General features: G+C 41.8%; 2 protein-coding genes across 4 annotated transcripts; both read left to right on the top strand.

The window, feature by feature from the left end:
- Positions 1–16,266: 16,266 nt before the first annotated feature.
- On the top strand, positions 16,267–46,155 carry LOC138593262 (melanopsin-A-like). The gene is made up of 11 exons (XM_069664191.1): positions 16,267–16,389; positions 23,635–23,771; positions 23,920–24,053; positions 29,358–29,561; positions 32,948–33,119; positions 33,488–33,649; positions 35,700–35,807; positions 37,885–38,056; positions 38,160–38,348; positions 42,319–42,390; positions 45,925–46,155. The coding sequence occupies exons 1-11, from the start codon at positions 16,267–16,269 to the stop codon at positions 46,120–46,122; spliced, it is 1,671 nt and encodes a 556-aa protein (XP_069520292.1). The 3' UTR covers positions 46,123–46,155.
- A 7,038-nt stretch (positions 46,156–53,193) lies between these two features.
- Positions 53,194–71,665, top strand: ldb3b (LIM domain binding 3b). 3 transcript variants are annotated; one of them, XM_069665087.1, is made up of 10 exons: positions 53,194–53,285; positions 53,412–53,760; positions 57,790–57,941; positions 58,141–58,216; positions 62,552–62,574; positions 65,598–65,777; positions 66,994–67,017; positions 68,816–68,985; positions 69,145–69,181; positions 70,943–71,665. In XM_069665087.1, the coding sequence occupies exons 2-10, from the start codon at positions 53,665–53,667 to the stop codon at positions 71,037–71,039; spliced, it is 855 nt and encodes a 284-aa protein (XP_069521188.1). In that variant the 5' UTR covers positions 53,194–53,285; positions 53,412–53,664; the 3' UTR covers positions 71,040–71,665. The 3 variants fall into 3 exon arrangements, with proteins under 3 accessions (XP_069521188.1, XP_069521187.1, XP_069521189.1); XM_069665086.1 differs by having other exon boundaries at positions 65,580–65,777; XM_069665088.1 differs by lacking the exon at positions 66,994–67,017 and having other exon boundaries at positions 65,580–65,777.
- Positions 71,666–72,089: the final 424 nt, after the last annotated feature.

Genomic DNA, 72,089 nt, shown 5'->3' with positions numbered 1-72,089 from the left:
ATGAGTTTGTTTGCAAAAGGCCAGTGTGAACATGAACCAGACCCAAAAGACAACTAAGAATCATTTGGTTTCTTTGGTCCGGACCAAACTCCCAGAAAGTTCTCAGCCAGAAGATAAACTTAAAGTCACAAACCTTTAGCTTGTTGGTTAAGTCACAAAGAGTGTACCAGAGTTCCCTTGGAAGTTGACTGGGAGCGTTTTCAGACATTGTTGGTTTGAATCAATTGAGAAGCTGTGTTGCCTTTTGCCCTCTGGTTAAAGTTCTATATAGACAGTAATAATTACATGAAACCAACATTCACGTTTCTGCTTCTTCTCGGATTTATCGCCTGCCTTGTTCAGAGAAAAGTACTTTGGAGAAAAAAAAGGCTGCATGTGAAAACTTGATCCAGCTTTATTACTACAACAACAGCATTTTAAGGTTGGACTTTTCATTCAGCTACAGAATGTGCATTTTAGCTTTAATAAGGATATCTTGGGTTCTGGCAGGAGAACGTCCTGGGAAAAAGGAGCAGATCTCACTTCCTGGTATTTACTCATCTCACCATACGCTCCCTTCATCACCTCAACATGCAACCCTGCAGCACAGATTAACAGGATAATATATAGCTGGACTTAAATAGGCCAAAAGATCGATGCAGTAGAGAAACTGCAAAAAGGGTGGCTTACTGACCCCGGCCCACTGAGACCTGAGGGGCCAGAAAAAAAGGGGTACTTGGGAGGACAGGGGTTTGGGGAGGGAAAAGGGGTCTGGGTAAGAGCTGTTGGCAATAATGTATGAGACCACAGTGGTATCTAAAAATGGTATATGCTAAATGGTATGCACGTATATTGCAACAATGTAGTCTTTTGGCCTCTCAAAGCACTGTTACACTACACTCACCCACTGATGGCAGAGGCTGCTACGCCAAGTGTCTATCTCCAATCAGCAGCTTACTAACTATATTCATGCACATTCATACACCAATGACCATTTTAGGGTTCAGTACCCAAGGACACTTCATCATGTAAGCTGCATTTCAATTCAGGGGTTGCATCCATTAAAGGACACGATTAGCCCTTGTAGACCTCTAACTTCCTGTTAGCGTCACCAGCTGTTCCTGCCCGTACCCTGCATCACCAAACGCCGCTCTTGACGCCTAGGTAGCTAGCTATCATAACTAACATCACGTAACTTAACCTATTATTTTAAAGATAATTTGTTTCAAGGTCCCTTTCGTGTTTTGGAACATTTGTAACGGTAGCTTCGATTGAGTTGAAACCAAAAACGTTTACAATAAAAAGTCCGCTTGAGAGTTAGCCTTCACGTTTGAATTGGCGCGCAGTGAAGCTCGGGATTTGTTGGGGCCGCCAAGGAAGCACCCGATGGATCCTTTGTCGCCCGGGAAAAGGACGATGTGTTTGACGCGCCGCTGTGACGAAATCGGCCTTCAGATGCGTCCTTCGAAGGATGCAACCCCTGGATTGGGACATCAGTGAAGCTTTGATATATTGTGAATGTTTTTGATTCATGCTATGACATTTTTTTTTACTTTTTAGGACTGAGTGTTTTTAATCATCTATTCATATCTGACTGTTTTGTTTCAGTAACCAGTCAGCAAAAAACGGCCCTGTGAGGTAAAGTGCTAAAGCTTCTTTGTCATTTTGCATTTAATTTATACTGTATTTCAACTGGAAAACAAAGCTTTTGTTCCATGTGAGATTCAGACCTACTCGACTTTTGTGCACTTATTTTGACAGCTAGATAATCAGATTAACAAAACATCAATGAACTATAATTAAACATTTTGCCAAGAGTGCTTCCATTCCAAAAATACAAACAATCAAACCTGCGTCCTCAAAGTATCCCTCCGAGGATTCTGATAAAGAAACATTTCCAACGTGTATCAGTGATTTTATCAAAGTTAAGCCTCAAGTTATTTCCACTGCTGTCACGAAATCAATGTCAGACACTTGTCAAACTGCCGCTCTCTGCAGATGACGCAATGTGCAGGACAGAGGAAATGACGGGACAAGCGATACTCGAGCCTCCATCACTGCCACTCGAGCGTTTCATGGAGCCCCCACCTTCAGCTCAGACGGGGCACCTCCTGGAGATTTTAAAGCTTCAAACATAGTCATAACACCTCAATTTAACCCAAATAAGTCATTTTTATTTGGTTTGAAGGTGTAATTTAATAATCAGTGACATTTATTATGAAATTATCCCTGCATGAAGACACTCATTCATCCCAGCGTGACATCATCCTGCTCAATGATCTCTGCACTAGGGTCTTTGACTCCTCATGCCTCACGTCACTTTCCACAGCTTTAATTCATCTCTATGAACACATATCTGCGTTCAAGTATCTCGACGCCAACCCCATTTCGCTTCTCAAGTTGTTGGTCGGATTTTGAACCGAGCAGCAAACGGAAAAGGAAGGAAGTCCTTTATCGCTAACCGCTGGCTTAATCGAAAGCCCTGAGAAGTTGGCCATCACTCCTGGAGGCGGTGTCCTTGTCAGACGACAGCCGAACGGTTCAGAGATTCATACAGAAACAGTGTGAACAAAAAGAGACAAGGTTCCCATCAAAGAAGCATGAAGTAAAGGTTTTAATCATCCCTTTACGTCTACCTCTGCATGCATCGTTTACTGCTGCTCGCCATATTTTAATTAACCCGCCTGCATTTGCCAGGTTAATGATCTGACAGCAGCATGAGGCCTCAGTAGAGAGTCCCTGTGTAGTGCCTGTATTCTTCCTCAGTATCAGGAGTGAGTGAGCAGGGAGACCACATGGAGTAGGTTTTCAGACTTTCCTCCTCCCCCTTTGGTGCTCCTGCAGAGCATGGCGCCCTCAGGGACCTTCTCGCACGCCCATGTCTAAACAGCAGCCCTCAGAAAGCTCCTTCCCTTTCCCTTTCTGATTCTCTCTCTGTCTCACAGACTGATGTTGCATCATGAGTTGCTGTTGGCACTCCTCTCTACAGTAGTGGGAAAAAATATTAGTGGTAAAGCAGCAAAAATCCAAACAAGGCAGAAATAAGTGGCACCTATTGTACACGTTTTTATTTTATTTGCCAAAGACAGTACATTGGTAGGTTGGTACGAAAATGCCTCCAAGAAGCCTCCTTCATGGCCACCTCTTGTCTGCCCCTCTCTCTCTCCAGGAGTCTCTTTGATTTCTTCAGAGGTCCTGATCCAACAACATCATCACTTTCTGCTTTCACAGTGGGACTAAGACTGGTCATCTTCATGGAATCCATCCATCGCTTATACTGTTCAGGGTCGCAAGGGGGCTGGTCATTGGGCGAGAGGTGGTACACCCTGGACTGGTTTCCAGTCAATCACAGGGCTGACACACAGTGTTGTGACCAAGTCATCTTTACTCAAGTCCCAAGTAAGTCTCAAGTCATTTGATCCAAATCTCAAGCGAGTCTTGAGTCTTTTTTTCTTGGGCAAGTCAATTCAAGTCGAGTCCTTAGTTAAGGCAAGTCAAATCTCAAGTCAAGTCACTTTTTTTCCACCCAAGATACAGTACTCTTACCTGAGTAGTAACAAGTACGACTGACGCTTCTCTTTGGGAGAAAACATCAGGTAGCGGGGGGCTTTGATGTTGCGTGTTGCCATAGCGAGGAGTTTGGCTGAAAAGCCAGTCATCCGGTCATGACAATCACATACTGGGGAGTCGAGTCCAAGTCACCAAGTCTCAAGTCCACATCGCTGCTGACACATAAGCCATTTTTACACTGCAGTTCCTCCATTGACGTAATGAACGTAATGAAATTGCCAGACGATCAAATGTTGATTTAAGAGGTAAGAACAAGAAGATATATTTCTGCGCCATAAGGTACAATGAGATATATTTTCAGTCCTCTCCTCCTTTTGTTTTCTCACGAGATCGTCTTCTTCTTCTTTCCTCTTAACATTTGACTGTCTGCGGACGTGACCTCACGGCATCCTTACACTTTCCGACGTTCAGCCAATCATAATGTGTAACGTCATCTCTAACCGCAGGACCCCGAGCCGATCTGGCAGCCGTGGACATCTGGTACTTACACCGGCGTTGCGCGAGCTGTAAACAAAAAGCGCGTGCTTCACATACACACACACAAACGGCGAAGTTCCACCTTGCTGGCTCCGCTGTTTACACAGACGCTATATCGCCTCTGTTACCACCTCCGATGCCGGCTCAGAGGTGGAACGACTTCGCCCCGCCTTTCCACCTCTGTGCGTTTTACATAGAAGACGAGACGTATCAGAGGCGTAATGATCCAGCCTTGAACTGGCAGTGGAATCCATTTGTGTTATCATTTGAGGAACAATTAGTATTTAGACTTCATCCACTAGAGGGAAAAGCCATTTGCACCACTAAAGAAATATAGTTGTTAAACTTAACAAACCATGAATGTGAAAGTAAGAGTCCACTCTTATTACTCCTTTGTGTTTGGGTGTGATCATCTCAATGTTATTGGCTGCACTGTTTGACGACCGGAAAGTGTGGCGTTCCAATTCCTTACAAACACTATAGTGTGTTTATCTTATATTAAAAGTAATTTGATACTCTTTAACAGTATAATTAAGAAATAAATGTACCATTTAACTTCATCGTGTGCTTGTGGTTCCTTTGTTTTGTCTTCAGTCCAATTTATGAGACATGATGACGAAAGAGTTACGAGAGGAACATTATCAACGGCCTCCACACAGTTACAGTCCATTACACCTGCAGAGCACCTGCATCACACTGAAGGGACTCCACTCCACTCGCCCAGGGGGCTTTGGATTATTTGGTTCATTGAGTTTTAGGGCGCAGCTTTATTAAATATGAGGAACCACATAGTAAACAGGAAGTGGTTACAGACACAGCCCGAAGCAGATCACAATAATGATCAGAACACTGTGTACAAACAGTTCTGTGTGCAAAACAAAATACACAAACATACCCGTGAAGGGAGACTGATTATAATTCTGAAAATACATCATAATGGTTCGATGTTCCTTGGTAATCATCATAGTGGGACAATAAAGTTATTTCTGCTCTGTTGGAATGATGTGCTCATAAAAAAATGCCTTTCTTAAAATATCTCTCGACACTTCCTGGTTGGTGGAATCTCACACTTCCTTTAAGGAAACAGTGTTTTAGCAAGTTGGTGCGTTCCTGCTCGATGATTGTTCTGTGGTTTTGTTGGTGATGTTGTCATTTAGTTGATCTGGCAAAAGATTGTGAATCATCTGTCTCTGTTACTGGATCATCTGATATCTAGAGGACCTGGTGCCTGTTTCCAACTTCGTCATTAAGCTAACAGCGAGGCTTTCCTTCACTTTCAGTATGTTGCTCAGTAGTTTTGTCCCCCCAAAATTCTCCTTGAAGGTAAACAACATGTCTCCATCCTCGCCTCGCCCTCTGCGACTCTTCTTTGTTCATCAGTAAACGATGTGTCAAGCTGCACACACATCAAAGTGACATTTGGCGATAGTGAGCAGAGAGATAGAGAGAACTTGAAGGAGTAAATGTAGGTCGGGAAAGAAAATCCACCATCTTTTCCAGCCACCTTACCACTTTACTTTTAGCATCCTGTCACCAGACTGAAATGCAGCACTGAAAATATGACTATTAGTGGCACACTTTACGATAAACCTACGACCAAAACATCAGAATCCCCTGGTCCAGTGTTGGCTTTGTGTTTTTTCAAAGGAAAGTTTGTTACATTTGTGTATTATTTTTTGTACTTTTGGTCCAACAAAATAATCAAAGAAGTTATGCTTCTAGAAAATTGCCATTGGTGTGAATGGGATTAGTACTGATTGACAGTTGGGCACTTTGCGTAGCAGCCTCTGCCATCAGTCTGCAAGGGTGAATGCGACATGTAGTGTAATAGCGCTTTGAGTGGTCGCAAGACTAGAAAAATGCTATATAATCACAGTCCATTTATCATTAGTTTTTTTATACTGATGTGGACCTGTGTGTCTAAAATACAGAAAATAAAGCTTCATTATTGGTTTAAGATTTATCGTTAAGTTGATTTGTATTTGTGTGGTTGTTTCACAGGAGAGAAAGAGAGAGATATTGTGAAGCGCCAGGATAAATCTGTGTCTGTCAGCTGTCGTGTCCTAGAAACTTTGACGTTGTTGAACTGGTTGTTCTGGAGCGAATCCAGGTCCCAGAGCAGCTTACTAGTGTCAGGCTCTACCTGCAGCCTCTGCCAGCTCCCTTACATAAGCAAATTAATAGAAACACACACGCACACACACAGATTAAATGTGTTTTTAATATGAGTGGGCGCAGTACATGACCTTTATATATGTTACAGAAACAAGAAACAATCATTTGTGTTGAATTTGAACATTGTATTGTGTGTGTAATAATAATTATTCATGTTAATCCAGCTCCTTGCAATCAAACAGTGCTATGCTTACTTTGCAAATGATACAAACAAGGGCTGCTTTAGAAAAATCCTCTCTAATATTCTGTTTGAAATGAGCACAATACAGTAATCAGATCGCTCTTCTGGTAACTGAGATGACAAACTGAGACCAGGAGGTTAACTGGTGACAAATACAGCATGTTTAATGTAATCAGGCCAAGATCAAGAACTATTTAACTTCATTTTTTAAGTACTTATCTTTGTTTGTAATCAGTGTTCCTTTCAACGTTACTTTTAAAAGTACGTTCTTACGTTACAGGATTACTGCCAACATGTTATAGTAATTATACGTTACCAAAAATTAAACCCCCTTGGCGTCTCCTTACACATTTCGTTTACCTTCGACTGTATTGACTCTATCGTCATTGCATAGCCTCGTTTACGGCCCATAATCTGTAACTCTGCAGCCTAATAACAGGAATGACAGACGCATTATAACCTTTACAGCTCTTTATTATGCTAATAATCTGGGCAGAGGTGTACGGTATAAGGCACAGCTTTTTCCATGACAACAATACAACACAGGCTCTTAGTCCCACCACCGTAGTGGAGCTGTGTTTAGCTGCAGTTGCTTCTTCACATTTGAAGTAGAGCTCTTCACAGCTGACGCGCACTTATCCTCCAGACACAGATTACATTTCACCCACCGTCATGTTGTTCTTGTCCCTTTCCCGCAAAAATTCTAAATAATGTGAATATTTCCACAAAGTAAACGCTGTCCTCTCTGCCATCTCACTAGCTGAATTAGCGTGCAAGGCATGCACACTGACACAGCTGTGTTTACCTTCTGCTGGTATGCAGCTACCTGCAAGAAGAAGGAGACAAACAGAAACAGTGCTTTGGGGATTTTCTTTTTTTGTGGCGACAAAAGGAAAAAAGAAATACAGCATTTGTTTTTCCAGTAAGGGGTTACTTTTAATGAAAGAGTAACTAAATAACGGATTAATTGAGTTGCAGAAGTAATGTGTTACGTTACCCGTTACCACAAAAAAGTAATCAAAGTACTGTGAACGGATAACTTTGTAAGGCATTACCCCAACACTGTTTGTAATTAAAATAAGTCCAATGTGTTAAAAATAGTCAGATATAGCTGAATAAAGACAAATGAATCATTAAATGTTGGAAACAAGGTTTCTCCTTCACTACTTGCTGCTGCAGCTTTGAAAACATGTCATTGGTATTATTGAAAATCAATTCCCTGACCTTATAATACAGTCTTTTCCGCCTTTGTTGTATTTCCTTCGCCTCTTTGTCCAACAGTTGTGTGCATCAATATATCCAAACACGAACAATCAGGTGTGATTAATTTGCTTTTAAACGTTTGTTTGCTGACAGGCGGCTTAATGTCAGGAAGGTTAACAAGCCAAGAAGGTCAAACACTGAATCCAAACAAGACAGTTTAAATATAACAATGTGAAGCTGAGTGAGTAGTAAAACACTGTATTACTTCAAAATGAGGTATAACAATGAGCTTATATGGGCAAAGGTCTTTTGTGTTTGTGTGAAAGAGGCTAAAATGTCCATAGTGGGAAACAAATGTAATTTAGCACCATAAAGCTAACAAGAAACCTCTTTTAGGAAACTCCTTTTATACTCTAGAACCTAAAAGGGAAGCAGCTTTTGTTGTCCTTTAGTTACTTTTAGAGGTTTTTTTTAGCTGTACCAACAGAAGAAACAGTCTTCTGACGTCTGACCTCCACTGACCTCTTTATCCATCCAGGACCAGGATGTGGCGGGGGTTCACCCCTATTAATACCTCACACTTAACCAGGCTGGGAATACAGGGGGTGGCGACTCAAGGGCTTCAACGTCTAAAACAAGATCCTGCAGATGTTCTACCAGTCTGCGTTGGCAGTGCTATAGTACATGTTTGCAGGAGAGAGAGGGCGAGGACAGTGAGAGGCCGGACCAGTGACTGGAGGAGGAGTGGAGCTGGAGGTGACGGCGATAACTCAAACCTGCTTTGTTACACAATGGACAAAAGTAGACAGGAAGGACATTTTACTAGACTTGGTCCCTGGAGTTAAAATCGACTCCTAAAGGGATGATTTATTTTTGTAGTCCAACTCCGAATTGAGCATTGTCCCTTTTCCGTCAATAAAAGCCAATGGGATTTTACAATGGATTTTAACTTGTTGCAGAAAAAGTCAAAAATATTGAATTTAATGATTCTTTAAGCATGAAAGCAATGGACAGTCAGAAGCAAACGTTCGGCTGTAAACAAACGACACCACAGTCACATGACTTTGGCATCACTACCTATAGGCTTCCAACGTTTGCGTTCGGCATGATGATGCAAATCCCTTGAGATCAATGTAGTGTAATTTAGCAACGTGTGGGTAATCTCCTTTTTTAAGACAGGTGAAAACAACAAAATATGAACCCCTCCTAAACTTGTGTTTACCACAAACTAAACCCTCCAAAAATCCATGTAAAGACTCTTTTGACTTTAGGATAAAATGCTAACTCCTTGCTAACTCATGTCCTGGATTTTAGGACTCATTCCCGCTAAACAATTGGTCATTTTCTGTAATTTATGCCGCAAAGTAATACATTTTTAAAGTTATTCATGTTGCCCACCATGTTTATATCTATCTGTTGGCAAATATCAGCATGCTAACAGGCTAAAGTAAGATGGTGAACATGGCAAACATTACACCTGTTAGCCATCAGCATGTTAGCATAATCACTGCAAGAATGTTAGCATGCTGATTAACATAAATTATCTCAAATAGCTGTATCACTTAACTAGCACAAGAGCTGCTAATGTGTTTGTAGACCCTTTTTCAGTAATATATATATTATATTATAATATCTAAAACACTGAACAGAAGCTAGCTTACTCATTGAACTCTAAACATAGCCTAGCTACTATACCTACCTGTTTTACAGTTAACTGATTTACTATATTTTCTGTTACTGAACTGACATGCCCTGGATTTTTCATTGTACATTTTTCTTTCTACCTCTCTAACCCGGATGCCGTGTCCTTATCTTTTATTTGAAGTGACTTATGTCTATCCTGATCCCAGATGTGGTTTCAGTGAATTCGTGATTCCACTGCCACCGTCTGACCTGCTGTCACACACCCAGGCAGATTTTATAAATGTCAGTTATCTGCGGTATCTTGTCAAAAAATGATACATCAGCTGTCACAAAAGAAACTTTGAACACAGTTTCCTGCTGTCCACTTATGTGTGTGGCTGTCTTCTTCTGAGTTTGAAAACGAGATCAGACAATCTCAAAGCAGTCTTGTTTATTGATCCTCGAGCCCTGCTAGTGCAAAAGAAACTGCTGCTCAAGGAAACAATTTATAGCTGGAACAATTTTCTCCTATGGAGAACAGGGAGAAAGGGCTCTATTCTTGTTATTTCCTGGAAAATAAACACCTGATAAAACCAGATATGACTCATGCCCTGGGCCTAAATCCACTCATGTTTTGCACTCTTGCACACTGTAAAAGCTACTGAATCTAGTGCTGCTGGACCACTGGTTAACTCAGACAGATTTGATGCTTGCTTTAACCTTTGCTTCATCATCAGTTGACTGGAGGGTTGATGGGCTGCTGTTTCCTGCCTTCACTTGCAGCACTCCCTAAGACTGTCAGCCGATGGTGGGATTTAAATTCAACAGGCGAGGGGGGATTCCATTCCAGTCAGGCCTCAAAGACACTAGCTTTCCGAAACCCTCCTGATACCTGGCACTGAATCACAATATATCCAGAAGCAGACATACGCTGGACATCATGAATCATATTTTGACTTGGTCCTTCCTGTTGGTCCTCCCTCCTCGCACATGTCATTATCATTGAAGCTTCTCATCTGATGGCTCTTCTTAGGAGCGAATCAGACAAGAACATCGAGCATCAATCTGGCTTTGCACAAAAACCCTGTCATATTTTATGCAAAACAATGTCATCTAGCAATGCAGTTTTGAGGGCCCTGTCTAAAACAAATGGTGCCAAGCTTCAACATCCTGTCGACCTACTATGCCTCGTGGCCTCATCCTGTTAGACCTTTTTCACAACAAACATTTTGACGTGTCAAAGGAAGGTGTTCCAGTTTCAGTTCCTGGTATTGTGCATGCTGGCTCACTAATGTAAACGTAAAGAGTTACTTAATACCAGGCTGTAAAGAAGAGTCTTACGGCACTCTCAGGTTAAAAATTCAGATCCCTTCGGGGCGTTGGTTTAGCTCAGCGGTAATGCACGGGCCCCATGTGCTGAGGCACATTTCTCAGTGCAGTAGCGGCGGGTTTAACTCCAACCTTTGGCCTTTTACTGCAGGTCATCCCCATTCTCTCTTTTCTGACTCTATCCACTGTCCTCTGGATAAAGATAAAAAAGCCCAAAAAATAATCTTAAAGAAAGAAATAATTCAGACACCTTCACTCCTGGATAAGGAGTGTGCTATATTACGCCTGTAACCACAACCAAACATTGATGTCATACTGTACTGGAGCACCCCGTAGTTCAGTTCTACATCAGTGTAACAAGGTTAAAAGTTAAACCTCTGTTTACCACTGTTGCCAGGTTCTTGCTCATAGTGTATTAATGTTGGGCCTCTCTAAATACTAGAACAAATCCTGCTCTTTTTCTAAAGTCTTCTGAGATGTGATTTGTCGACACATGGAACCAAAGGCCACAGCCAAGCTCCATGTTTGGTTAATAGGTCATAGAACACAATACAATACGATACGATGCGATACAGTACTACACGATGCAGTATAATATGATACAGTACGATACGATATTATACAGTACAATACAATACAGTACAATACGATACAGTATAATATGATATGGTACGACACGATATGATGCAGTACAATACGATACGATACAATTCGATACGATACAGTATAATATGATACGGTACAATACGATACAGTACGATACCAGACGATACAGTATAATACGATACGGTACAATACGATACAGTATAATATGATACGGTACGACACGATATGATATGGTACGATACGATATGATACAGTACAATACGATACAGTACAATATGATACAGTACAATAGGATACAGTACAATACAATACAGTACAATACGATACAGTACAATATGATACAGTACAATACGATACAGTACAATATGATACGGTACAATACGATACAGTACGATACAGTATAATACGATACAGTATAATACGATACAATACAGTATAATACGATACGATATGATACGGTACAATACGATACAGTAAGATACCATACGATACAGTATAATACGATACAATACAGTATAATATGATACGGTACGACACGATATGATACGGTACGATACGATATGATACAGTACAATACGATACAGTATGATATGAGACAGTACGATATGATACGGTGCGATATGATACAGTACGATACAATTCAGTACGATACCATAAGATACGATACAGTATACTATGATACAGTACGATATGATACAGTACGATATGATACGGTACGATATGATAGGGTACGATACGATACAATACAGTACGATACCATATGATACAGTACGATACGATACAGTATGATATGAGACGGTACGATATGATACGGTGCAATATGATACAGTACGATACAATTCAGTACGATACCATAAGATACGATACAGTATACTATGATACAGTACAATATGATACAGTACGATATGATACGGTACGATATGATAGGGTACGATACGATTCAGTACGATACGATACAGTATGATATGAGACAGTACGATACACTACAGTACGATACCATACGACGTAATGCAATACAATATGATAAACTTTAATCCCATAGGGACATTTGTCTTGGACTCGCATTCTGCATGCATTTAGCTCCACAGTATTAGTAGTGATAAATCTAAATTTTTTCCTACTTACAGAGTCTGTAAGAGGAATCAATCTGTGATCATAAACCCAGGTTAACAATAAATAAGATTATAATTTAAAGAAACAATCACTATGGGGAATTTATTGATATACCTGCTAAACTTTAAATATTTCTAATGCTTATGTTTATGTACAATTTACTGCGTTACAAGCTATTTCCTCTGACTGTTAATGGACTCATTGGGTTATTTAGGTAGGTGTTTAGTGACATGCACAACAACAAACAATCATGGCTGTAATATCCTCCACACATCATCTCGTCTGACCTGAGATTGGCTGATTGGATCTGAAGCTAATGATCCTTACTCTAAACTCTGAAATAACCTTAGTAAACTATAACAGGAATGAGTACGACGAAGGGAGGAAGGACGAGGGGGATCACGCCACACAGACCCGTATTGTTTTGGCATTTGTATTAGTTGTGTTGTTTGTATAATGCTACTGTTGTGTAAGTCCAGATTCTGATCCTCTTAATAGCAGCCAGAACCCCACATCATGGGACCAGTGAACTTCCTCGGCCTTGCAGCTGCCAGAGGGCCACGCTGCCTGCAAACATAACATGCAGGAAGGATGTGTTTGTTTGTTGGAGAGGTCAGTGAGACGGGAAGAGGATAGAGGATAAACGTTTAAACATGCTGCAACACTAAGCTCACACATACTTTCAGTGTGTGTGTGTGGATAATTGGAGGTGGAGAAATTGTTGAAAGTAGACTTATGATTAAATACGCTGCTATGAGAGGGGCATGTGTGCAGAAAGTGGGGTGACCTCGAGTGGGCAGAGGTCAACCCTGGGAAAGATACTCTCACCTTTCCCGTAACCGATCATTTCATCCTGCGGGGCGAAAAACTTAATTCCCTCTGAGAAATATTTGATCCGCTGTCTTCGAGAATATCAACACTTAGCATTCCAGAGGTGGGTGAACTTGATTGAGTTTAGGGGAGTTGAAGAGGCAGTTAGGCCGCATTATGGAGCATTAGAGGGCATTAGTGACATATTATTGTTGAAATGGAAGACTACGAAATGGGGTGTTATATAAACGATGAAATGGGTTATGGGGGCAGGGGTTCATGTACAAAAATCAAAAACAAACCCAAAGGCAAGCAGGGGGTGATGGAGCAAGAGGAAGATGGGAGATCCATCATAAGACCTCGTACTTCCCTCCAGAGTGAACAAAAACTGAATGCATAAATTCCTCCACATCCTTCAGCTACTTCTGACAATCGGCCATTATTCCCAATCTATCATTCAGCTTCTCTGCCGTTCGCTCCGTCCACATGCTAGAGCGCTCTCGGCTAAATGTCATCCTAGATGTGCGGAGATGAAAGGCACGCTTTATTGTTCACCCGGGAACCGTTAGTTCGCAAACAAACATGTTCTTGCTACAGGTCTCTCTCTCGCTCACCCTCTGTAGTAACTCAGAAATCCCCCAACCCTCAAATCATGAGACGACATGAGAAATTAGTGCAGTTACCAAAAGATTCCATCACCTCTGCCCTCTATCAATGCTGCGTCTGTGATTCTGTTCCTTCACAGCTCTTAAACAGCATTAGCATGACATTGTGTTTACTGTCTTGTTGCTCAGCTGTACAAATCTGAATAAGTCACTTACTATGTAGCTGTAATCAATATTTTATACACACAATTGATTATAAGCTACTTGTGTGTGAAAGGGGTCACTTAATGACACAGAATATTGCCAACCAACTCTGCAGTACCCCGTCAGCTCTTTGCAGCTGTGTTTTAGCTTCTTTTAGCTCATTGTTTTAGTTTTCCGGTACAAAATGTTTATATTCTGGTTCAATCTCTTAGCACTAAGCTAATTTTAGCCACAATAGCCAGCTGATTTCCCTCATACTCTACCTGCTCAGCATAAAATGTCTAGCAGACAGAATTAGCTAAATTAGCATAATGTAGCGCTTAGCAGCTAAAGGTCCAGATACTTCCATCACAAGTTGGTGCAGGACAAAAACAGAGCTAAAAGAAGAGTGAATATTGGACTCATGTCCATAAAATAACCAGAAACACAAACAAAAGCTTTATTTTTTAAATCTAGTGTTACTTAAAGAGTATTCGCTAACATGTTCGCCATGTCTGGATGATAGCATGCCAGTGTTATGCTCACAGCTTACACTCCCACAGCCCACACAGCAAATTGGTTATCGTAAGTTACATCATTTCATTAAAAATCAACTGGTGATATTTTATAGTCTGGGTCATGTTTTATAACTGCAGCCGTTCTGTTCTTCTCCGAACCTTTCTCTCATCACATCCATAAAAGAGATTTGTGCAACTTGGCCCTGCAGGCAAAACAACATGCCAACCGAGGCAAGAAGCACAAGCATCATAAAGTTTTCCTCATAAATTGAAGTTTTACTGACATGTTATGAAATGCTTGTTTTCTTAGTCTGGTCAGAAGTAAACACCGTTCTCTTGAGTATGTAGAGGAATCCTTGTAGGGCAGCTACCTGGCTAACAAAGCTAGCTGTTTCGTTAGCCCACTACCGACGTGAAGTTAGCAGCATTTCTTACACCGAATGACTTAGTGGTGGTATGAATTGTGTTCAAATTAGGTGCTACAGAATCACATCAGAAACAATACCAATGCAAAGAGAACATGGGAGCCTTTTTAATAAGTGTTTAATAACTGTGGTTAGATTTAAGCCTGAATATTATTTTAGGCTACAAAAAAGATGTGGTGTGGGGGCTAACAAAAAGTGGTAACGTTAGTTAAGTTAAGGACGCAAATTGTGTCAGAAAAGTTATGAGTAAATATGTTCATGTTGACTTTTGGCCTCGCTTGGGACTTGAACTCTGGTCTTTAAGATCCTGTTTGTTTGACCCGTACATGACCCCAGTCTCTCACCTCAAGCGGGTTTTATCAACTCATACCAAGTTGCCTGACTTTTTAAAGGATTTGTGCCCAACCAAGAAAGAAAAGATGCTCACTGACTTTTCATTTGCACTTTTCTGTCGTCCCTGCATGTAGTTTCAACCACATGATGCAGAGTTAAGAGGTCATTTCTCATGTGTTGGCGGCATTCCTCCCTAAATTTCTTATCAGCTTTCTCATAAAATCCGTCTTCCCTTACTTTAGGATTACATGCACACACTGAATATCTGTCTAAATCAACCCTAAAAACAAACCACGTCCAATCCCTCCATTATTCTCACTTCTCCTCTCCCTCTTAAGTCTTTGCAGCAGTGTGATCAACCACGACCTCAACCTTTCCCCACAGATGCTCTCAAAAGCTTCTCGCTGCCCTAATGAAACGTACTCCAGCTGTCTGAGTCATGTGGCTGCAATTAAATTAATATAGATTTTATCTGTTATTACACAGAAGATGTGGGAAGACCTTTGAAGGCTGCACGTAAAAGATCTGTCTCTCCGGTGATACCAAAACAAACCGTTTTCGATCCTTTTTTGCATGATTGTTTATCTAATTGTGACCCCTTTCTTGTCTGTTTGCAGAGGGGTGTAGGGCTTGGGGGGGGAAGGGGGTTGAGTATAGAGGGCCACCATGTAAGGGGGTGGGCACTAGATACTAAAATTAAAGTTAAATGGATGCATGACAAGGGTTAATAGGGAATGCTCATGTCCAGAGTTTTGTGCTGCAGCCCTGAGAGAGCATAGCAGAACTGGAAAATGGGGAGAAAGAGGAGAAGAAGACATGCAAGGAGTTCCTCGAAGTTTAACTGAAAACGTGTTCATCTCCATCCATGCACACACGAACAGTCCTACTGACACACTCAGAGGCATCCCCGGAGCACGGATTGGACGAGAGACATGAGAGAGAGAGAGAGAGCACTTGTTTCCCTCCCCTCCACAGCTGCACCAGTAGCCCTGTCTGTCACTGTGTGAGTGTGTGAGAGCAGGGCGGCGATGATGACGGGCAACTTGGACTCGTAGACCACCTCATATAGACTCTACACTTCTCCGCACCACGTCTCTCGCGCGCTACTGCTCCTCATTACCCACAGTGGACCGGGAATGGATTCTAGGCTGCTGATTGGACCGGGGATCCCCACATCGGACCCGACCGCCCGGGCACCCTGGAACATCAGCTCCATTGGTCCGCACCGGCTCATGGAGTTGTCTCCAGTCTCTACAGCTGTAAGTACAGCTCCCAATCTTTTTCTGGGTCTGCTTGGAGGAATGCCCCTCGAGCTGGTAAGCTTCTGTGCGCAGCAGCGATGCGTAACAGCGGCGAGATCCGATCCAGAGCTGCTTAACTGAAAACATCTGGGAAAACAGGCAGAGAAACTGTCTGGATTATAACTTTATTTGTTATTTATTCCTCCACGAAACCATTCATAAACTTTGATTAACATCGAGAGCGTGAAATGTGAATGAGCGAGATGTTAACTGTGTGAATGAATGAATCGCACCATCCCCTCCTGCGCATCTGCGCGCCGACCATTCAGCACAGAGAGCTGAATGAAGCAGGCGTAACGCGCGCATCTCGTTATCTTGATAGCGTAATAAGTTGTAAGTATTGCTGTAAATGGTTGTTATAGTTGTAAATAAACTGCTTTGGCTGTACGTACATCACCTCATGACTTTTTAGTGCCAGCGTGCGTGCGCGACTCAAAAAATGCCATACGTGTATTTCTGTGGCTGAACTGCTCAAATTGATCTTATTTATGGTGCATTTGTGGATCTCCCCTCCTGTCAGTGTCCCTTTAACATTTCAGAGGACTTGTGTGTGTTCAGTTGTCACTATTCTGGCTTGCTGTTGCACTAAATGTCGCTGATAGATCAATTTGATCACAATTTGTGCTCTTAAAAGCCCAAATATTGTCCGTTTACGGTGGAGACGTTTCACTCAGACGTGGTGGAGCTCCTTCCTCCGGAATTAGTCTTTGTGCCTCTCATCCTCTGTGAGATCTTTTTTAGTGGCAAAATTCTCCTTAAAAAAAGCTAAATGAATGCTTTTCCAAACCTGCCTCGACTGCTTAAGTGTTCCCTCTATGCTGCCTTTTTATCCGTGAATATTTTCTGTTGCATAAAATATGCCTCTTGGACATTTTGTAGTGTTTTTGCAGTATCAATAAGATTACGTTATGGAGTTTAATGCTGATGTTACAGGCATACAGCAGACCTGATCTTTTTCTCTCCACGCAGGCTGCAAGTTAAGTTCAGTTCATATTAAAGCAGAGGAAATTCTGTTTGCAGCAAGCCTGCACAGATCACAGAACAACTGGTCTGTATGCAGATTTGATTGGCTGTGTGAGAAGTGTTAAATCATGCTGTCTCTCACATCCACTCTGCAGTCTCATTTACACATTGTTTCTCCTGGAAACTGAGACGTGTGATCACCAGCAGGGAGAATGTGATCATTATTAAGTCTCGGGGATGAATCAGACTGCATCTCTCTCTCTCTCTCTCTGTCTCCCTCTGTGTCAGACTGTGGGATTAGTTTACGCACAGCCTTTAAGGGGAAATCCTTTCTCTCCACCTCTGCAGCGTGCGTAAAAAACACAAAGCCTAAAAAAGAAACATAACTTTGCTTCAGGAGTCCAGAAACTGACTCCGATTTTGGGCCATATTGAGAAACACATGGCTGCGCGGTTATGGTAAATGTAGTTCAGCATGTGTGAAAGGTTCAGTTTGGACTTTGAAGTTGAGACCTGCAGCCTTCGGTCTCTGCAGCTTTAGTGGTCTGGCGTTCATGGTGGGAGTGCTGGGAAAGCTGATACTGAAGCACGGCCTGAGGGCAGCTTCTGCTCTGCTGCTGTTCTCCTCGGCGAAAAAGTGTGGTTCTCATTTGAAAACGTACTCCGTTTCTTTTCATACCGCTTGTTGCTTTTAATGTCATCACTTTCTTTCAAATCTCATGTAAAAAATATGGGTCCAATTCATGAATGTTTACATGTTGTCTGCATTTGTGTCTGTGGAATGAAAAGTATGTGATTGTTTGTTTGCGTAAAAGAGAGAGAGTGTGTTATCTTTGTGATCATGTCTTCTGTAGTTGATGAGAGCGTCGAAGCTGCTAAACAAATTAGTTTTCTTTTGAAGTTGCAGATTATCTGGCAACTTACTGACAGGCTGATTAAGGACCTGCTGGTGACATTTGCCTGATTGAGTGGGCGGATGAGCAGTTCGGTTGTGTGTTAAGGCTCTGGACGACTGATAAAAGGGACAGTGGTGATTGTTTTTTATTACAGTCGCATTCAGTGTGATAAAACATTAAAATGCTGTTAATCGATACTGAAACAGAGTTTAACAGTCTTTAAAACATGTGGACGTGCACACAACTTTCTGTAATGTAAGTATGCTTCAGAAAAACGGAAACAAACTGAGCTAGCTATAGCTAACATCAGCTAGCTCAGCTATCTGTCCATAAACCATGTCAGCATAAAATTAGATCCAGTTTCACCAAAGTTGTGAGTGGGTTTTTTTTGTAGACGTTACAGCGTTGTGTTTTTGCACAGCAGTCAGGAAGGCCCGGCTTCACTGGCGTCCAGCGTTATGTGGTCTGATAATCAGTAACCTCTGTTTACAGATTCTACATAGAAATCTGTCGGCAGGGACGTGGAGTTTTAGGGACGGCAAGTCTTCTGGTTTCCGTTTGTAGTACGCTTGTAGTCCGAGTAATACTGACCAATCAGCAGGCTGCGGCGTATGCAGGAAAAACAGTCTGTGTGGAGAGCAAAAGCAGGCGGAACGTGATGCGCCTTAATGACATCCCGGCTCCCATCATCTGACAACGATTTAGCTTCTTATAAATCTCTATAAACAGACATCTGCATGCTAACAGCTAACCATCCGTTCTAGATCTATAATCCAACTTGAGATAAATCCCCTTGATGCTGTCACGAAAGCCGTTCAGCATTCAGATTTCCCGAGTTCCTCAAATGCATCAGAAATGATCGATCAGACCTCCGTTCAACAAACGAGCATTTATAAAGTCGTTTTCTTCTCCTCTTGAGGACAGACCTGACAAAGCCGCATTTTTACGTTTTACTAATCTGCATCATGATGTTGAAATTTCAAGATAAGACCCGTTAATTAAAGTCGCAAGAAAAACGTTTCTTTTTCTGTAAACGATGCAGCACGCGGAAAAGGAAGTCTTGACTGGAAGTCGTTTATCGTCGTTTATTTGTTTCGTTTTTTGCAGCAGATTTTTTATTTGCAGCATTTTTAAATCGTTGCATTTGTTTTGTATTTATGTATATTTGTGAATTTGCATTGTTCCTGTTTCTTCAAATCTTTTGGGCCTTTGCAACGCGATTTCCCTCATCAGCCACCATAGTTTTGGTTCAATAATTGAGTTGTTCTTTGTCTCTCTGTCTTACCATGACACCTGAGTAGAAATAGACTAGTCTCTAATGAAAACACATTTCTCAATTGTTAATGAAAAACTAACAGTGATTATGAGCATGATAATCGTGTCACCAGAGTTAGCTCAGCCATGGTTATTAAATTAGTGTCTTACAGAGTGATGTTTTCTGTGTGCACACAAATTCTACTGTTTGAACATCTGCTGCATGTAAGTCAATTACAGTGCATGCGTTTGCAAGTGTTCAGCCACAGATACACACGTGTGCAAGCTTGCATGCATGTGTGTGATTTTAGTTCAGATTTTGTCCATGTCTGCACGTACACGGGTATAATTGAAACCGGAGTTTTTGCCTCCTTCATTTCAAAATACCTGTCCACACGAGCTCGGTTATAAAAAAATCCCCGTCCAAGCGAAGACGCAAAATCACAAAAAATCGCTGTCATGAGAATGCCACACCAACAGGCGGCGATATAACGCGGTCAGGCGAAGAAGAAGAAGAAGAATCGCCGCCAATCAAAACTCTGAAAAAATCCAACCCAATGCCTCTGTCAATATAGTAGACGAGTAACTGTACATATATGTGTAAACATGTAAAAAGTCCTGTTAAGCATCACTGTTTTTTTCACCTCCGTCATTTTGCAAGGGATGTCGCCTCATTAGTGACACGTCACCATGGAGATAACGGCGCGCAGCGTGATGTCACAAGCTAAAACTGCTGTTGACCCGTCTACACGTTTCCGTAGAAACAGAGTTTCTAAAAGTCTTCACCCTGGCCGGAGTTTTACAAAAGATCCATTTTCAGTTACCTAAAATGTTTGTGTGTGGACGAAAGGACAAGACGCGGAGAAAAAGCTACGTTTTGAAAAATACCTGTCTACGTGTAGACACGGCCTTAATCCCTTAAAATGGACGTTTAACTCTCTTCCTCCCTTTCACTCTCACTCTCTTTTATCCCTAATCTTCGTCTTCTTTCTCTCTCAATGTATTTGTCTTTGCCTGTTCTGAATCACCACAATTAGACAGCCACGAGACCGTTTACATTTAAATTACTCGCTCTCATCTGACGAAGGAATACCCAGAATTCCTAGTGTCCGAGGCTTCAGTACGTGCTCGCAGAGGGGGAGTTTAGACAGATTTTACCACCCACTATCTCCACCTTACAATCACACAGGAGACCTCCATGCCACGCAGCTTCGGCGTGCTAGTCGCCAGCCGGGGAAGCTAATGACCAGCCTATCCAGTAGCCAATCCAATGGGTTGCTATGTTAGACGCATGACTTGCCGCCCTGGTCGAATGAATAATCGGCTTCTCATTTACCACCGCCGGCCTCTCAGTTACCAGCGCTGGCTTATCATTGACCAGATCTGCAGCTGGCTTCGGCAAGGATATAGCCTCCTTCCCTCTCAATAGTCTTAAATTTGTCCTTTTCCCCGTGCCATAGCCCGCCGCCTTCCCCCTCACCTTGTGATCGGCATTAATCTGGCCCCGTGCCGCCTGAGCCAGGAGAGAGAGGAAATGAGAGAAAGCCGGAGGAAGGAAAGGAGTGTTCGGGTGATTTAGGGAACAGACGTGAAGGAAGGAATTAAAAGGGAACGGGGTGAAATGAAGGCGGGCAGGCGGGGAGGCCTTGAGCGAGATCCACCGTATTACACATGACGGCGTCACACCGGATCCGAGTGTGTTTACATTCCACACACACACATTCACCACATCTGCATTATCACCTTCACTGCACTTTCCTGCCGCTTCACTAACACCTCGCCGTGACCTTTTCACTCATTTACTTACATAAGCAGTCCACCATTTGTCACCACGCTATCTAAATGTCCTCCTTCCAGCAACAGGAGCATATATGACTCTGCAGAAAAGTAGGACTGCTGAAACAGATGTTGGACACTCAAGCAAATGTGTGCAACAGAAACAAACGCACACACATGACACGGGCGCTTAAATGCGGCGGTCAGGATTAATGAAAGGAGACGTGTGTGTGTGTGTGTGTAGCGGCCAAGGAAGATTTAGCTTAGTGGAAGTAGTCCTGGTGAGTGAGCGAGTGTGTGTGTGTCTCTGTGTGTTTCCCTGGTGTGTGTGCACACTTGAAAGTAGCCCAGCGAGAGACAAAGGGAAAGTGTAAATGCAGGGGAGTGTGTCATGATTTCTGAAATGAATTCTCAAGTGGAGCCGAGCGCTCTGAGGTGCAGCAGCTTCTCAGAAGCTAAATGCTGCCGCTAAGTGAAATGCTGATAAAACAAAAACCCAAGACAACCTTTTTATTGTACTTTATTCCATTAAGAGTTATAATAAAATATAAATGTTTTCTGAAATTTACTGTTCTGCATTATAAGTTCAAAATCTCGTGGGACTCTAACTCCATGAAAACAGGCTCTAGTTAAAGTCGAAGATTCCAGCTGACATAGGCCAAGAGAAGGGGTTCATTCTCGACAGGTCACTTGTCAATCACAGAGCTGACACGTAGAGACAGACGAACAGACACGCTCACAGTTTGAGTAACCAGTGAACCTAACAAACATGTATTTGGACTTCGGGAGGAAACTGGAGTGGCCATGCAAGCACAGGGAGAACATGCAAACTCCATACAGTTTGCTAGGCCCATCTGGCCTGTAGGTTCAAACCAACGACTGTATATATAGATGGATGACGCGTCTCCATCTGCTCTCACATTGATGCAAAATAGCGCCTGTGATAGGCGCTGCCATCCTGCGATGGTGACGGCCAGAGCTGTGCAGTAGAGATCAGTGGTCGGACGCAATCCAAAACACACACTTAAATTGCCTAAAACAAGCAGCAAGGATCTCACACGCCCGCGTGTTTAACAGCTTCTTGTGTTGGTCTGAGGTTCGTCCTCTACTCTGCTTATCAGGAACGGATCAGCTGCAGGAGCCGGATCTGTCAACAGAGCTGTCAATCACCCTTTTTACAGCATCAAATAACTTATTAAAAATAAACTTGTCAGAAAAATGAACACTTGGACATAAATCAGCATGATAAGAACTTACTGTGATGACAGAAACCATGTTTGAGAAAAATGTGTTTGGCGTGTATTTTGATTTTATAGTTTGACTCATGTCCCATCTGTTAACATGGAGGAGGCGGGCTTTATGACCTATACTGCAGCCAGTCAGCAGGGGGCGATAGAGAGGGTTTGGCTTCACTTTTAGGGAGCTGTCATGTCGTCCATCTTTTTATACAGTCTATGGTTCAAACCAATGTGCATGAAGATCGATGAAAATCTCAACCTCCACTGATTGCACAAACGTGAAGAAATGGCGCTACGGAGCGGGAGATGCCATCTTGTGCATTTTAAGCAAGAGTGTGCGCAGAGGAGGTCGACTGGTGGAGCTGCGTTATTGACGTACCGCCCTAAAACACACATTTAACTTGGCAACAAAACGGAAAAGATTATCCTATTTGTATCGTTCATCCGCTGCTCGGTCTCCGAAACCAAGATTTGTGCAAGCAAGTGGCAAGTAGATACTGTGTGAATCTTCTAACAATCTAATTAGCCAGCTAATTAATAAGCCACGGTTCATATACTGTACTACTTTGACAACATAGCATTAGCCAACCCCTCTCGTTGCCGTGGCCCCACCTTCCCGTCCAAATATGGTCACTTCTGGCTCACAGCAGGAACCTCCTCTTCTTACGTTTCAGTCCTTTTTGTGTTTAAGTCAATTCGATTATGGGCTTCTTATTCAAAGATAACAGTTTATGAGCCATTTTCTGCTTTTATTTTTATTTCTGGGTTGAGCTGCTCTCCAAACCTCCCAAGGCCTATGAGCTGATCCGTGTAACAGCCAGTGTGGCAGGTTTATTCCAGCCGAGCAGTAGCACGCCTGACTCGACTCATTCAATCAACTTTACGGTTCTCACACAGTTGATTTGTTGTATCAGGCGAGCCCTGGCCTGGTTGGAACATAAACTGGAACCAGTGCTGCCCTTTCACGGATCAGTTTGACTCCCCCTTTTCCTTCACAGCAGTGATAATGAACCCTGCAGTTAGATCAACATTACTGTTGAATAACATTAATATCCGATCATGTTTTTCTGTTGGCAGGGTTCAGTGGTTCCAAACCACCCGTTTCCAACGGTAGACGTCCCAGACCACGCTCACTACACCATCGGGGTCGTCATCCTGGTTGTGGGCATCACAGGCATCCTGGGAAACTTCCTGGTCATGTATGCTTTCTGCAGGTACATGTAACTTTATGGAATTAGCTTGTTTAGCACCACTTCCATAATATTGCTAATGAGATGCTTGATTTAGGCATTGTTTAATATTGTGACAGTATTTTAACAGCTGTGTGCATTGGTGTGTGTGTGTGTGTGTGTGTGTGTGAAGGAGCCGGAGCTTGCGGACGCCTTCCAACATTTTCATCATCAACCTGGCTGTCACGGACTTCTTCATGTGTCTTACTCAGACACCCATCTTCTTCATCACCAGCATGCACAAGCGCTGGATCTTTGGGAAAAAAGGTAACACGCACACACACACATTTTACACCTTTTTAATGCTTAAACATTCTGCACAAACCACCCCACAGCTAAAAACCTGAACGCAGATCTTTATTTTACACATGGTCTTACATGTGCATGCCCACACACGCATCTTTAACATTCATGAACACACTTTAAATTCAACAGGCACCCGAATCGTTCCCCTCCCCTGCTAAGTGTGACCTATAGTTCAGTTAAGATTCTGCACACACACACATACACACACACACACCTGCCATCCTCTATCACCCCTCTCTGCCGCGACGTAAAAAGTGCCACCAAAGGCTTACTCCGCAGAATTCAAATCCCATCGATCACACAGAACAAAGCGAGGATGCATGTCAGTGGTGTGTTGTACATGAGTGCATTTGGATGGGGGGTTGCACTCTGTTTTTTCAAACAACCTGCTGGGAGCAGAGATAGAGCGGTAGAGACGGAGGCTCCACACTCCACTGATCAAACACTGATAGTCGGAGCGCTGTGTTTTTCCTTCAGGAGTAGTCCTGACCTTGATGAAGACAGCCAATCGCTGTCAGATCTGCAGCTCAACTCTCAACGGTGGTTACTGCGAGAGGACTCTCGCTTTTCACCCCCAACCCCCAACCACTTAGAAACATTGTTCTTTCTTCGATTGGTTTTTCTTTCAAAAGACACAGAGAGACAGAGATGTAGATAATAAGTGAGTTCAAGGATGAATGGTGGAGAAACCAGAAAGCAAAAGCCAAGCGTTTGTTTTTTATTATCTCTCCTGTGTGAGCAGCAGTGTTGCTCTGGGGACGGTAACGTTAGCAGGTAAGTTGGAGGATCTGTCTGCCTTGCTTTAGAGGGAATAACCTCTGCTATTGTTGGACAACACATTAAATGTCTCTAAAGAAAGAATACGTAACAGTGTACGATATGGTTTACCAGAATGTGAGTTGTAACTAAGGAACAAATTGGTAATAACCGGACAATTAATGATTTGGGATAACCCAGAGGGAAACGGTTTTCCATGCCTATTTAATAATATAAACGTGTGTTTAAAAGATAAAGTTACTTCAACCGCATTTCAATTTTGAAAACGCGCACAAATCACAGCCTACCATCTGTTTTCGCCGTGTCGAGTTTGCGATCCTGCTAGCTACCGTTGCCGTGGTGGCTGGCAGCCTACGTCAACGTTGATTGTTGTGAGGGTGGCGGCTGCACTGGCGGTCATGACGTCACACGTCCGTGATGTCGCATGTCCAGGACGAAGCTTTAGCTAGATTATAGCGCCATCGTCTGGGTAAAATACAGTTACAAAATAAAATACCTCTCTCTGCATATTATACTGGTATACTGGACGCACCGGTATATAGGACGCAGCACAATTCATAGATGAAAAAAATGTATTAAAAGTGCTAAATACTTAGTTTATCATTAGTTACACTGGTCTGTTATACAGTGCTTGATTTAGAGACATCAGTAACTACTAACGCCTCGATCGTTTCTCAATCGTCATTTATACGTATCTGTTTGTAAACAGTTTGGTCTTACAGAAAAACGTGAAATGACATACCTGGCAGGTAATGTGGTAAAAAAGTGTGTCAGCACCACGAAAACAATGTGAATGGAAAGGCAATGGGGATCCTTTTTCCATTAGAAAGTTGGGTGCCATTGTATAAAGACCAAGAAACGTCCAATTGGGGTAGCATCTTTGGGCGTCCATTACACAATTTTACGTACGCTACTTTTGGAATTTGCAAAAAAATGGAAACATACATACTTACAATGTTGTTACAATTTCTTTTGCCCAAAGCGACGTACATCTGAGAGTTAATACAACACGAGCAACGATCGAGACAGGAGGGAACGAAGTCAGTAAGAGACAACACAGAGCTTTAAGTGCGATCGGACACTGGTGCCAACAGACCGTCTATAGGGCGTTTTTTAAAATATAATAATCATCATCAGCAACATCAACAAGATCAGTATAGTTATTATCATCATCATGAAAAGGAGAAGAGTCTAGTTAGCGACTTAGGGCCCTGTTGAGATGGGAGTACCAGGCGCCTTTCATTGGCAGAGCGTAGTGGGCGGGACGGAGTGTAGACCTGGATGAGGGCGTTCAGGCAGGCAGGAGCTGTTTTTGTTGCTGCTTTGTAAGCGAGCAACAGGGTTTTGAATTTGACGCCAGTGGAGGGATATGAGCAGTGGAGTGACATGTGCCGTTTTAGGTTGATTGAAGACCAGTCACGCTGCTGCGTTCTGGATCATCTGCAGAGGTTTGAATGTGCATGCAGGAAGGCCTGCCAGTCGGGAATTGGAGTAATCAAGTAATACTTATTTCAATCCAAACTACCATCTTTTATTCTCAGCCTTCTCTCGCCCTGTGTCTGAATCTGACCAAACTGTGACTGACATCCTTAAAAGCGTGTCAGCAAGGCGCCTTCTCCGACTTGCTCTTCGTAATGGCCTCATTTCCTTCCTGTTGGCGTGAAATTTACCCCATTACATTCCACCGACACGTTGTTTGATGAGAGGTGGTTACATCGCATCATTTTGACTTCAGGTTGTTACAAGATTTACAGGACCTCATACATTTTTGAGATGTTTCACATGTGCTTGTTATCTTGATTTTAAAATGGCCCGAGGACTTAAAACTGTAGTTCCTCTCTGGAGAACGTCTGCTGTTCTTTAGGAGCCAGTCTGGACTTCATTATCTACAGTAACGTAAACACACAGACAGTCCTGCGTTATGAAATATGTTCAGTTACATGAACAGTATTTGTTTGAGTTTCTTCACCGAGCGACACGCTTCAGATTTTGACTTGTGCTGTGCGCTGTGATTACATGATGTGTGACAGGTCGCTGGTAATCACACACTCAGCCTGAAGGGACAGCAGCTGATGATGGGTGATTGAGTGTTTGTATTTTGTCAGTGTGTATGTGTCTAGAAGTACGTATGAATCAGATTCCTTCATACATTATGGATATGCTTAATGTAATTATAGACTCTATAGAGAGCAGCACCGTGCGTTATGGAACAATAAGAGGTCTGTTGGAAGTCTTATCAACACTGTGGCAGCCTCTGAATCATGCCCACTATGCCAGCATATGCTGCAACAGCTTATTTACCGTAAGTCCACCATGTATTAATTATTTAAACACTAATACTGTATGCTGTTTGCACATGCCATACTTTCTCTTTCCTTCTCCCCCCGTGCACCCTATATTTCGTCTCCAACCCCCCCTCCATCTATCTTTTATCATGCTGCTTCTTGTCTTCACCTGATACCGTGTTTCACCCTTCATACTGAACTCATCTTCCCGAAAACTCGACCTCATTTCCTGTTCCTTTCACTTCCAATTCCAGACTATTCTTTTTAATCTGTTTTCCACTCCCTTCCTCTTCTCGCGTGTGACCTTCTCGCCTCCAATCTGGTCTTTCCTGACCTCCTTCCACTTTAGATTACAACGCCTTTAAATCAATCCGAATGGCCTTTGTTGCAATTCAATAATAAAGCAAAAAATACAATGAAATCTGATTTTGTTACCATCCTGTCGCATTAATAATGAAAAATATAACTCGGAGATGTACAACAAGTCTCAAAACCACCCATGTCAATATCTTGAAGTCTGAAATTGACAATATTCAATGCTGATACATAATAATATAGTTTAGTATAGTATGCTAGGAAAAGACTAACCCTCAAATTCCACAGGATTCGTCTCCGGTGCGTTCCGTGTGCGCCGCGACCTCGGAGTCGATCGCGCCCATTCAAGTCAATGCTCGTGATTCCACAGCACGCGCCGCGGTCTGTCTCCCTCCGGGTCTTTTTGACGGAGGCCGCTTCAGGCACGCTTCAAGCTGAGCAGAACAGCTTGTTCCAAACAGGAAGTCACACACTAAAACAGCATAGAGCATCCAGTCATTTTAAAATAAAACACCATGTACAGACCGGTCAGACTCCCGTTTTTTCAGTTTTTATAATAACAACACAGTGAAATCTTGAAAAAAGAACACTTTTAATCAGCCATGGTAGAAGCACAAAAATCAAGGACTGATCTCCAAATGAGCAGATAATCAACCTCGGAGGTGCAAACTGAACTGTAGTTTGTGTGTTGCTCTGTTTAACATTGATGTTATGGCATGATTTCGCAATTGGTGCGATCTTGTGATCTCACGAATCTAGCTGCTTGGGCCAGCGCTCCGACTCGCTTCCTGTGGCGCAGGCGGAACACACCGGAACGCGCCGGACACGGATCCTGTGGGATCCAGGCGCAAAGACTCAATTCACACCACAAAACAGAATTTATCTTATTTGTTGATTTATAATCACTTCAAGGGCAAGCAATGCTATGACCAGAGGTTAGTGCTAACCAAAACGTATGTTGTGCTAATGTGTTCATATTAAACTCATGATATTACATTTTATCCTGGCATGAATGTTACTTTTGAACAAGTCTAATTTTCTCCCTAGTGGTGATGCTAAATAGAAATTTAGAAGACCATCATCCAACTCACAAATGACTCCCTGAAACGATCATGCTAGCAAAGTTTAAATGAAAAAGAAAGTCAAATGACTGTGGGTTTAAGCATTGGTTTTAAAAGATTGGTTTTATGGTGTTTGGGGCTACAGAAACCAAAACAGGTTTCATTTTCTGTTGTGAAATTGGCACACACGAATTCCCCATGTTTTTCTTGACAGCATGGCAGCATGTGAGACAACGACAATGGCACCAAGACATTAGCCAACTTTAGCAAAGTTGCCTTCAGGGCTCTCTGACAGAAAGCTCTCTCTCTTCCTCCCAATAGACCGCATTGTTCAGCATTGATGTGTAATTTAAGCCTATACCATCTTTTCGTTAACAGAACCACGTAGTACTTTTGGTGGCAAAATCGTAGTAAATGGTGCCGAAAGCAAACAAGGTTGCTGTCTTTTAAGGTTTAGACACCAAATTTAATTTGAAAGGTTTGGGAAAAGATCAGTTTGGGTAAATAGAATAACTCACTGTTGACTTTTGGTTTCTCATGGGACACAGACCCCAGTCTCCTGGGTGAGAGTTCGTGTTTGTTTGACCCATCCATCCACCCCAACTTCCTCTACTGGCTTTACTTCTTCACCTCTTTTCCTTGAGGTTTTTGAGTTGAAGGCACAATAAATAGTCCAGTTGGAAGCTTTTGATGAGTGTTCATGAAAAAAAGAATATTTATGCCAATCATTATCGATATGGTAGATCTTTTTCGACCACGTAATGCATGTATCCTGTTAATGACAAGCAGTAACCGTGTTGGTTAACGTGCGTCTTCTCTCCTTCCAGGTTGTGAGCTGTATGCTTTCTGCGGAGCTCTGTTTGGAATCTGCAGTATGATGACTCTGATGGTGATCGCGGTGGACCGGTACGTGGTGATCACCAGACCTCTGGCCTCGCTTGGGGCTATGTCCCGCAGGAAAGCCCTGAGCATCGTAGCCGCGGCCTGGGTCTACTCCATGGGCTGGAGCCTGCCCCCCTTCTTTGGCTGGAGTGAGTATTGATCAGTGTGATTCCTCTGAGGGATTCAGTTTGTTGAGCTCTCTCTAAGTCCCTCATTTTCACTTTTTAATGTGTCAGCATGTCAACTTCCTGCTAAAAGTTATACTACTACGCCAACTAGATCTGACTTTGCCTTTTGTGAACAGATGAAAATCCGCGATCAGACTTTTTTTGTTGTTGTTGTTATTTATGCTCCCAACAGAACTGGTTGCATCACTCCTCCTTATTAAGCTTCACTGTCCATTTCTATGCTCTTTAATGGAGCAGGATGTCTCACCTATATTTTACCACATTGACAGGGCAGCGTATGCACAACATTTTCTGTTTTAAAGGTTATAAAAATTAATATTGATGGTCTTTCCATTAGTATGGGGTGACAGGTCTTACTGTTTTTATTGTACCACGCCTTCATTAAAAAAGCTGCATATAAAATATATCACTATAGCACATTGCGAGCACGCTAAGTGGCTCAAATCACTCACACAAAATGTTGCGTGATTAACGAGTGCATGTTGGTCTGGTGGAATGCTAATGGGTAAAAAGCTTGTTGTGGTTCCTGATGCCGGGGTTTCCACATTTGCTTTATTGATTTTTTTGGTTGGCTTGTGGCTCGGATGGCCACTTTGGTCAGCCTGCAGATTTTATAATGTTTCTTCTTCTCTGTGTGGCTCTGTTTGATGTTTTAATCTGCTGTAAAAGTTGCAGTTAGTTCATTTCTGTAGCCTTATAATGCTTATGATGCCGCCTTGGCGTCCATATAGCTCTTTGCTGGTCTCATGTGTTTGTCTTCGTCTTTCGCTCTTTTCTGGTCAATTCTAGAGAGGATAATGGAGGGCAGTTGTATATGTATAATTAATCAATAGTTGTATGCACAGGCAAATGCTCTCTGAACAAATGGAATATGTAATGTTGATTAAGGGCTCGATAGTGTGATGTTGTCCCTCTAGTGTCGTTGTATTGATACTTAATCAATTGTAAGCTAAACGTAGTTATTTATTTAAAAGAAAAAATCATATATTAGCAGATATGGGTGTGTGTGCAGGTTCTTTTTAAATACATACATTGTATTATCCATTCAACTGTGTTCTTTAAGTGTAATTCCAAGCATATGTCTATTTAAATATCTACAAAAATCCCTTTTTCTGTATGTTAGCCCCTGGCCCTCAGACGTCCTCTGCACATCGCTGGTACGACTTCTGTTGAGTCAAACTAAACTTTAACTGCTGTCAAGGTCACAGGTTGTCTGTTGTTGGTCTTAAAGAGGGCGGGGCTTACCCAAAATGTCAGGGGACTACAAAAAAAGAAACAAATCATTGTGACGGTACAGCCTGCGTACTAAACTGTTTTAACAGTTCTCAAAACTGAGACCACAAGGCGTCTGTCCAAACAAGACATAAATTATGGGAGGACAACAACAAAATGCTACATATTTGGTACTTTAATTTTGGAAAATGTTTTAATGGCAGGATGTAGACAGTGAACAGGAGAGGACCAAGTATGGAGCCTTGGGGTACTCCGTTGGGAATCCTGAATGTAAAACAGAAAAAGTTCAAAAGAATTATGAATCAAACCAATTTAAAACTGATCCAGTTTCTCATAAATGGGCTCTACAACTTCATTAGACCCCAGTGAATATAAGATTGTATAATTTCATATAATTATAAGTAATATAACGGACATATACATAGATATACTGTAAAAATAAAGAAGCCAAATTGTATGTAAATATATTCCTTGCCTGAGAATTATTTAAAAAATGTGTGGACTATTTTGATTCTTTTGAGTAGAATTGGTTCCCATTTTGTATATTTATTCAAACAAAAACTACACTGGTATTTTAGACACATACACTGGTGTCCCCTGTTGCAGTTCTCTTGCCCAGATCGACTCTTTTGCTGTGGCTGTTTACCACTAAAAATTCTCTTGGGGTTTGGAGCCCCTATATAGTCACTACATCTCAACACAACATGCAATAAAAGTGACTTATGTCTTCCTTCTGTGTCTGGGGAGAAACAGAGATAGTGTGTTTCAAGGTCTGCTGCTATATGGTATTTATGTGTGTATGTGTATAGTTAGTTGCGTTCAAATTTTCGAGTGAACATACAGTGTCTGTTTGTGTGTATTTTCTTTCTTGACTTTGTGTGAAATGAAGGATGCAGTCCCATATAGAAGAAGCCTATGGTGGGCATTACAAACCCTACAGGTTTTAGTCTTCACAGCAGAAACAACAGGGAGGCAGCTTCAACTTCTTTCTGGATGGATGGATTTTGCACATGGGCCACTTTGGTCCCAGCGTGTATATTAAAGCCTGGGGTTCACAGATGGTGTTACGTTGAGAGAATTGCCTACAGCAACATGGGTGTCCTAGCATAATTGGTCTTAGCAAGCTAAGCTAACCAGCTGACCAAAGAAAATAACAAATCTGCCTACTAGCATCCCTAAGCCTCACTCGCAAAGACATTACATCATGTTTGTTTCTCAGGTACAAAAACCAAAGTGTAAAAACTACAAGATATCTTTTTACAGGGGGTTAAAATGGACAATACACCTTTAGGGATGCTGGAAGGCGTAAGTAGTAAAGAGTCAGGCTTGCTTTTCTCCCTGTTTACAGTGTTTATGCCGAGCTAGGCTAACCATCTCCCAGCTTTAGCTTCATATTTGATGGACATATGTGAGAGTGGTCTCTTGGAAAGAAAGCAAGAAAGGATTTTTTTCACAAAATGTGCTGATATCCTCTTAAAAAGTTTGGCTTTTTTCTCAAATATTGTTTCTGGCGATGGAACCTTGGTCATACATGGCTAGAGCGATCTCAACAATTAGTTTAAGCGCTGTGCTAGCACTGGAGAAATTTCCGATTAAACCCAAAATAACTTCCCACTAAGGGAAAAATGTTTTTATATTTCTTGAATCAAGACAATCTACTTGGGTAATGCTAAGCATCGATGCCCTTGCGACCTGTTTGGTGGAATATTTGCATGTCGGAGGGTTAACCCTGGCATTGAAATGTCACTAAAATAACTACTCAGATCTGCTTATTGCAAGCTCCAAATCTTTATCATTGTCAGGGAGTTGGTTCCTAGCTTGAAGGGGAGAGGCTTCTGAAGTTTACAGTCTACATCCTGTGAGGCAGACTCGTGGAACCTCAATAGAGCGGCCTGGGTAAATCTATAAGTATTGAGTGAATTCAATGTGGAATTCAACTCTGCCTACAGGTAATCGAAATGCGACTGCTTATTTGGAGAACACTTGTCAGTATATATGTGTTCATTCTATAGGTGCACATAAGTCAAAGTCTTTCAGAAAGGGAGGAAACGGGGAGATAACGATACGAGTCTTCATGGAAGGAATAAATGAAGTGTCTATGTTCGCCCCTACAGGTGCCTACGTCCCAGAGGGTCTGATGACGTCCTGCTCCTGGGACTACATGACGTTCACCCCTTCTGTCCGCTCCTACACCATGCTGCTCTTTACCTTCGTCTTCTTCATCCCTCTCTCCATCATCATCTTCAGCTACTGCTGCATCTTCAGAGCCATCCGACACACGACGAGGTTGGCACACGCACACACAAGCGCTGTCAATGTTTAATCATGCTCCAGTCGTTTTACTCCTACGACATACACTGCACCGCTGAAAGTCACGGGTGTCCGACTGTGTGTGTGTTGATAATGATGTCTTGTTGAATAATGATGTGTCTGGGTTCTTCTATTGATTTCCAATGATCTTGTACTCGACCTGAACGCTAAGTCTGCCTGTGCTGGCTGCGCTGCCAATGTAGGGGATGAGGAAGTTGTGTGTGTGCACATCAGTTCAATTCATTTCTAAGAATACAATAAAATAGAGGAAAATGTTAAAAGCCAAAAAAAAAAGAAAAGAAAAAAGGTTTCATAACTATGGTGAGTGTGTCTGGTTCTGACAGAGCGATAACAAAGATCACCTGCGAGGGGACCAGAGACTCTGCAAAGAGGACCCATAAGATGAGGAGTGAGTGGAAAATGGCAAAGATCGCACTTATCGTCATCCTGCTTTTTGTCGTCTCTTGGGCCCCTTACTCCTGCGCTGCCCTCACTGCTTTCGCCGGGTAGGTGTGTATGTGTGTGTACTTTGTCAGCCACGGCTTAAAAGACATGTTTTACAGTCTAGTGACGTCAAAACATCTCTGTAAGGACTGAAAACTGGCTTTGCACTATATCTGTGGCAGCAGTTCAGGGTTAAATGTGTTTTAAAGCTGCCAGAGTGCATCTATCGCTCCATGTAAACCAGGCAGGGGTTGAAGAGGCAGGATTCTATGGATACAGGACTCTAGACAAACATTTACTTTGTGTTCAATCTTAAAATGCTTTGACGGATTATCAGCAGAAGCCTAAAGGGTCGGCAAGTTTATGTTGCACTGGCTGCCTGGAAGGTGGAAAATGAATCCTTATTCAGCCACATTTACAGCTACAGTTAGATCAGCAGTAAAGCCTGTATCCTCAGAGAGCTAGACCCCATTATAAAAAATATAGCAATGGTAGTAGTTCAGTAGTGTAGAGATGAATCCACAGAGAATTATCATCTCAGTAAATGTAAATATATCTCCTGTGGCTTATGGAGCTTCAAGCTAGTGTCAGCTAAATTTTTATCCATCTGGCCCCAGACTTGTTTTAGTTTACGCTCAACTCTCTCACAGTGTCGTTAAGTATAAAGCAGCTACAAAGTCAGATACTTTCCTTTGGGGAGTATAGAGACGATGAGTTGAGATGAGAGATGGATGAGTAAACAGGAAAGCAAAAAGTGCGCAATATTTTCTTTATGTGGTGATAATATGTGTGTTCATAACTTGTTTCTGCTGCCCCCAAGTGGACAAACAATCTTTCATTGCAGGTTTAAAATACATAATTTAACAGCAGCGTGTATTTCCAGACAGATTCAAGTGTCCAACCCAATGACTATATATATAGATGGACGACTCGTCTCCATCTGCTCTCATTGTACGGAAATTGCCCCCTGTGACAGGTGCTGCCATCTTGTGATGGTGACGTCATTTGGAGCCAGAGTCTGTGCAGTAGAGATCGGCGGGTGGAGCCACTGTAGCCACTTCCACTAACCAAAACACACACTTAACTTACCAAAAAAAACAGCAAAGATCCCGCACGTTGGCGTGTTTAACAGCAGAACAGCTTCTTTGAGTTGGTCTGAGGTTAACGTTCACAGATATTTAAACTTCAATGACTGTAGTGATTCTTTTAGTTACGTCTCCTCTCAATGTTACTCCTCCGCGCTGCTAATCCGGAACAGATCGGCTGCAGGAGCCGTATTTGTCAACAGAGCTGTCAATCATAATTTTTACAGCATCAAATAACTAATTAAAAATAAACCTGTCAGAAAAATGAACACTTGGACGTAAATCAGCATGATAAGAACTCACTATAATGACAGAAACCATGTTTGAGAAACATTTATTTGACGTGTATTTTGATTTTATAGTTTGACTCATGTACCATCTGTTAACATGGAGGAGGCGGGCTTTATGACCTTTACTGCAGCCAGTCAGCAGGGGGCGATAGAGAGGGTTTGGCTTCACTTTTAGGGAGCTGTCATGTCGTCCATCTTTTTATACAGTCTATGGTCCAACCACAGACCAAACAGTTGACAGCCATGTTTGTGGATTATTAAACAGTAAATGGAGGGAGATGGGGATCAAACCATCAACCTTCGGATTGAAAGACGACCGACTCTACCACTGAGCCACAGCCGGTTAGCACCACAGTTATAGTCCCATTAATTCCTAATATATTAAACAGATATTAATTACAGACTGTTGTACTACGAGCCGGGCACATGTACACAAATCTGACCTGAAGGTTCTTATGATTCAGTATTACTGATTCCTTCATGTGGAACTTAATTGATATGGTGCTTTTTGCTTATTGATTGAACGTTGCACCTACACCAGCAGCACAAGGTCGTTAACATGAATCCAACACTGACTGTGTGACTGCGTTCACACCTGCGTCTCTACATTCATCTTGTGCTGGGAAACACACCCACGTCTGCCCTTGTCACATGAACGTGTCTCATTTCCTTCTCTCGTTTTTCCCCCTCGTGCTAACATCTGCGGCTGCTTTGCTCCCGCCTCCTGTCTCCCTCAGGTACGCTGACCTGCTGACTCCATACATGAACTCAGTTCCTGCTGTGATCGCTAAATCATCTGCGATCTACAACCCCATCATATATGCCATAACGCACCCCAAGTACAGGTAAGAAGTGTTGAGTTGTGTTCTATGATACAATGAGGCACACAGTTGTTTTTACAGTCTAGTGTGATCGTGATGTAACAGTGAGAACTGTAGAAGAGAAGAGAAGTTTCATGTGTTGGTCCTCGGGCTGTGTCATGCTTTGACATATTTTTCTGTTCCATTGACTTTCTCCCTGAGTAAATACTGAATGTTATCTTGCTCTCAGACCGTGTCGAAGGCTCTTCCTCCACTTGTTGCTGACTGTTTTCTCTGCGTTGCCATGTTTCTATTTGTGTTTGTGTCGGCCCCTGCTCTATTAATGTCTTAAATTTAACATTCAACATAATCTGCCATCTGTATCATCTGATCAGCTGTTAATATAACTGAAAAACACATGCTCTGTAGTCAGTGTTGAATGTATCAGGCATTTTTGACAGTTTGGCATTAACATTAAATCAGTGATTTAGTTCCAAATACTGACACACAGAAGCCTTTTCTCTTCTAGAAGCTGCTCGCTGCAGTTTGTGCTCTTTATTATTATAACCATGTAATTAGACCGTATATATCCTGATCACAAGCAATACATCCTTCTTCTAGTGTTGCTATCGATAGATGTATTGCTTTTAGGATTCTTTTGTCTAAATATCTACAATAACATTTTTAATATTCCCAACAGAAGCCATATTTACATTCTTTCATTCATCTGTTAGATTGCAAAGTTGCTACAAAGCTTGTTTTGTCCGCTATTAACAATCTGAGAAACTACAAGAAGAAACAAGTTAGCCAAACGTTGACATGGATTTTAGGGACGGCGAGTGTTCTAGTTTCCGTTTGTACTACGCTTGTAGTCTGAGTAATATTGATCACGTATCAGCTGGCTGCAGCGTATGCAGGAGAAACAGGCAGAACGTGATGCGCCGTAATGACATCCCATCAGCGGCTATCTGACGATGATTTAGCTTCTTATTAATCTCTATAAACAGACATCTGCATGCTAACAGCTAACAATCCGTTCTAGAGCTAAAATTCAACCTGAGATAAATTCCCTTGAAGCTGTGTCACGAAAGCAGTTCAGCGTTCAGATTTCCCGACTTCCTCGAATGCATCAGAAATGATTGATCCGACCCCCGTTCAACAAACGAGCATTTTAAAAGTAGTTTTCTTCTCCTCTTGAGGACAGACCTGACAAAGCTTCATTTTGACTTTTTACTAATCTGCATCATGATGTTGAAATTTCAGCAAAGATAAGACCCGTTAATTAAAGTCAGTCAGAAGAAAAACGTCTCTTTTTGATGCAGCACGCGGGAAAGGAAGTCCTGACTGGAAGTCGTTTGTCACTAACCGCTGGCTACACACCCGTTGTCCCCACACAATATATCAGCGTCAGATTATAGCCGATGTTATCTGAGATTGGCCACGACATAGAAAGGAACATAATAAGGAGCGCTGGTTTAGCTCAGTTGGTAGAGCAGGCGCCCCGTGTACAGAAGCTACAGTCCTCGACGCACTGATCGCAGGCTCGACTCCCGGCCTGCTGATCGTTTGGTGCATGTCATCACCCACTCTCTGCTCCCCACATTTCCTGCCTATCTTCATCTGTCCGTTCCAATAAAGGCAGAAGCCAAGAAAAAATAATCCAAAAGATATAAATGGAATATAATTAAATTTTATTGAATAAAAATAAATAGAATACAATTTGATGTCCCTCTGGAGAAACTGGTCACATTTTGCAGTTTCATTCCAAATACCATAAACACACAACACATGTACAATATAGAGACATGAAATTCCACGCGGCATGTAATCACATTCTTCAGAAGGTGCATAAGCTACATAGTCTGCAGCACACATAGTTTCTACATGAGCAGACTCCTTCATGTAACAGCGACCTTTCCTCCTCTTAGAAACACAGCTTTTTGTAACATCGGCGCTGCAGTCACTGTCTTTAATGTGTTAATAGAATTTGATTGCCTTCTTTAAGAAATGTTAATTAAAAAATCGGTCCAATTCAGCTTGGCTCTACACTTTACTGTGATATAATTGAATGTTTTCCCTTAAGGATTGAAATATCATCTCTCTCTCTCTCTCTCTCTCTCAGGGCAGCGATCAGCAGATACATTCCTTATCTCGGAGTCTTACTGTGCATAACTGGCAGAGACCGCTTCAGCAGCAGCAGCTTCCAGTCCACCCGCCGGTCAACCCTCACCAGCCAATCAGAGAGCAAAGGCCCCAGCAAGCCCCGCAACTCCTCCCTGTCTGAGAGCGAATCAGTGAGTGTGTCTCATATCTCATATGGTATGTCTCTGTCTTACACTTCCTTCGATAAATACTCTGAATTACGCGTCGCTGATTGTCTCCTTGTTTTTGCCTCAGGCCCGCTTCTCGGACACGGAGGACGACGGCCCGTCTCGGACGCCTGTCAGTCGTCAGTTGTCCGCTGATGTCAAACAGGTGCGCCATTCCAGCCAGAGGTCAAAGGTGAGAGGTCACAGCACGGGAGAGTTCGAGAGAACGGCCCAGAACCTCACTGACCCGGGCATACGTCTCATCTCACACATCACAGTGAGTGTTGGTGCCTGGTGTATGTCAACAAAGTGTTACTTACTCTCTTTAATATGCAGTAGTGTGTCTTTAACTATGGATGAAAGTGATACTGCTGTTACTGTGTTGCTTCACGTGTCAGAGAGGTGTCGCCACACTGAGACCCGATGTCTTATACGGCTCAGTTGTAGCTTTCACTCCACATTTTGATGAGATGTTCTGCTTCAGTTTTGGCAGAATGTCAAAGCTGATCTTAATCTCCTCCAATGAGAAGTGATGTCATGTTGTTTCAGAGTCCTGTTAAAGTCCATAGACGCTATGTTTACGTTCGGTATTTCATGCCGAGTAACTTTATGAGGTCATGTCAGATGGAGTCCTCTTAAAATCCAGGCTCCACTCAGTTATGAGCAGGAGTCTTTAGATTAGGTCATGTCGCTTTGGTCCCCTGCCGCCGTGTGGTTTGGATTTGTGCTCCCAGTGTTTCTCTTGCCGTGTTTGCGTTGGACCCGGGTTGAGACTCTGGACTGCCTGTTTGAATCTTCGATGAGTCTGTGTTTACATTTTTTTAATTTCACGGAAATTACGGCTCCAGAACGAATACAGTAGCTCGCTGATTAACATGACTTTAAAGGCCACTGCAATCTCCTCGACAGGAATAACAATCGTAGTTAAAGTCAAAGTTAAAATTCAGAGCAGCAACAAAATACTCTGTGAAGTTAAAACATGTAACTGTGTACTTTGGAGGGTCTAAGCGTCAGTAGTTGCAAATGTTAGACGTTCAAAAGCTCAACAGCTTTAAATCGGGACTTAATTCAGATTTTTAAGCACTGGGATTTTGGACATTTGGCCATATTAACATTTTACATACAACTTCATTTCTAGTGTTAGTATCCATGGTGACAGCAGTCTTGTAATGTAAAGTTTGACCCAAATATTCTGAACCATTAAGTTTTCTTAGTAAAACTAGCAACATTATATTTGTTAATTACATTACTTGCATGCATCAGTGTTGCCAGATGTACGATAACTTCCGTATTTGTACGATCTTTTTGCCCTCTGTACAATATACGATCAATAATGCAATAATGTACGATCATTTTGCCCTTTCAGAGAAAACCACAATAACAGTTCAGCGATGCATCTGTCACTCATTGCATCTCTGCGCGAGCGCGGCTTGCAAGCAGCTTCCCCGAATGTGCGAGGATTTAGTGGATATGGTGCTTTTGTTTTGAAGGGTAATAACAGAAGGAATGATTGTGTGATGAGATCTAACTGACTCTGTTGTGTGAAACGTACAATTACCGTCTTGTTCAAAGGACGGGACCTCCGTGTTGTTACAGGGCATAGTTCTTCAGGGTGGTATTTTGACGCTTTCTTGTTTTGTTTTTTCGTATGTACGATAGTTTTTGGTAAATTACGATTGTTATTTTTAAAGCTGCAGCACGATGTTGCTGTATTTTCAGTCTGGCAACACTGGCATGCACAACTCATATTTCAACTAGCAAGTAGCTCTAATGGACTGTAAAGATTCTCAGTAATCCAGGTACTCACAATCATACAGCCAGATTATTACTCAGGATTTTGCCCTCTTCTGATGATGCATACAATAAATATAGGAAAAAACAAACAAAATATATATATATCTATATATATATGTGTATATATATGTATATATATATAAAATTGATTCTAAGATATCGAAGACCTTTCACCTTTAATCCAGACAGCCTCTTTACTTCTCACTTAGGGTTTTGTTTGATCTGAATCAGAACACATAAGATGTGTTATTTGAAACCTTCCTCAGACCTGATGTCGTATGGTCGCACAGCTTTGCTAACCCCCTCCCCCCAAAACCTTTCCATTGATGAATGAGGGGAGGATGTGTCTGTAACTTTCTGAAAACGATGATCCGTCATTTCTATGCACCTCACGCTGTGACGCTAGCTGTGCAGAGGTGAGAAGGGAGCCAGGCTTTTCTCTCCTGCTCTCCCTTTTCTCATTCTTCGCACAAAATTTTCTGTCACATTTCATGGAAAGTGCAACACAAAGACTGTCTGGAAATGTACGATTTTATTCCTACAGTCTGACTCTATCACATCTCCCTCTCTCTAAGGCAGCTAGCTGCTCACCAGGCCGTTAAAATCAGGAGTAAACCTTTTAATCTTAAAATGTGGACAAACAATGTTTCATACAGACGACCTCTTTTCCAGCTTGACCCGACCCTTGCTGCCCTGACATGGTTTTACCAGGCACTTCATCCCCACCTGGACAGACTGACTCTGACATGTCAGCCAGGTTTGACCTCTTTTTTTCAGAGGTTAAATGCCTTTGACTCTGCACCAATCAGTCAGGACTGACAAAGCCTTTTGGATGAGAGGTGAAACATCTTCAGGAGACAAAAAAAAGTCCAGAGTTGACCTTTTGACGCGGCAGGTCCAGAGATGTTTAACAGAGTTTAGCTTTAACTGAAGCGTTTAACTTGAATAAAACAAACATATCAGAGTTTAAGATGTTAAATTGTGATCTTGTTTGATCACTTTTGTGGTGCCCAGTTTGCCCGTCAAGTAAGTGGAGTTTTTGCCATGAAATTGGTGCTTATATTGGAAATCACCAATAGGAAAGATACAACACGCACACATATTGAGCCTTGGTAAAAACCCATCAGTCAGGCCAACGGACAGCACGCTCTATGTGGGGCATCGAATATGGAGCATTTCCGTTTTTCTGTAATCATCTTAGTTCACGGCAAAAACCCAAGCAATCCTCATGTACGCACAAATACAAACACACACACACAGAGACGCGCTGGCATGCAGGTCAGGTTCACTGAGGACTCCATTACAGAGGTTCCAAAGACTAATCCAATAATCTGGGTGTTTCAGACTTAATCCACGGTTTGCATGATGCGACTCCATGTTCCAAGCGCACTTGTAGGCAGGCGAAGACGGCTGATTGTCTAGAAGTCTCTGACGTCCATCTGCTTCACTCTCTGCACGGAGCAGACGATACAAACACTTTAACTTTGCTCTACAATCGCTGCTTACTACTTGTACACTTTGTGATTATTCTAAGGTTTACTTTGCTATATATTATTTTCCTGTCGTCATTTTAACCATTTTTTGTTGTCAAAATTAACCTGTTTTATTTTGTAACAATTTCTTCTATCGCTAAGTTACATCTGGGCTACTTTTAACGCCTAATACTCTTCAATTTAATGAAATAGTTTGACATTTTCGGTTAAATATGGTCATGATACATCTTGCAGAAAGTCAGATAATGGAGGAAGGCATCTGTTAGCTAAAATGAAGCTAAAGTCAGATGCTAATTAGCCTAGCTTAGCATTAAGTAACTGGCAACAAGTAAAAACAGCTTGCCTGGCTCTGTCCACAGGCCCTTTAAAAGTCACAAATATACAGGTTTATATATTGTTTCCAAAAGTTCTGTTGGAGGGCTTTTTGTGTCGGACTTTCTGACTTCCTGGAGTCTCTGTGTGCTGCCTTCACCTCACACTGATGACAAGACACCAGCGTTCAGGTATTGGTAGGAGGATTTTATTTCCTTTGGACTGAGCCAGAGTGTCTGTTTGCCCTAATCTCTGGAACTGATGCTAAGCTAACCAACTACAACATGGACCAGGATGGGAAATAAACATATTCCAAAAAATGTCAAACTATTCATTGAAGAATTTCAGAACACCATGGGTTTCAAGAAAACACGAAGATTTCATTTGCCCCAATTATTCAGTGCTAATGCTTATCCTGTCGCTATTGGCACATACTATTGTTACCAACGTAATCTTGGAACTAATGGCAGAAACAACTTGACATACTTTTCAAGATAAATGCTTCTTTATTTGAACAGTCTGTACTCAAATCCCAATTAGAAGTCGCTCTGTATTTCATAAGAATGTGACCCAGAGATTCAAATAGCACAAAAGATCTTTTGATTATGACGAACACTAAGTGGCTGTGTTTGTGTGCGTACTGTTCAGACTCTGACAGAGCCTGAAGACATCTCCATGTCGGACTTCAATCTACAGCCAACCAGTCATCTGCCAGCTACTGTAAGAGTCCATCAATAGTCCACTCTCGTTCTGTGCAGTCGATGTGGCATCTTGTTTTTGTTGTGGGTTTTTTATGCACCACTTTTTGTTGTTACCACTAACATGTTTATTCTTTGTCAGAAAAAAAAATAGTTTTAATGTAAATATGGCTGTAGTCTAGATTTCATTGTTGTCCAAAGACTAGCAGAAGTTCTTACCTTAATTACAGTCAACAGCCATTCACCGTATTCACATGGCGGCCATTTTCTGCTGGGGCGTTAGGGTTAGCCTCGTGCTCAGGCTGGGAAGCTAATATGTTGTTATAATGGTGTACTGTTGTATTAATTGACTACTTCTTGACTGATCAGCATATAAAAAGACAATGGAAAATGGAAATCAGGCTATATTTGAAGGTAAAAACGACATGTTCGATAACTCACTAGCTAACAACAGCTAACGTTAGCTTTCAACCAAATCCTAGCTTACAGCATACTATGTTGGCTAGGTAACTATCAAATCGTAATGTTAGCAGGTGGTTTAATTAGAGCCTGATGTACCTTCATATTTAATTAAAATAACATTTGATAACTCATTAGCTAATGATAGCTAAGTCACAACAGCTAACATTAGCATTCAACAATATCCTGGCAATGTGTCACTCGCAACATTATTGATTTTTAATAACTTTGTAAATATGTACTTAATAGGTCTTGGACAACAATGGAGTTTAGTGATTGTGTACACAAGTTGTGTTTTCATTTTGATGTAACAAACAACACTGAAAGGTTTTTGCCTTTGTCCAAAAAGAGTTCATGTATAGTAGTATATGTTGGTTTATGGTAATGAAATTCTGACGTAGCAAAACTCTTAACACATGAAAACATTTCCAAAGGAAGCCGCCATAAAAGCACAATAAATATTTTCCCAACAAAGAAAACATTTTGAAAACCTTTTCAGTTGACAACCTCTATTACTTCCTCTACTCTGTTTACTGTCGGATTAAAGTCGTAATTAAAATGAAGCTTGTATCGCCAACTTCTGCGACATTACCAAATTTGCTAAAAATGAACTTTTTTAACAATTGAATGGAAACACAACCACAGAAGTGTCAGTGCGCCAACACAAACATTTTCTGTGTATCCTGCCAACCCCTTTTAGTTATTTGTGTTTATGGGCTATTTAAAGGGGCATGACAGCCATTCTGCAACATTGTCCACTGATTCTACAACATTTAAAATAGCTGAAAATAACCGACTGTTTTAAAAGAAAGTGCTAAGAAATGCAAAATGGTTGGCATATCTCTTTAGTCCTTCCTCTTATTAGCCGTGCTTTCCATCCTGTCACATTACATTCATTCTGTGCTGTTCTTACATAAAAATTAATCAGACCTTGTGGAAAATCAAAAGCTTATTGAAGCTTTTACCTGTAATTGTCTGCTCATACTTTCATACTCAAAAACGTTTGTTTGTGTGCAGCAAAGTGATGTTGGTGTTATCTGTTGTGAAAGCTTTTCACTGTCCATACAAAAGAGTGCAGCAATGTAAAGATTGACAGGCTGTTCCCTTGAGACAATATTTATTGACTGATTGTTCTGCAGGATGAAAAAGAATAATCTACTTAAATACCCGAGCTTGAACTGGCGGCTCTTCATACTTTCAAACAATTATATTATTAAAATAGCTATTCCATATACAACAATCAGCCATAACATTATGACCACTGACAGGTAAAGTGAATGACATTGATTGTCTTGGTACAATGGTCCCTGTCATTAGGTGGGATATGTTACGCCTGGATCCCACAGGATCCGTGTCCGGTGCGTTCCGTCTGCGCCGCGGTTCTGGTCCGTCAGACTTCGCGAGCCCTCGCCCACAGGAAGTGTGTCTGATCCGCAGCGGATTCCCAAGCAGCTGGATTTGCGAGATCACAAGATCGCGCGAGAATTGCAAAATCACGCGATAACATCAATGTTAAACAGAGCAACACACAAACAGTTCAGTTTGCATCTTCGAGGTTGATTATCTGCTCATATGGAGATCTCCCGTGATTTTGTGCTTCTACCATGGCTGAAGACACCACTTTATTAAAAGTGTTCTTTTTTCAAGATTTCAGTGTGTTTTTGTGATGAAAACGGAACAAAACGGGAGTCTGTACCGGTCTGTACATGGTGTTTTATTCTGAAATGACCGGATGCTGTATGCTGTTTTTGTGTGTGACTTCCTGTTTGGAACGATCTGCTCTGTTCACCTTGATGCGTGCTTGAAGCGGCCACTGTCAAAAATAGACTAGGCGCTTATCTTTAGCGGAGCAGAGTGGAGAGACACTTTTGGGACGCGTGTTGTGGAATCACAAGCATTGACTTGAATGGGCGCAATCGACTCCGGAGGTCGCGGTGCACACGGAACACACCGGAGACGGATCCTGTGGAATTTGAGGTTGAGACAGCAAGTGAACATCTCGTCGTTGAAGTTGATGTGTTGAAAGCAGGAAAAATGGGCAAGCGCAAGGACGGGAGCGACTTTGACAAGGGTCAAATTGTGATTGCTAGACGACTGGGTCAGAGCATCTCCAAAACTGCTGCTTTTGTGGGGTGTTCCCGGTCAGTTCACCAAAAGTGGTCCAAGGAAGGACAACCAGTGAACTGGCGACAGGGTCATGGCTCATTGATGTGCGTGGGGAGCAAAGGCGGAAAGAAGAGCTCAAATTTAGGTCAGGTGTCGACAATTGTTTTGGAAACTGAACCTCAAATTATTAAAAAAATGCTGGTTCTGATAGAAAGGTGTCAGAACACAGTGCATCACAGTTTGTTGGATAGAGTGCAATGCTAACAATATGTTATGGCCGAAAGGTGTATATTTTCTGGGCTGGAAAAAAAGCCTTAACACCAAGATATTCAACTAAATTCACGGGTATAAGCAGGTCAGTCTTCAAGGATAATTTCAGTAAGTTATTTTAACTTGTGAATATTTCATACATATCAAACCAATTTATTTGAAGGTGCAGTCTTTATGCTAAGCTAGGCTAATTGGCACCTGACAAAAGCTTCGAAGTTAAAAGACAAATCCCACTCCCAGCAAGAATACATTTTAGTGTATTTCCCAATTTCTACAGTTTTAATTTAAGAATACATTTTCATAGAAATGTAAGAAAAACTACAAAAATAAGACGCAAGTTAAACAAGTTAAACAAGTAAAACAGAATCATCCTTAAAGTAGCTCCGGTAGAGTACTGTCCTCTTTATGTGCAGAGCTATCGATCTCAGGTCTTCAAGCATGTGGTACAGCCCCACTCCATCAAGGGCACTGTGAGAAAGCCATTCAGCAATCCAACCAATCAATGCCTTTGATCAGCTGTGACTGTTTCATGTCTTGAGCTGGCAGGTTAAGTGGAGGAGAGTCGTATTGATCCAAATCAGAGCAACCGTTGATAAGACTTAACTCTCTCCTTTAACCTCCACCTCTCTGAATATTTATTTTCAAACATGCAGCCACCTACACATGAGATGTGTCCAGTCTCAGCCACAGTAACTGAACATCTCTCTCTCCACCTACACAGATGGATAACGTGATGGAGGAGTTGGGGCCAAGGACTGTGTGTAAGACGTCATCTGTCATTGTCACCTCCATATCCAGCCCGTCCATTCTGCATAGTCCCCCAGGTTTTCATGGCAGCCTCAAATCAACCAAATCTTACAGCCCGGTTCCCAGGGATCCCCTTGACATAGCCAGGCTGGAGACAACAGCGCTACCATGAACAGTCGGACGAAGGAGTGTAATCGTGGGAGTGTGTGTGTTTGTGTGTGTGTTTCCCTCCATGGGACTTCCCTGTACTGGCATGCTGTTAGGTATTGAAACTCCAAACCAGAGCGTGCTCGTACAATATTATTTGCACAAAAAAGAGTGGGTGTGTGAGCGTGAATGCATCGTTAATATAATGTGTGTTTTTACTTTTTCTGTCACTTCACGGTGGTTGGAGATGGTTTACCTCGGAGCCGGACGCTACAAATTAGCCTTAAAAACAAAATGTGAAAAGTTCTTTCTCTAAGGTTGGGTATCGATTTGATTTTTACCTTTTTGGTTCCAATTCTTCTAACAACATTTAAAGTGGTAATCTCGAAGATCTTAGTTTCGTTCTCTTTGGCGTGTGACGTCCACGGTTGGCTCCGGTTGTAACTCTTGATTTTCCTCACTGACGGTCGCTTTTTCGACTGTTTGCCTTCATCTGAGCGTCGAGTTTGTCTCTTTTTCTTTGGATTTTCACTTATTTTTGAAGTTGTATCTGTAGTCATCGATCTTTTCTTTCTTTGTTCAGCCATAGTAGATTACTGTTTACTCGCAACACTTGCAGAGACTGTAAAAGCAGCCGCTTAGCTCCGCCTACCCTCTCTGACAGACCAACCACTGCTGGCTGATGGAAAACGCATCACTAACTGGGCGCCGCTTGGGATTTTTTTCGCCAAAGTCGCCACAGACACCTGGTCCGTAATTCTGCAAGTGCAAAGGCTTTCATCAGTGGGCCATAGGCGTAATCACCATTGTGTTACCTCATTCGGCGATAGATCGAGACTTAACAGACATTTATTTACATGAAAATCTTCGAGATTATTACTTTAAGTAGAAAAAACAAAAAATGTTTTGTCATAAATGCAGACGAGAACTTACCATGTGATCTGAACGGCTAATTGGCTCTCACTGATGTCACTCAATGTGTGCTTTGAACACAAGAGAACGTGCACTCCTACTGGAACACGTGTCTATGAAGAAGACAGTTCTGCAGGAATGTGGGGTAAGAACATGATATTTTTAAGTTCTGGAGTATTGCATTTGTGTGGGAAACTAAAGACATGTGCCTTAAACTAAAAGCTAGCTAGCTAACACTAACTAGCTAGTTACTGTAACATGCCCATGCTAACTCTAGCTAATTTTAGTTAAACCAAACATACAGATAAACACTCACTACCAAACACAGAAGCTCTGAAATAAACACCTGCGAAGCATTAAAATGCAACTTTTTGTTTGGTGAGTAAAATCTTGAGTAGTTACTAAATGTAACTTCAGTTCTATGAGTAAGAGCATAGCCCTCCAATGTACTGCAAAACGAGCAAACTCCATTGAGGCTCTGCCGAAAAAGTAATGTATTGAAAGCACTGCAAATATTGTTACTTTCTTGATACCTCGCACCAGCGTTATTTGCTTAAAACTACTGAAGAGGATATCACAAGGGGACAGGTCCATCAAAGTTTAACGATGACAGTGCAATGTGAGTTATTTGAGCCCATAAAACTATAATGAAGATGTAAAAACACTGTGTGTGTGTACAATTTAAGAAAATTAATTGCTTCCACTTAGCAGTATACATGTTGAAAAAAGAGGGGTTGTTGGCCACCTTCATTTCTGTTGTTGCTTTTGGGTGGAATCCTGTTGAACTGTTGACCCCCCAAAATTTAACTGCATCCGCCCGATATAAATGACAAAACATTTTCTGTTCGTTCTTGGTTTAAAGGTTAGAAATTGTGTTTTCAATCTTGCCGAACAGAAGTTGATTATTTGCTGTTAAACATGTTTGGTACGATACCGTTGGCTGATTATAACTACGACTGGGAACATAAAAAATGCTGTGATTATTTGCAGTGTTTATGAGCCATATTGCAAACACTAAATGCATTAATGCATATCTTACTTACCATGTAGATCCATACTTTGTCAAAAGTTAATTCCTGGACCATTTTTGCAGTGTAGAGTCGACCAACTTTTTAAATATGAAAGTTTCAAAATAATTCTCGATACCTGACCTGATACCTTTTTCTAATGTTTTCTTTTTCTATTATACTTATATTGTACACTGTCAGTGTGTGGGGATATACTATGTATACTGGTATTAAAGGTGCATTAAGCAGTGCTTTCTATTTAAAATTTAGAACGAATGACTCCTTTTGTCATTTATTGGTGTAAATGGACAGGTAGCATTACCAAGCCCCTCGAGAATCACCGCCAAACTTAGCAACTATCGATCGAAGCCCCTTTTGTAATTGTGTTTGTTCTCAAGTCTGAAACTGGTATCTGGTGAGGAAATTTAGAAATCACACATTAAGCAACTCATAAAGAAACAACATGAAGCCAGAGCTAAAAAGACAGTGGATATATAAGACAAAATTCTGTCTTCAAATTAAAGCATGGACAAATTACTTTAATTAAAGTCAACCTGCACGAAACACCGCTAATGCTGTGTGTTAGCCGGGATATATTGACTGTTTATTCCACTATACTGCCCTCTAGTGCGCAAATGCAACTTAATGCAGCTTTAATATGAGTTCATCTGGGGTATTCAGACACACTTATGCGTTTATGCGGCTAGATGGGGGAGGATACAGTGCGTTTGATTCAGCCCTGGCTCTTTGTCATTGATTTTTCCATTCCTGTTGACATTAAGTACCACAAATGAGACGAATCAGGTCACAAATGTGTCATAACACCGCCGTCCATCACGCAACAGTGTGCAAGTATGTGAGTGACTTGTGTGAGTTGTGTGCCAGCACGAAAGGACTGGACTCAGTACTGTACTTTGTATTTCTCTTGATGCCATTCTTTGATCTTCTATTTGATATACACGTAAATGACGTTATTGTTTTAAGATTGTGTTTTCAGGATTGTTATCATCGACCTCATAGAGAAACCATCTCACACCTATGTTTTCATCGAACATGACTCTTCCAAAGCTACTTTTCTCCCCTTTTGTACATTTTAAATCCCTTTGAGATTCCTAAGACTGCTGCATCTTTGACTATGATTGTAAAAACTGTTCTTTTCATAATTAAATGTTACACAAACTGTCGGTTTTATATTTGTAAAATGATAAACAGTCAAATTGAAACTTGTTACTTCACAAAGCAACCGAGGTCGTCACGTTCACGCTGTTGCTTATTTGTCCTGCAGTTCCATCAGTGAATGTACAAAATTTTAAGTTTTAAAAGGTTAAAGTTCAGTTAAAATTTCAGCATTATGATAATTATAGTAATATATATGTAAATATATGGAATTTAAATTCTGCTTAAATGAAGTGATGTTTATGAAGTGATGGTTTCATGTTGATTTTATTTTCTTTGTACAAAATGTTTTGTGTTGTTATTTATTTTTATAAATAAAACTGTTGCGAAATTCTGCTCGCTGTTTTGACTTTGTGGTTCTTGAGCTAGCCACTAAGCTAGCCGTTAAGCTAGTGCGGAAACTTATAATAACCCTCGACCCTGAACAGGATAAGCGATATAGATAATGGATGGATGGGTTATGTTATCAACTAAACATTAGTTCAATAAAAAGTCAGAAAAAAGATTAAAATGTATTATAAATGTTGTCAATTTGGCATCAATTTTTTTTCCCAAAAACCCATTCAGATTTGCAGTGTATTATCATAGAAGGTAAATATCCCATCATCTTAATTGCTGCTGCTGATTTCTGGTCACAGTTGAGATGTTTCTAATCTTTTCTTGGCAACAAAAACACAAGACCATCTTTCTCTGCTCTCACACGTGAATCCGCGTACATACCCTCATGTGCAGGACCCTAATGATTCTGGTTCTGCAGCTCCTGATGCACCATCTGTCCATCAGCGTCAACTGGCCGATATTTTCCGAAGTCATTAAGTCAGTTTCCTGAATGGAAGGGATCCATGAGCAGCAGATAACAGCTGGAACATCCTGATGTCAGATAACCGAGCTGCATTAGCGTACGCCATATCTGACCAACATGTCAGAGAGCACAGATGATGGACAATTATCCTGCGTGATGTTTGACCTGAATAGGCCTCTCAGATGAACTACGGCGCCCCACAGAGGTGACAGATCCGACTGGATTTGCATGAGGGTGTAAGGGGAGGGGAAGACAGAAAGACAACTCTGTTGTTCCTATCCATTAACATCTGCATTCAGTCACACTGTCAGGTTCAAATCAACTTTATTGATAACTGTGGTATTCAAAATCGCTCAAGCATGTTGTACAATATATTTATGTGCATTTATTTAGAATTTATGGGGGGAGCACAGTGATAGAAGCGGTTTCAGATCCTTTATTTGAGTAAAAGTAGCAATATTTAATATTAAAATAATGTATTACAAGTTAAAGTCCTACTTTAAAAATGACTCTGAAGTAAAGAACATACTTCTTTTCATACTTAACAAATTGGCCATCATTTTTTTTGCGAAATAATGTGTTGGATTATTATTACAGATGCATTCATGTGTAAGCATCTTAATGTTTTAAAAATACGCACCTGGTTTACTTAGGTGATCTGAGTGCAAAAGTGCGAAAATTTTAATTTTCGAGGACAACATAAAAAATTTCCAGGATATTTGATCATTCTAATCAATTTCCAGGTGTTTCCAGGACTGGAAAACTAGTCTCTAAATTTCCATTTTGATAGCTGACATCAAGCAACACGAAACTTCAAATTTGTAATACTTGAGTTAATACACTTTTAGAACAGGGGAGGAAAGAAATGTTGTGCATTATACTTAATGTCACTAAAACGTGTAATAGAGGAAATAAAGGAAAATATGTGGTAAGCTGAGAGATACTGCAGTTTAAAGGTTGAGTGTAACAGTACCTGTGAGTAAAAGAAAACATAATAAGAGCAGGACGTTTTGGGTGGATGTGTGTGTTTGCTCATGGTCAAAGTTCTTCCCTCTGAATTAATATAAAATGTCCTCATTGTCTGAGAGTCTTTTATTTTAGTAAACACTTCTGATGTGTGTTGCTGCCTCTGTCTTTCCCCACTTCTTCTCTCTCTCTCTCAGAAACCTGTGATGTCATTCTGCATGAGCAGGGCTGGAGGCTCTCCAACATGTGTGTGTGAACATGTGCAGTCATGCGATGTGCACAGAGGTGAAGGGCGGGAGCCATAAAAGAGCATCGGTGACATCTGTGGCGCATAATCACGCTTGTGATCCTTCACAACATTGCTGGGAAGTAAATTCCTCCGAGCATGTGCGCTCAGGCGAGTGTGTGTTTCATTGTGTGTCTGTGGTGAGAGCAAAGTTGCGACTGTTTGTTTAAGAGTTTCTTATTGTGAATATTGTCCCTGAAGGCGGACGCTGTACATTAGCCCTAAATATACAGTCAAAAGACATGTGAATCAATGTGCAGCTTAACTACAAGAGACACACTAAATGACAACAAAAACACTATTAATTGGCAAGAACATTTTTCATAACAAGGATTTTACCTATGACTGATGGTGTGTTCAAGAAACTGAAAATATGGAGGAAATAGCAAATTTCACATGTGCAAAAAAACTCCCCAAAATCACATATACAATGTGAGGAAAAACTGAAGCCAACGCAGAAGTACGAAAAAAACAAAACTGCAGTTCCTCAAATGGCCACTTGAGGCTGGCTCCATAAGTGAGTCGATGCCCATTCGGTTCCATGTTAAAATCCCCAACTTTACAGCAGAATTGAACACGTTTACGGCCTGGTACAAATATTGTTTTTTTGTCTCTATCGCTTATTTTCCAAATTGTGACGACTGTACAGGGGTCAAATTAGATATAACTCACCTGTTTGAATGATATTAAGGTTTAAAGGTACGCATAATGAGGGACCTGGATGCTTGGAGTGATGAGTGGTCTGCTAGCCTCTTCAAGTCACTACACCTCTCTGACATGTTTGTGGTGTCGGTACTTTTTGGACAGTTTTTTATTCACATATTGGTCATGTGATTTGCTGTATGGTAAGTTTTTTTAAATCTGTATTTTAGCACCAATTAGCAGGTATTGGTTTCTGGTAAACAGCTTTGGCCAGCTACCTCCACAAACAGAATCTCATTCTGTGAGAAACACCGTTTCTAACTATCTATTTAGCCAGCTACCAAATTAGCCTCGGGCGTGATTTTGACACATTAGCATTTGCAGACCTCCTCTCCGGCTCCACCCTCTCTATTTACACCATCTTCTGGCACCGTAAAACCAAGAGGCTGAACTCTAGGCTTAAAAGGGTAGCCCACAAACCAATCCATTAAGGCTCCGCCCCCTTCTTTTACACCGTCTTTTGTGTATATACAAGATTTATAACAGAAAAAACCAACCACTGGAGTAAATTTGGAGTAAAAGCATTAAAAATCTTCACCTGGATGTGTCATCAATAGGACCTCATGGTACTGATGAGCGCTATAATGAGTGATAGATCGGATCCACTTACTGCTTACGGATCAATCACCTCATCTCGTGTCTTTTTCAGCGGTCAACGATTACACCTGTCCACAAACCTCTTTATTTCCAGGTGTGTGCGTGACCAATATGCACAGGATCAAGACGTGATTAAAATGAAGCAACAAGTCTGTAACACCTATGTCACAATCTGCTCTTTTTGTTCACTTAACCTTGACAGCTGTGGTGTGCTGCTAATTGAATTGCTCCGTATGACACACACACACACACACACACACACACACACACAAACACACACAGAGGGCTGGCAGCTCGATCAGCTCGGTGGGGGTGTTTCTTGGGAATCAGCGGTGAGTAATTTGTCGTTTCCTTCCCCGACTAAAGACTGCGAGGCTGAAAAGCGACTGACACCTGTGCACAGAGGCTGATTACAGATAATAAGGTGCTAGCAGCATGAAGTGATAGCACTATAAGAGAGGGTGAAAGAGAGAGAGAAGGAGAGAGAGAGAGAATGTGTTGCAGTAAGAGCGGTCTATATTGGCCATGTGAATCGGCAGTGAAGCATTCTGGGGCTTCGTGTTACAGGCCTTATAAGGGGCCAGGGCCCCTGTGTCTCGGCTCACCTCGGCTATTCTTAGGCTGTGTGTCCCTAACCCTCAGCAACTCTGCAGGCAAGAAACTCCTCTCCTTTAAATATTAACTTTAAGTTGACTTTTAAAAGTTTGCGATCCTCAAATTTTAAAGTTTTTTATTTCCTGGTAAGTTTTTCTGTGGCTGTTTTCCTACAAGTGGCTAAACATGGCTCTCAACTCTTTCACTGTGTGTGTCCATCCCTACATGTGTGTATTTGTGTGCACGAACGCATGCTTGTGTGTGTGTCACAGAGGTTCCACAGCACCTGACCCAACCCACCCACCCACCACCCCAGGGAGTTTGTCCTGAGAGCTGGGAGCAGACGGGGAGAGACGGTAGAGAAGCCAGGGCTGACGGAGGAGACGTGAGCACCGAGGCGCCATCAGGGATAAAAAAGGATAGCAGGAAGGAGGACGGAGTGAACGAGGGCTACAGCAAGCGGGAGGAGAAACCACACAGCCAGCAGGAGTAGCTTGAAGGAGGAGTGTTGACGCTTAGCCGAAGATGACTACGTACACAGTGAGTCTGAATGGCCCCGCTCCATGGGGCTTCAGACTACAGGGAGGAAAGGACTTCAACATGCCACTCACCATCTCCAGGGTAAGGACAAAGTCGCTCTTTAAAGACTGAGATGTGTTGTGACAAAGCAGCTTATAAATAAACCAAAAGGAGCCAGCAAAGTGACATTGAACTGATTATCTGCTGTGACAAAACAAAAGCACCAGCAGTTACAGTAGGATGAAATGTGACAAATTATTCAGAACTCAACCTAAACATCTTCCAATCAGTTGATTGAACATTTGATCCGCTCAGAGATGACTAAGGCAGCATACACAAAGCAATATAACGTAAACACGGCACTGAGCATGCCCAGCTTCACCCTCAAACTTCAAAACAAAATTCAAAATTTGCAAAATTTTTTTGATGTGCAGGTGAAAATATGTGAAATTATCTCAACAAAAAATGTCATACGATTGAAAAGGGACGTTCTTTATGCATGCAGGCTGCGCTAACTTCAGTTTTAACTTCATTTAAGTGAAGCAGCTTCATTATCAGACTCTACACTGTAAAAAACGTCACTCAAATTAACAGTGAATTCAAATTTTTCTGACTATATTGAGTTTTATCCTCTCACTGCATGTTCATACTGCATGTGATATGTGTGTGCACAGGTGTGTGTGTAGCAGTGGCCGAGCAGAGGTTATGTAATGTTGCTGTACTTGATGATGACAGGGAGGCTCAGATGTAATCTCCAGAGAGATTTCTAGAATAGAGCAGCAGTGGAAAGACTGGAATAGTTTTACTGGAGGAGAGGCGCCGCTGCTGCGTTTGTCCACTTCTACAGCTGGTCGTGTTTTTTTGTTTTTTTTGAACATCGCAGTTTAAAAAAACAGAGTTCGATTACATCACAGCGTTACTACGTCAGATTTCAGCTTGACAGAACATCGGTATGTCATCAGCAAAGTGGAGCTGCTTTTTAGCCCGGCAGTTACATTTTCAATTCAGGATGAGGATTTTCACAATAAGACAATTTAAAGACTTGTTTCTACTTTCAACAAGGTGATTTAGTAAAGAAACTAAGTTATAAAAGAGCATAAATACTCGCTTTTCTTATATGTTTATGCTCACACATAAAGATCATTCGATTAAAATAAGTAGTTTAAGAAAAACTAAAGGTTAAGCTTTTCAGCAGCAGGGAGACAGGGTGTCTGTCTCTCGCTCTGGCAGGACTGCTGGTGTATTTACAGCGTTTCCTTTAAATAGCTCTGGAGGAGAGGTGGATGGAGATGGATGGAGAGGGCTGGGAATGAGGAATGGGACGGGAAGGAAGCGAGGAGCGCGAGGAAGCTAGCAGCAGCTTGTGTTACCTTTAGTAAGCTTTTACTCCTCGCTGATTTGTCAGATTCACCTGTTGGGAGGGAATGGATGGATGGATCTGATGGATTCAGGGGATGATGGAGATGTTTTCACCTGAGTAGAACAATGCTGACATTAAATCTGTCCCTCCACCTTCATCTCCTCATTCTTCAGTCCTGATTGATGCTCGGCTGCAGATCAGCCGGCGTTTTATCGATCCACAGCCCCACACGACCGTTGTTTTATTGTCTCCTGATCCCCCCCGTGTTAGACAACCAGGGAGCAGCTTTGATCCGCGTCTGCTGTGACATTGTATCATCAGATTTGTGTTCATCCTGTCGTCTTGTCGGGCTCTGACAGGTTATCATAAAACACTTCGGCTTGACGTGACACCTCGGGGTGCCATTACAGTTTGACGTAACAGCGCTAGGGTTTGGATTTCGGGCTGCTCGGGGTAAGAACTAAGAAAGGAAAAAGGAATGAGGATAGAGGATTCCTTACGTCTTGTTAGCCAAGATGGACACCAAAGTTTCTTCCTCCTGTGAGGAGATTTTAAAGAAATATTACAATATTTCAGGGGTTAAAAGTATGTAAGAAAAGTTGCTTCAACATGTGTCATCCAAGACTCTTAAGTCTATGCACATGCTCTCTTGATCCGAAAAGCATGAACTAGATCTCTCTGGTGATTAGCGTCTGTGATAAGCCGACTTATTGATGGAAGAAGACAAACACTTCAACATCCAAGCCACTGTTGCTCTTTCATTAATATCCAATTTTCAAGGAATCATATCCACTTCCTGTTTGATGCATATGAAAACATGCATGACGGAGCGGCCGGGCAGCGTTCTGTGTGTACATGTGTGTTTGATCAAGAGACAGCCGTGCAGGAAAACTGCGCCTGATATCACCTCGCGTACTGCCACCTACTGTTTGTATACACTGTTCTGTACACACAAAGGCTTAATGACTGCAATTCAAAGAAGGGAAATAAAGGACACTAAAGGAGAAAGAGTCGGAGAAGAAGCGGAATAGAGGACTTCATGTGAAATAATGAAGGTTAAACGCAACAAAAAGAAAAGATAGAATCAGGGAAGTGTTGTGTGAATGTCAGCAGCAGGTGTGTAGGAGGGGTGTAGTGTGTGTGTATGTGTGTGTGTTTGGGAGGGGCTCAGTGGGGTCAATCACAGTGAAGCCAGGCAGGCATCAACAGCATTGCTTATTTTTAACTCTTTAACGAGTCGACTGTAAGCTTAGACCCGATACTGTATGTCCCTGCAGGCCTCTGAGCTCATTTAAACCTCCTCTCTGTCGAGTTTAAGTCGGGCTTTGTGATAGACTGAGCCCGGACAAAGAGGATTAAGCTGAAGGTCAATATGTGGCTCAGCTCAAAAAATAAATAAGCAGGAGGTAACTGTTCAAAAATAAAAGCCTTTTTGAAATGTGTCAGTTACACAGATGAACTTAAACTCCTGGACAAAAAGATACCGACACTTTTTTATTCTTAACTTCACAAATAACCACAGACTGTATGAACGAAGTAGACGCAGCCACCGTGTTGCACCAATGGGTTTGTGAATCTCTCTTTTGAAGCCTCAAGTTCGGCATTTTTTAGTGACTTGTCAATCACAGGTAGCCACACCCTAAAGCATAACCTTCTTTATCTTTAATTTTACTCTAGATTGGACTACGTTTTAAGAAATTAACACCATGTTATGTTGACAAAGACTACTCGTTTGCTGTGTCCCAATTCAGGGGCTGCATCATTCGAAGGGCGCATTCGAAGGACGATTGCGTCACAGCGGCGCGTCAAAGGCTTTCTCATTTCGAAGGCTCCTTCAGATGCGGCCGACAAATGCGTTGGGCCACAAAAGAACTATCGGGTGCATCCTTTTGAAATTCATTGCGCACCAATTCAAACAAAAAATAAACCAAAGGGCCCCTGAAAGCTAGTTAGCCTGCTAGCTACCTGTTGCTAGGCTACGCTTGGTGGCGCTAGGGTAAGGGCGGGAGCAGCTGGTGACGCAAACAGGAAATCCTCCATAGACCACAACGTCTCATTTCAGTTCGGCTTTAGCGATCTACGCAGGCTACGAATGACTCATCCTCCGTACACCGCCTCCTTCGATGGATGCAGCCGCTGAATTGAGACAGCTGTTGAGAGTATAAACTCTTTAGGAAAATGTTCAATGAGGTAATAAAAGAAGTAGAGTCAGAGTCAAGTGCAGTCGCCCCCTGCTGGCCATTAGAAAGAATGCAGAGCCGTCATCTGCTTCCTATATACAGTCAATGGAGTCTTCTTTTCGCCGTCTTTATTCCACTTTAAACCCAGCTGTAGAGGATGATTAGACCCTGAGATAAAAAGTGGTTCCACTCAGCTGATCAACTTGAAAGAGACATTTTTGCTTCATCTGCATATCTGCTGCATGACTTTATTTTGCTTCGTCAGCTTCTCTCCCTTTAAGGCGTATTTACTGCCCTGCTACAAACACAGCAGAAATAAGCACAAAGTCACTTGTAAGGCTGTTTTGACCTGGGGATTAAGGAGTCCAATGAACAAATTATGTTCATTAGCATTTCAAGTTTTTCCTCCTCTGCAAAAAGCTCTTAGTTTCTTATTCAACACCGACCCTGGGGAATTATTCCAGCATCCAAAATATCCTTCCAACATGTGACGTGTTGTGTAACTTCATATGTTTTTCACTCGTCCGTGTGTTTCCTGAGGAATCCGTGTCAGTGGTCCTACTGTGACCTGCTCTTTTGACCCCTCCACAGATAACTCCGGGCAGCAAGGCGGTGGGCGGCAGCCTGGCCCAGGGCGACATCATCTCAGCCATCGATGGGGTCAGCACTGACGGGATGACGCACCTGGAGGCCCAGAACAAGATCAAGTCTGCCGTCCACAAACTGTCACTCACCATGCAGAAGTAAACAACCAGCAGCACACTGATAAACCCTCCGCACAAACACGAGTAGATGATAGAAAAAGACCAATCCCAGCCTTGGAGTTTAGGAGGAAGTCACATGATCTGTCCCCCCCCCCCTTTTTTTTAAACAAAGTTACCACAAAGATTGTTTATTTTGATTTGATGTTAATTTTAAAGGGAGATTTTGTTGTTTCCCCAGATCAAGACGTCCCGCACCCGTTCCCACAGCAACTCCAAGAATGGATTCACCCATGCCAATCATCCCCCACCAGAAGGTAAACAACACACCCTGATAAACAGAAACAAATAACAGCTATACATGCAAACACTATATGTACATATGCATACTTACATGTTTGTTTGCTTGTCTGTTATATGTGTTTTGCAGTCTTGTCCTGCGTTCATAAGAATATCAGCAACACTGGTTCTTGCCATCAGGCAGTGTCCCGCTGCCCCCTAGTGTCAGATATTCACACTGCAGGGAGCCCTGTGCAGAGGTCAGAGATCAGCAAACTAAAAACAGGGACCAAATGACACAAATAAAGCAGCAATTCCCTTGCCCTAAAAACAACAGAGCTCTTCTCCACCCCCATCAAAGCTCCAGCCTCCTCCACACCATCTGTACCAACCCGACCGAGGCAGCACAATCCCCCAATTTGCTTTTACTCCTCTGACACTCTCAGAGAAAAGATGCTGATGCAGGGAAAGCTAAGAGGTCTGGACTCCCAGTTATGTAACACTAAGAGAAAAAGATTTAACCCACAAAACCAAGACACCCACCCAACTGACTTAAAACGAAAAGAGTGAATTTCAGTCTGAAGTAATCGAATCACACACCTCCCCGTTTAACCTCACATGAACAGGACCGCTGTGAGAAAATACACTCTGACTTTTCCATCGCTATCCCAGCATTCATTCCTCTCACTCGTGGCACTATATCGGGAGCGTACACACAAACATACCTGGCCGGCCTCCAGGTAACAGAATAGCAGAGGATCCGGCTGCAGGGTCATGTCAGGATCTTCGTTACAGGCAGAACTGAGACACTTTGCTAAAGGTCGAGAGGCCTCAGCACCCCGCGCTAATGATGTCGGAAAGCTTTCAAAATTCAGATTACAGGAGATTCAAGAAGGCAGCGGTTAGAAGATATGAATGGGCTGTTTGTGTATTTAGCTCTTGTGAATGGTACACATTCAGTACTGTGAAAGAGAAGTGAAACCAGGGAGATGATATTGCAAAAAGGGAAATCTCTTTTTTGCTGTTTCAGCTCCCTGATTTCCCACTTTGATGCGTTTTATCTTTAGGCTCCTTTTTTCCTCAGATGCCGTTACAAATGCAAAGCTCAGAGCAGAGTTTTAATCCTGATCTGCCTGGAAACTTGCTCGTAAAGCTTTTTTTGATGGTTTTTAAATTACTGGTGAGGTTACAGGAAGGAGGCGATTTGTTGCGTCTGCATGAGCAAAGGTAAAGTGGTTGATGCTTAAGGACCCGCGGTTTCCAGAGGGTCTAGAGTTTCTGTTGGTTCCTCTGTTATATTTTACTTCAACAATAATTTAAATAAACAGTGGATTAACTAAACCCATTGGGCTTGTACGGCTAAGCCTAAAACTGAACACCACTGAGGGGCTAAATAGACGGGCTATTAATTGACGCGCTCGCTGTGGAATCGCTTAGTAGTGTCTTGCGAACATAACAGAGTCCAGTTTATTCCTTTGCTGGAAGAATTAGTAGTCACTGTTGTGTTTTGAACCATTAAGGCGGAAGAAATCCCGATCAATGTCCATCGATCTCAAAGATATTCACCCGTACAAAACACAGCATTCACATGGCGTGACGGTCAAAAGAGTATTTGTGCTCCTCCTCCATTTAGCAACACCTGAATGAAAGTTCCTACCTGTGTAGGATTCTGCAATACCAGGGTGCCACCTACTGGACCATTTGGGTGCTACACATACAAAGTCAGAAATGGCTCCTATATACTCTAGCTTAACGTTGCCACTTTGCAGAGCGTCACCTCAATTCACCTGCGACATTGACGCTGCATCGGACGTCACAACACTTTTGCGATTTGTCCGACAACTTTTATTGCTTAATATTTCAATGATTAAAAACTAACTTTTACCTGTGTGTGTGTAACAACTATTGTCTGGAACAAAATGAAGAGGTTTTTCGTTTAAAGGACGAGGAGGCACTCTCGTACCACCAGTGGTACAGATGCCATAGTTTGGGAATCACTGCTCTAGTTTGTAATAATGACACAGAACAGTGTAATGAGGAGTGGAGGATCGACTGGTAACTTTTTGCATTATTTCATTGTTGGTTTTAGTGTTTTCGTTATTTAATCACATTAAGAAAAATGTTGGTTATCACCTTGTTCACCAATAGCTTTGCTTTTTATACCTTTATATTTGCACCGTCCATTAAAACGAAAATCAAGTTTTACTTAATTTGTTTTAGCAGTAGGCGTTTGTACATCAACACTTATGCTACGTCTTAATACTGCATGTTGCAATGACTGGAGTTTGGTTGTGGCCACACTGAACCCTCCTCAGCGGGATGGCATCAGTTTGGGTGATGCCTCAGTCATGGAATACTTGTCCAAGTTAATTAAGGCCACAATCTGTTTGGCCTCTGACATATCACATCCAGGTATCAGCCTTCACTAATGTGTTTCCCCTCTGGAGCCCAGCGGCTTTACAGCTTCTGCTAACGGTAAGTCAGGTGGCAGGGAAACGTGCTCCGGGAAGACCGCGGGACGATGACGGCAGTATCATGCCAGCGGCCCCACCTCACCCAGTACATGGAAGCTCTGCTTCCACTGGCTCACACACGCGCGCACACACACATACATGCAGGAGGGAGCAGCTGTTGAACACGGTCATGGAATGTTCCGCTCTGGTTACACACCATCATCCCGAATCCCCGAGATGCCAAACCTGAGATAGCTCCCCCTCTCTGTGGGGAGATGTCTCACGTGTGAGGTTTCTGCCAAGCACGTTCCACTTCACCTACTGTACCCTGAACACATCGTGCACTGTACGGACGAACCCTCCACTTGATTTATCGGTTGCACTCTCAAGCCTTCAGTCCTCACCGAAACACTGATATTAAAAAGCACAGATGTTTTGGTTAAAAGAAGTCTAATAGATGAAGGCAGTTTGTGTAAACGTATACATTTAGCTTTCTATCGATGTAATTTAGAGTTTATATACTTAATAGTAAGCATCTAAAAAGTATTAAATCCAAAACAGAATCGTGTCATTTAAGTTCCTGAAAACCGTTCTGATATTGGGTTGGAATTTGTCGTGGTTAAGCTCCGGTAGTTGTTAAGAATCTGACGCAATTAATTCCACAAACTAATCAGGAGAAAAGTTTACATGGCAGCTATTCATCTGTTTGCACCCAGCTTTAGCTTCATCCTTTGGCAAAATACTGAAGGCTGCTGCTGTTGCGGGTTGACCACAGTTAGTCTACTTGGCAGAGTTCATTGCGGGCCTTTAGCTAGTGCTATGTTATTACAAACCTAAACTCTGTGACTGACACTCAACACCTGCTGCCGTACATGGATTGGGAGTTTAGCTTTGCAGTAATATAGCGCTTTGTGATAATAAAGCACTAGCTAACGCTTATCACCTTCCACCATTAATCGATCTATCTACAGCGGCAGGTGTTGAGGGAGTTTAGCTTTGTAATAATATAGCACTAGCTAACATTGCAAAGCTATCATTTAGCATTGTGAACTTTGTGAACAACAAACACTGATTTAGACTCTTCTCAGAAAAGTTCACTCTGGGTCTTCTCAGCTGATGATTCCAATTCCAGTGTTAAAGGGGCAGCCTTTAATGGAATTTTAGCTAAAAACAAATGTAGCACCAAGCTAGCAAAAGATAAACAGCTAGTCACTCTTTAATTAATTCTTTGTGATTGAAACAAGATGATTTAAAAAATATGGAGAATGAGAAAAGCTTAGTTTTTTGATGAGCACAGGTTTGTTCTTTTTAACTTACAAGTTGTTCCCCAAAGGTCCAGATTGTTGTCGTAGAAACAACACAGCTCTAAATGGTATCTTGTCGTCTCTAGCTAGTTACAAATGTGTTGCAAATGTCAAGTTTGTGTTTACTTTAAACCTGAAACCGATCTGCAGGATCTGATGGACAGATTGTGATTAAGAAGTGAAATGTTTACATATATTACAGCACAATACGAATCTTACACGTGGCGACCCTCTGCTTGTGAACCTCAGCTTCACAAGCCACCTACAGCTTCTCCTCTACATGTAACGGCTGCAGTCCTGACATAAGTAGATCAGGTGTTGTGTTTGTGTTGCTGTGTGTATTCGTGGCTGTTCTGTGCTAAATGTGTCTCCGTCCTGTGTCATGTGATTGAGACGCGTCTGCTCTTGTCAGTCACTCCTGATGATGCAGGGGAAGCTGGGAAATATCCTAGTGATGACAAATGGCTGCTATTCTGACCTGTACGTGGGATTACAGTATAACGCCGGAGCTGGATAGTTTCCTACAAACACACAGGATACTATTGTTCCTACCAAAATAACTGTGGTGATTCATTACATGCTCTCCTTCTCTCTCTGTCCCTCTGGTTTGTTTCAGGTTATCGCCAACACAGCTGCAAAGTCAGTACCGACATGTTACTTTATGTGCATGAAGTCTGCATCAGTAGAGAGAGTCGTAGTTTTTAGAGATCTGTAACTAATTTTGATGTGGAGTGAAGTTGTGTCCTTCATGGATTCATGTGTGCTGAGTTAAACTAAAGCTTCAGTGTAAATACAATTTGTTTTTTTCATGTAATTGCTACAATGACTCACCGGCTGAAAATTCAAGAAATGTATTAACAGCATCCGGGCCCCAGAAGTGGAAAGTACAGCTACTCGCGTACTGTACTCTGGCACAGTTTTAAGGTACCGCTACTTTATGTTAAAGCAGCCTCAGTAGTGGAGTAAATTGTTTGACACTTGCTTCTTTCTCTTAATTTTGGCACGTGTACTACTGTTTACTTTTTAGTAGTGATTTTACAAAGCATTTATTGTTAAAGACAGACTTCATAGAACAATGCTGTTTCACTACCCAAGTTTATCGAGTATTATATGGTCTAGTTTGACTGAGATATACTGAGTCACTTACACATGACCACTGTTTCAAAGAACCAAAATAAGTATTTTTATTTGTGATTATATTTGACTGTGAATATTTATTTAATTCTTCTGATGTAATAAGTTTAATGCTGAACTCGTATTTTACTGTGATATCTGTTTTCCACCTCTGCTGGTCCTTATTAGCTTTCATATGAATTATGTGAAAATAACTGGACTTAAAGCTTCTGTGAGGATTTTTTCCGCTGGTTATGAAACAGACTGAAATGAATTCTGAATACTCTATTTGACCTACAAAAGCTTTACATTTTCCAGGGCAGAAATGTAAAGTAAGCGATACATAGGACTGTTAAAGAAAGCAGGATGAGATTTATTGTTATAAACCACCACTGACGCCTGGATGCCACAGGATCCGTGTCCGTTGGTTCCGTCTGCGCAGCGGTTCTTGTCCGTCACACGGCGTGAGCCCTCACCCACAGGAAGCGTGTCTGATCCGCAGCGGAGCGCTGGCCCAAGCAGCTGGATTCGCGAGATCACAAGATCGCGGGACAACTACATTAACGCACGAGAATTGCGAAATCGCGCAATAACATCAATGTTAAACAGAGCAACACACAACTGTTCAGTTTGCACCTCCAAGGTTGATTATCTACTTAATTTTAAATTGTTTTTTTCTCAAGATTTCAGTGTGTCGTTGTTATGAACACGGAAAAAGACGGGAGTCTATACCGGTCTGCACATAGTGTTTTATTTTGAAATGACCGGATGCTGTATGCTGTTTTCATGTGACTTCCTGTTTGGAACGATCTACTCTGTTCAGCTTGACGCGTACCCGTCGCGTATCTTTAGCGGAGACGGGCCGCGGCGCGTGCTGTGGAATCACGAGCATTGACTTGAATGGCCGCGATCGACTCCGGAGGTCGTGGCGAAACAGAACGTGCCGCAGACGAATCCTATGGATTTTGAGGGTTAAGCATGTAAGGGACAAAATCAGCAAAGAGATATGAGGTACGGCTTTGTCCACAGGGGGCGCCAAAATCAACACAAACTGAATGTTCCTCACAGCAGCTTTAAAGTATATTACTGCGTATAAATGCATGAGTGATGGCGCTTTTGTGTGTCCTTTATACATCCACGTGTGTGCGTGTATATGTGTGTATATGTGTGTATATGTGTGTACATGTGTGTGTCAGTTTGGCCTAATGATTGTCTCAAACATCAGCACGTTGGGATTCCTTTACACTGGAATAACAGATTAAATCATTTAATCCTTGTTTTGTCATTCAGCTGATAGTCATGATGGACCGAGCCTGATTTTTAGCAGACATGCTGTGTCCCAATACCATGTGAAATACCGACACATAATGGAATAAATAATACTATTATAGACAGTTTAAGCATCCATGCACAGACTGGTTATATGCCATTACAATCTAATTGAAACAGCTACTTTCTGTTGCTATTTGAGTGTATTGCTATTTGCTATTTGTTCATTTGCTAATACTACCACTTGAAGGCGCCAGTCTACAATTCTTAAATATACATATTGGCTTTAAAAATGAAAATTCAGTTAAAGCTTTTTTGATCTTCTGTAAAGCCCAAAAGGAAAATAAATATATGGGTGTGGCACAAATACAAGAGTACATTAAACCTAAAGATGTGATTGGGCTTCGTCTTGCAAACAGAGAGTGATACATAGTTGTTGAGAACTTTTGGTGAAGTAGGAGGCGGAGGATGAGGTTGAAATGTATCCATTAGATTGACTGACTTCAAACAAAAAGCTAACGGTCAAGTGTTAGCAAAAGTTAGCAAGCTGCCCGAATCCAAATTTGATTCGATTAGTCATACACGGCACATTTGAAATAGGTCGTAAACAATATTTGGATGTTTTATAGGAAGAGAAAAGAGGAGGAATTAGATCACAAAAAATGTATTTTCTAACTGATTTATTTACAGAGACCTAGATTTACTGTTTTTATAGTGTTGGAGAAAGCTGCATGTTTTTATCTCACCTGCGTCCACATTTTGCGATATGTTCTCCAGCTGTGTGTCGCCCGTCTGATCCTTTTATTTGTATATTAATAAATGTATTGCCTTCTTAAAACGCGGCAAACTGATTTCAAACTGAAACTTATTTTCATTTAAGAATTTTTTTCTTTCTTTCTTTGAGTTCACAAGGTTTTCACTCTTTTCCACTCAAAAAAAAAAGTAACCTCCTCTAAAAATGCTTAAAATTAGCATTTGTTTAGAAGTGGGACACAGCTACAATAACATTTAAGGCATATATATTTTGATGAGTGTATCTCTCTCCAATAATTATTAATAACTGAGCAGAGCAGCTCTGCATGTCTTTGTCACATTACTACTCACTGACCCAGTTTCCTCCCTTCACTTTGGTGGTTTCTCTGTCGTTTCTTTCCTCTCCATCACCCTGACTCTTAACCTCTCATCCTCACCCCTGCACCTGACACCCCCCCGCCTCCTCGCCTCCTCTTCGATACAATGACCTCTGACCCCGACACTGACAGTGTGGAGTATACTCCCAGCTTCAACCCCATAGCTCTGAAAGACTCAGCCCTGTCCACCCACAAGCCCATCGAGGTGAAGGGTCCGGGGGGAAAGGCCACCATCGTTCACGCCCAGTACAACACACCAATCAGTATGTACTCACAGGACGCCATCATGGACGCCATCGCGGGGCAGTCGCAGGCCAAAGGACACGACAGGTGAGGTCACACAACCAAACTCATCTCCTCTGCAGTCTTTACGAGCTCCCTCCACTCACACACCTGACATCCCATCACACCAAGCAAAACCGGCCCTCCTACTGAGAAAATAAAGGGTTGGTTTGCCAAAACATACTTTCTAACTTACTGCCAACGGTATCTCATCAGTTTAACTGTCAAGCTACTTTCTACCAAAGCTATAGTATAATTATATATTGTATAAAAAGAATTACTCGTCCATAGATCTTCAAAGTCCATGCAGGTTTTTGTAGGGTGTTGAGGGTTCTTTATAGACATACCTTCTGGGTCATCCTTGTTTCTTTACACTTCCAAGTCCCTGTATGGGAAATAAACCCTCCTGGTTGAACTATCAGAGCAAAACAAAAGTAACTTTTTAGAAAATATTGTTGATGGTTTTCAAAAAAATGAAAGGGGAAAAAAGTTCATGTTAAAAAAATGGAGAAAGCAACGACTTCCCGAAAGCTTTTGGGAAAGAAACTTCAAGCTGCTGATTTTGCTTCGTGGGCCGCTTAAAGCAAGCTGAGGCTAGTGCCTTATTTCCACTGCATCATACAACATGTATGCAGTATTGTTGTGCTGAGCTTTGTCTTGCGGCCACTCAAAGCGCTTTTACACGTCACATTCACCCTTTACACACTGATGGCAGAGGCTGCTACAAGTGCCCAACTGTCAATCAGTTATCACATTCACACACCGCTGGTTATGCCGCCAGGGGCAATTTGGGGTTCAGTGTCTTGCCCAAGGATACTTTGACATGTAGACTGAGGGAGCTGGGGATCAAACCACCAACCTTCCGATTGAAAAATTAACAACTCTACCGCTGAGCCACTGCAACTCCCTTGAACTGGGTTGGACGCAGAAATACTGGAGAACTTTCTAGTTTTGGCCCAAAAATATCAGCATCGTTGGATCATTTGTAGCAAGTGAAAATGTTTTTTTCTTTGTGATTTGGATGAACAAACACCGTATGGTACTTCTTCTGAAAAGCCCAAAGTCTACGTTTAGCCTACGCTGCTACAACTGGGACGTCTACTTTACTGTACGCCCCGGGCTTTTCCATGTTGTCTGTGTCCGTACCCTGTACTCCTCCGTGCCTTTCACCCACTCTCCTCTCCTCATTCCATCCAAAACCTACCACACCTGTGCCGTCCTCCACCCATCCCTCCCCATCCTCCCTTCCTGGTTGTGACCTCAGTGAGGAGGCCGGCTCCCCCTTGGCGTAAGTACAGCAGCGCTCCTTTTCCATCCCGCCTCTCCTCGTATGTGTCTCCTTTGTCTCCTGATTTCATACCAGCTTGTGCATCGCTCCATGTGTCTCGTTTACTAATATCCCATTGAAAGTATTTGCAAATCTAAACATGTTTTTTCTATGTCATAATGTGTTTATATGTCAAACTAAAATTTTTAATGGACAAAAATCCACTAACCATGAAGTCAATCATGGACTCGGTTATGTGTGTGGAAGTACTTAGAAGTACTTTGGCCAAAGTGTGAGAGTGTTTCGGTTTTTCCTCCTTCAAAATAGCCGCTGATGTCATTACAGTCTCCGGAAGCGGATGGGATTTCATGGCATGGGAATGTTCTCAGTATCCAATCCAGGAAAACCGTCCGATCAATATAGACTCACTTTTCTAACAATCATTACAAAATGCTACAAAAAACCCCCCAAAAAACAAAACCACAGTTCAGTCACATTGTTGTGTAAGTAATCTCCAGTATCTACTCTATACTACAACTACAGATACCATCATCAACAATAGGAAAACACAGAGACACCTCAAATGAACAATCAAAGGACTGCGTGTTGAGAAACCTGAATGCAATTTTTGATCGTAATGTAAAAAATGCCCGTGATTCTGATTCAATAAAGCTTGTAAACAATAAATAAATAATATATATTTTTTACTTTTAGACTTCATAGTGCAAACTTTCCAAAATTACAAGGTAACAACATTCAGTTACAAGTAAAAGTCCTGAATCAAAATATCCCGCAGGCTTTTATACAACAGCAGCAAATTGTGGTAAAAAGTAACAATCAACAACAGAGTGTTTGAATTGGCGCGCGATGAATCTCGGGATATGTTGGGCTGCGAAGGAAGAACCCGATGGATCCTTCGTAGCCCGGGGAAAGGAGGACGCATCTGAAGGAGCCTTTGAATTGGGACAGCCTTCGACGCGCTTCTGTGACGCAAAATCGCTTTTCAAGTACGGCTGCAGCCCCTGGATTGGGACACAGCTAGTGAAAAGTCCCATGATGTTGTACTCTATATCAACACTCATGGAATGCCTCTTGTCCAATCAGATTACTTGGTCGGAACTAACTGTTGTATAATCTGCAGTATGGCCAAGTTTGTAATGATTAAATAATAATTGGATTACAAATAATGAGGCATTAATATGTAAGCATCACTAATGACGGTAGTACGGATGGAGCTATTTTAAACTGCTTTACTGCCTAGTAACTTAATCATTAATAATAAATCCTAATTTATTTATATATTTTTGTGGCATAATATTTTTTTGGTAAACATACAGAGTAGCTGAAGCTAAGCAAGTAAAACTATCATTTTAATTAAGAACAATATTTCCCTCTGAAATGTAGACGAGTAGACGTATAAGATATAACAAGGAAACACGTAATTAAAAAACAAGTGTCTTAAAGTCGTACTCGAGATTTTGTACTTGTTTAGGAAGAAATAAATTAAATATTACAATTCTGTGTTAGGGTTAGGGTTAGTACATCTTTAGATCCCCCCGTTTGAGGTTCAAATGAATGAGGCTATTTTTGACAGTATTTACAAACTTTGACTACATTACAAAATACCGTATCAATGGTGTCAGCTTTACAGCTGTTCCTCGGTGCTGAGTGTTAATTATGATGCACAACACCAAAAAAAACTCCCCAAAAAGTTGCATTGTGGGCATTTCGTACATTACGGTCATCTATTACATTCGGGTCCTTTACATACAGTGTCTACTACACAGTCAGAGCTCTAACAGTACTATCTGCCCTGCAGTGGAGCTCTGCCTGTCAAGGACCCTGTGGTGGACTGTGCGTCTCCAGTGTACCAGGCAGTGATCAGGCCAGGAGAGACAACCCAGGATATGTCTGAGTGGGCTCGTCGTGCTGCCAACCTGCAGTCCAAGAGCTTCAGGGTCCTGGCCCACATCACTGGCACTGAATACCGTCAGTATCATTAATAATCCTTCACTTTTCTTTTCGTCTTTTGTTCTTTCCTACTGACACTCTGGATCTTCATGATACTCATCTCTGCTGATCCTCACTTCTTGTTCAGACTCAGTGATCATCCCTACTAAATCCTCTTGTTCTTTTCTCTCCATGCAGTGCAAGACCCAGATGAGGAAGCCCTGGCAAAGTCGAGGTAAGACAGGAAAAAAAGTGAGAGGACTTATCAGTATCCTCGATTTTTCAGCTCAGTCACTTAAAAAGGCATGGTAGGACATTTTGGAGAATATGCATATTCACGTTCTTGGTGAAAATTAGATGAGAAGATTGATATTACTCTCACCTCTGTCCGTAAAATATGAAGCAGCAACCAGGGAATTATTAGCTTAGCTTAGCATTAAGCCTGGAAGCAGGGGAAAACAGTAAGTATTCTTTGTACAAGCTTTGTCTTGTTTGTTCAATCTAGGAAAAAACTAATTTTGAAAACTATATCTAACAGGAGTTACTGTATGGGCAGGACGATTTGTTTGCTGGGTGCGGTGACCACAACATGCCTTTTTAATAATTTGTTTTTTGTTCCAATATAACAAGAGATATAAGGGGTTAATCTTTTTTTTTTTGTTACATCTGGACTGAGGCAGGCTACATGTTTCCCTTTGTTCTCAGTCTTTGTGCTCAGCTAAGCTAACCAATTTAGTTTTAGCTTCCTATTTAGTGTACAGAGATGAGAGTGGAATCAGACTTTTCATCTAAACCTTTGCAAGGAGCAAAATAAGTCTGTTTCCCAGAGGGGCTTTAATAAAGTTGGAGTTAAAGACATTAAGCGCAGAGGACAGTATACTCTTAGTCTGTCACAGTACATCCTGTTTATAGATTAGCTTTGACTCCAATTATTTTCAATGCTTACTGTGGCAAGCAATTTAAGATTTTAGTTACACCAACATCATCCTAGCATATACCGCCACATCTTTTTATACCTTCAGGGACTGTTTCTTACAAAGAGTTAGAAGAGAAGATTGATCCCAGTCTTTTATCAGTTTTGTAGTTGGAGTGAGTAGTTAGCTTAGCTTAGCCTGGAAATGGGGCAACTGCTAGCCTGTTTTTAAAAGCAACTCCAAAATTCTCTAACACATTATATGTGATTATTTAATTGTATTAAATAGTCACGGCCAGGAAATAGTTTGACATCTTTAGAGGTGTTGCTAGCAGGGACGTTGGTGCTGTGTTAAATGCATCAGTCTGGTGCACTTTGAGAGCAAAATTAAGAGCCTAGATGTATGAAGAACTTTGTGCTCTCGTAAACAATTTAAATCATCTGACAAATAGCCTAAACTGTACACACTGCCAGATCAACTGTATGCTCACACTGTCACATACATCTCTAACCATGCCTTTTGCCTGCATTGACCAAAATGAGCTGTTTGCGAAGGTTTGCGCACGCATCAGAAATCCAGCCACAAGCATCATAGCAACGGCCCTGACAACGACACTTAGATTGATTGACACACATACAAACAAATTTGTTGTTGAATTCAGACGTGTGGTGTTTTTTGATTGGCTTAGGTAATAATGGGTGAGGGACAATTTGGTAGTGAATGTTGAAAACCGGGACATTTTAGTGTTTTGCAAATATTTGCGAGGACTCTGGACACCCAGCTTGAAACTGGGACAGTCCCGGATAAACAGGTGATGTCGATAGGGGGTGCTGTCGCACCATCCACACCCCTACTTTCAACGTGCCTGGTTGCTAGGCAGAATTTGTTACCTTCAGGCAGAGTAAGACTAGCTGTTTCCCGTCTTTGTGTTAAGCTAAAAAGCTTAGTGGTAGCTGTATCCTGTACAGAGATGAGGCGGTATCAATCTTCTCATCCAACTCATTGTTGAATCATTCGATTAAACTTGAAATTAAGAGTACAAATTACGTGATGAAGCCTTGCCTTTCCTTCCACACCTTTAGGGAGAAATTTGAGTCGGAGGTGAAAGGGCCCCGCTTTGCCAAGCTGAAGAACTGGCACCATGGACTGTCTGCACAGATCCTCAACGTCCAGGAATAAAGAAGCGCAGCAGAGAAAGCCAGAGAGAGGACATGTTAAAGAGGAAATGGACAAAAGCACAGGAGTTAACAGGGAGAGGGGATAAATTATTAAGGGGGAAAAGGAGCAGGAGGATGAAACTCCTCGGGAATGTGAGATAGCGTTGTAGTCTAGATTAATAGTATGCGAGATACAAACTGTTAGTGTGAGAATGCTATGTGTTCATTAGCTCTGTATTACCTGTCAAATGTATCTGTCCGCTGCTAAGACCTGATTACGCATTTGGGTTTTTCTTTCTTTCTTTCCTGTTTGTTTGGGTTCTGTCTCTCAGAAATGAAATTGTACAAAAAATAATAATTATTCAAGTTGAGATGCAGAACTGATTATGTTTCTTTTACGCCCTACATGTAGTATGGTACATGAACCTCATTCAAAAACATGTGAAGTTTAACATTACACGCATGCTTGTGAGAAGGCACACAAGGACAGACACACATATAGAGATTATCTACATGCACATATACAGTATGTAAAAAAATGCACTCAGAAAATGTACTGATATCAATGTGAATAAATGTTTTCTTAAAACCATACGGCTGAGTGAAATTAAATGAACGTGTAACTCTCTTTTTTGGGATTAATAAACTGGTGCTACAATTGTACAATTCCTCCTTCAGTCATTTTCAGAGGGCTGTTTCTAATGCTGTTGGCATTATAGAGGGGAAAGTTTGTCTTTGGCAGAGAAAAACATTCAGAAAAAGCTTTACACAGAATATTTTAGCTGTATATTAGCTGGTGGCGACATGCTAGCAAAGAAGCCACACATGCAGCAATGTACAGCAAACTTTGCATTGGATTTCAGGACCGCTAACCAGTATGAACTTTTCTTTGAGCTGGTTTTATTTTATACACTACTGAGAAAAATATCACGTTCTTTAACCAGATTTTTATGTCAATTTCCGTTAGCTTGAGGAACTTTGTCTGTGGAAGCTGTGCAAAACGATGAGCTTTTTGGCTAAAATAGCTCCCTGCTCTGGCTAAACACAAACTAATGAGAGCAGCAAGATTACA

The sequence above is a fragment of the Semicossyphus pulcher genome, unplaced genomic scaffold, assembly GCF_022749685.1.
Source record: "Semicossyphus pulcher isolate SPU_LCO1_2020_fin unplaced genomic scaffold, fSemPul1.0.p SCAF_16, whole genome shotgun sequence".
NCBI lineage: Eukaryota > Metazoa > Chordata > Actinopteri > Labriformes > Labridae > Semicossyphus > Semicossyphus pulcher.
Note: the sequence above shows the minus strand (reverse complement) of the source record. Positions and strands in the feature narration are given on the sequence as shown.

Coding starts and splice junctions, on each gene's coding strand:
- LOC138593262 (XM_069664191.1), top strand. CDS start 16,267: ATGGATTCTAGGCTGCTGATTGGACCGGGGATCCCCACATCGGACCCG. Junction 33,650..35,699: donor GCCCTCACTGCTTTCGCCGG/GTAGGTGTGTAT, acceptor TGTCTCCCTCAG/GTACGCTGACCTGCTGACTC. Junction 35,808..37,884: donor ATAACGCACCCCAAGTACAG/GTAAGAAGTGTT, acceptor TCTCTCTCTCAG/GGCAGCGATCAGCAGATACA.
- ldb3b (XM_069665086.1), top strand. CDS start 53,665: ATGACTACGTACACAGTGAGTCTGAATGGCCCCGCTCCATGGGGCTTC. Junction 67,018..68,815: donor GAGGCCGGCTCCCCCTTGGC/GTAAGTACAGCA, acceptor TCTGCCCTGCAG/TGGAGCTCTGCCTGTCAAGG. Junction 68,986..69,144: donor CATCACTGGCACTGAATACC/GTCAGTATCATT, acceptor CTCTCCATGCAG/TGCAAGACCCAGATGAGGAA.